The following is a 72089-nucleotide window of genomic DNA, read 5'->3' as shown; positions in this document are numbered from 1 at the left end:
CTTATCTATCATTTAGGAAGCAAACCGAAAATATGACACTACAGTAGTGTATCTAATATAGTCAGTGGTGCATATTCTTTTACTATTTTCAGGAAAAGGGTGAATGCTATGGCTCCTTCATATTCTCATCGATTTGGTTTTATTAAAATAGAGGATTTTTGTAGGTTCTTGAACCAAGATGAAGCAATCATAGGCAGAGTATCTCTCAATGCCTACAGGAATGGGGATGATCCAGCACTATTCTGGTGGAGCTGACCATTAGAAATTGGTGGTTATAACTGTTTGCTGTGATAATTAAAACAGAGTTTCATTAGCATTCTTCAATGTTTAGTTCTCTATGAATCATTACAGAAAAATGGTATAAGTAGTTCCCAACCTGAATAGAGGAGCATTAGAACGCTATATATAACTTCAGACATAAATGAATATACTTCTTCCACCATTGACATATCTGTCTGTTACTAACAAGCACCCACAATGAAAATATCCTTGTAAAAAGTTGAACTTCTTTTTATTGTAATAAAATCCAGTGCATGATAAATTAACTCCTTTCTTGTTTCCTAAGTTGCATGCATTGCACTTGCTTGAATAAGATGTAAACACAGCTATACGTTTTTTCAATTAATAAAAGATTTTGTTCAAGTCTTATTACCAAAAAGAGAGATCTTGTTCAAGCATATTTTTCAAATGATTGAATCAGAGGCATCATCAAAAAAGTCCTTGTCAAATCAGTCAACTATCACCCATAACGAGTCTTATGTCCTTTATATTATAAAGAGAAATTGTTTTGCTTGGCCAAAATAAAAAAAAACGAGTCGAGGCACAAAAACAACGTAAGTAGCATCTGTTTTTTGACTCCAAAAAATTAAACATCAAATCTTATTCCAAACATCATCTAGTATGGAGTCAACACAAAATGAACTTGGAAAATAGAAGTAATGATAAACTTGATGAAGGTCGCCAAGTAAGGTATAAAGCTAAGTTAACAGAAATGAAAACTCAGGCATCTAAAACTTAATCTCCAATACTTTTTTTCGTATGTCGTCTTGACTCATTTTTGGAAGTAAAACAAGTTTCCTCAGGGAATGTGTTAGAGAAGTTAGACTGTCATACAATGAAAATAAGTTAAATCAATTCAACAATTTGCTGCAGAAAGGGAAAAGATGAATCTTAAGCTATAAAGCACCATGAGAATTCATGTTGAATTTTAAGCTATATAGCAAGGAATCCCACAATGTTGTGAAGTTTTAGCCTTGTCTTATCCCACAAACAGTAGTTAGGCTATTTTCAATACCTTGGGTAAAGAGTGATGCTCCTGAATGGTGGGCAAGTCGAACAATTACAATCCAGTTTTGAAGATCCTAAAGTACCAAAAGTTTATAATGAAGTCCTTGTCAAAAATGCAATAATTAAATCAAGTCTGATTATGTTTTCAATGAAGTTGAGTTTTATATATTAAGACAGCTGAAAATAATGCTTTACAAACTTCTACAGAAAAATGAGGTTTATAACTAGGCTTGTGGATGATGGATTTGCAAAGCATGTGGGACAAAAAAGAACGCAGCAGTCATTATAATCCAAGGGCTGAATCTTATATGTAAAAGGACAAGGCTAGCAAGATCATGGTTGAACCTCATAAGCCAAGAACAATCAATTATCCAAAGGTTTATGTACTCATACATGGGAAAAGAGGATATGTAGCTTCATCTTTGCTTGCATTTATGAGAATCTTTCACCAAATAGAAGCACCAGCATGACATCTTATGAAATGGGGCAACTAAGGAAACATTGAATTAAATTAAGCCATCATGAGCTTAAGGCAAATCATCATGCAGCCTTCAGGCTTAAAAACTGCACAGATTGACGTCAAATCACCTTGAAAAGTTTGGCATTCCTTCACATATGAATCTTTCCCTAGATAGCCTCCTTGCATAAGATTGACATCAGAGACCTCCATATATGTCTCCATCACATTGGAATTGTCCCGCATTATGGTCTTTCCCTAGTAGCATTTTCGATTCTTATCTTAGGAAGCTTATGGCTCATCTAGTCATAGAAAAGTTTGGTATTTGACTAGAAATATAATAAGAGTCTTATGTTAGTTATCAAAAGGATTGATTATCTGAAATTTAGAAATTTTGTGCAAGGCCCATAGTACCGGTTTCAGTACCCATAATGGTACCCAATAGGTATCTGTTAGTACTGTCCTGGTTTTGGCACTGACTAAGGATGTACCAAGTATTCATTCGGTTTCCCACCAGTACAGGGTCCTGAAAACCATGATTTGGTTAATTGCATGTTCCTCTCCTTTATTTATGGATAGAAACTTACTAAGATTTATCTATCAGGTTCAGACTCTAAAAAGGGAATAATTTTCTCCTGTAACAACATCTTATACAGGCCTGATAAAGACTCAAACCAACTTTTCTTCCATCTTGAAGAAAGCACTCATCGAGGTTGTATGTGTTCTATAGTTTTCAATAAGAAATTCAGCATTTCTTAAACACAGCACATACACGACCCCAACCCCCTCCAAAAAAAAGAGAAAAAGGAAAAGAAAAGAAAAGATTTACTTAGCATGAAGCTGCTTTCTTCTTGATGTATGGTTGATTCACCAAGTTTCTTACTTTAGTCCCTTACTGCTTATTTTATCATTCTTTCAATTTCCTTGGTCTGAAATTCAAGTTAATAATGAAACATTACTTGCAAAATAGCAGATGGCATGATACTGTTACATCTCTTTGAGTAAGAAAATAATTTTAACTGGCAATGAGGCATGAATCAGTCACAATGTACCATAGTCGACTTAAATTGCTGTGATGAAAACTGACATGTTAAAGCATCATAATAAATCATCCCCATTCATTAGACAAACTATTTGCTCTTCCAAAACTTGTGTTGATACAACATGAAATAAAGAGCTGAATTATTTCTACAAGGAACTGATCAAAGGAGACAAATCTCTTCCAAGAGTGGATTATTTTTCTCATTTATGGTTATAAAATTTATGAATAGTATAAATAGATTATCTTGTTTGGACTGTGTGATTACCTGTTAAACAAAACTGGTTAAGAACTAAATTTCAACCAAAGAACAGAAGAATCTGAGTCATGCATCGCAGTAGTAAAAGAAAGAAATAAAGTTACTTATGCCATAATAGATTATATAATCCATACTGTTCAGTCCGTGCTTTCCTGTGTTGATGTCCTCTGTTCTGCTTCTTCCTCGAGCGCTTTCTCTGGCTACTAGGAACCTGTATTGAGCATCATAGGATTGCATAGATGGCCCATCCAGATCATTTACCTGGTTTTGTTCAGCATGATAAGATCCATCAGATGACTCGAACACAATCCTCTTTAATCCTGAAGGTAGAACATCTTGTGAAAGAACTGGCGGTGATGTGCCCCCTCCAATTGGTCCAAAACTTTGTTCGCATGGATATTCTTCTATAGGTTTCTTAGCTTCAAGAAGTGGTTCTGTCTCTGCAGCAGCAGGACGTTGCCCCAAGAGCAATTGCTTATGATTTGCAACACCAGCTAAGTCGTCATTTGCTGGGGCAGCCTGAATTTTTTTTCTTTTCACAGTACTGCCACTAGAGTCATTCCTTGCCTGCTGTCCCGAGGCTGCATTTCCCAGATGTGATAAACCTGAGTCATTGTTCTTTTGTATTGCAGCATACAATTTACCCTTGGATTTTACAATTTCAGACATGATAATCCTTGTATCAGAGTGAGCTGCAAAACATTATGAATGATTAAAGTGACTCTATGACTTCTTAATACATGCTCTAAATTAACCAGGTACAAATCAAGTAAGCACAATAAAGAGAACCTAAGATGGATTGAATAACAGCACGTGCAGCAATCTGTTCTGCTTCCTTCTTGTTTCTTCCTGCAGCACCTGTATAAGTTTTTCCATCAAAAACCAAAGATGATATAAAAGAAGGAAGCAGCACCCCTTCTAATTGAGATGTTGTGTATGCAGGCTTCTCTATATACATCTTCACTGCATATTCGTGAAGGATAGACTTGCAGAATGTAGTATCCTGAAAAGTGGCAGATAAAGTCAGATATTTTGATATACATAATCTTTCAAATGGCAAAGTTTATGCTATAAAAAAAAATCAGAAACTCAAACATGATGTCATGAATAACACATAAGCAAAGTCATTATCAGTACCATCATTATCAACTATTTCTTCGAGAACATGTCTAGCATTTTTATACACAGACTAGTAAGTGTACATAGAACCATAAATTTTAAATTATTAAAATATCTAATCCACCAGCTTAACAGATTTTAGTTTTCAACTGAAGCATAGTTAGGTGGGATATTGTGATGCTCAAAAAAAATTATGGGTAAAACATTCGTCATGATTAATGACAATACTGATTACAGCAGAGAAAGACAACTCAAAATAGTGGGGGACTTCACATTAGCAAAAGTAAAAATAATTGCATTCAGTTATAACTGAACAAAAGATTATGAAGCTCCAAAGTAAAAGTTTACAGTATTAGGGGCTAATTTCAAGCAGTTCCAGAGCTATATCAATTAGTTTTTAGTATGAAAACAAAGTGGGTAGAATGGCTTATCTCGCCCTTCCAAATGATAAGAAGTTATATTGCTTTACTGAGAAATTAACTTGCAATGCTCTCATTTTTAAGTAACACAAAGCTGGAGATAAGATATCATGGCTCATCTCACTTCCACAAGTGAACTTGTGAATGCATACATGTGCACACATTATTATGTAATGGTTGCACCCAACAAGTAACATGAAGTGAAAGTCATGAAGTCCAATTACTTAGTAATATATTTCAAATGCAAACAAATGATACAACATTCTTTGCCCTTTGTTACATGAACAATTGATCTGAAACTTTAGACAACACGTGAGACTGACAAACAAATCATATGACATCTACTGCATTATTTTCTCAAATGATCAACTGACCTGAAAATAAAGCATTGTGGTTATGATTTATATTCCATGATCTTGATGCTTTTTGTTGGGTAATCTTAAATTCACCTAAACCTTATTTTGTTTTATAAGCAACATACTGAATTCACAAACAAACGCATGACTTAGCAAAACAATCACAAAGAAGGAACAACAAATTTCTTAATCTTCTTAGGGCATGACTATATAATTAAAGAATACAAGGCAGCCTTAAATCTCTCGATAAGATATATTCGGATATGACATCCATTGCATCATTTTTTTTTCAATGATCAACTGATCTGCAAATGTCCTATAAAGCATTGTGGTTATGATTTATATTCCATGATTTTCATGCTTTCCGTTGGGTAATCTTAAATTTACCTACATGGAACATATGTGCCTGCCTAACCCTTGTTTTGCTTTATGAGCAACATCCTGAATTAACAAACAAATGCACGACTTAGCAAAACAATAACAAAGAAGGAACAAAAGATTTCTTAATCTTCTTAGTGGATGACAATATAATTAACGAATAAAAAGTAGGCTTAGATGTCTCAATATAATATTGTAGCAGTTCTTTTTGTGTTAGCTCTCTTGTTTTATGTACAAGTATCAAAGCAAATTAAGAAACAAATAACTCAAATTGCAAGACCAGTGGCATCAATTTTTGGAGTATGGACATACACACACTACACAACATTTGGAAGCGTAAAAATGTTGCAATGACAAATTTAAATGAAACAATAATTAGATAGATTCAACATACTGCATGAATTAGGGGAATTCCTTCATCCTTTATCTTCCTAGATATGCCTTCAAGAGCAAGTTTTGCCACGTCTTGCTCTGCTTCTTTTCGACGAGGAAATGTCCGAGATGACATGAATGTCACTCCATCTATCAGAACAGTAGATCTAAATTGTGATGCATATGGATGCCCTTCATTAACAGTTTGATATATTGGCAAAGGTATGGATGACCTTTGAGCATATTCTTGTAAGCGGTTTTTATGCATGAATTGCTCTGTCAATACATGAAGAGCAAAATTGAATTAATCAAAAAAAGAAACATCCATTCAGTTAACTGAAGATCACCTGACTTTCTATATAACAAAGAAAATCCATAACATTTAAATGAAACTAAAATTAGTACAACATGTATTTCTTTTTCATTTATAAAGAATCAAATTCAAATTCCATCACTCAAAAGAAAAAGAACCAAAAAAATAATCTGATCATACGAAGAAAAAAGATAACCAAGAAAAACTGCAAGTATATTAGCCAAATCCTGCCCTACTCAAATATATACTATTCCAGCAGTTTACCTCCAGCAACATCAATCCATGATCAACCCTTAGAAAAATCCATCTCAATTAGGCCATGTCCGCTAGGCATTATTTGAGAAAACCCATTACAATCTAAAACTAAAGTAGATTTAAAAAATATTTGCAAGTTATTTAGAAAATTAACCAGACAAACCCACAAATTAACAAAACTTCTTTCATGCAAGAATTGCAAAATGAGAAAGCTGAGAAAATAAACTAATAATATTCTGTAGCATTAATGTTGCTAATAAAAATAGGAGCGAAAGTTACTATCCTGCTATCTTGTAGAAATGGTCACAGTTATTAACTTAAATCAGTAACTAACTACTTGCTGATAATCATGTAATACAATGCTTTGAACAACAAATGGGTGAAAGTAATACATAACACCCAATATCAGTATAACAAAACCTAGGTGATCCCCCACATACTCTATCAGCAAAGCACTTAACAAGAGGAGGTTAGGCTAGTCAATGTAGACTGGTTAGATTTGCCTTTTAGAATCAAATTTTTCATCACATATACAACTTCTGCAAAACTAAATTAAACATCCCACAGGACTCTTGTAACTCTCTCATAGTACACTTACTTCTGAAAATTTCTTAGTTAACTAATTAGCTTAATTTATATAGTCATAGCACTAACAACAATAGGTGATCCACAGACAATTTAATTTTCAAAGTTTAAGCGACCAGTAATACAACTGCATACTTCCTATAATCCATAGCCTCGCTTCTCAAGAGAACACAGCCTTGCCGGAGAGGACATAAGCATCAACCCCCTTCCCCCTTTTTTCTAGTTTTAATCTATTTTTCCTTTTATCATTGATAGGAAACAAAAAAAAAAAAGAAATTAGATGTTGTGATTATTCTAAATTATCAGTGGATATATAGGCTGCTAATTTGTTCATGGTACAATATTTTTTTATTTTTTGTATGAGTCCTTTATGATCTCTATCCCTTAACACTAAAAAACTAACACCGTTGCTAATCCAAGTAGGAAGGGCGTTAAAGGAATAGGAGGCCAGGTTTTTATCATACGATAATTACAAGATCACGATTCTTAATGGGGATAGATGACTACGCCACACTGTAATGGGAAAAAAAAAATTATGGTGACTAATTGAAAGATTTAAAAATTTAGGATCAAAATATTTCTAATTCAAATTTGAAGGGTACGATGTAATTTTCTATTTAAAATAATATATATTATGTATGTGTTCTGTGTGCTCATCCTAAGATAATTATAAGGAGAGGTAATAAAAAAGAGATAATTTAGGACAAAAGATAGAAAATAAAAGTATTAACTAATGTGAAGCACCCATTAGACCACATATCATTCAATTAGTCAAGCATATACTGTCCGAGATGCTCCAAAGAAATCTCGCACTACCCTGATCAGAATGTACATGGTTGTCCCACTAGAAAAACTATTATCAAATGATAAATTGCTCAATGAAGGGGAAAACTACAATAAAAATACTAATAATGAAAAACACAATTACCGATCACTAGAATTCTTCATGGTTGAATAAATTAAAAGTAAAGAAAAAACTCATGACGCCCCAATATAGTGTTGTTGTTAAAGCCTATTTCAATATTAGAACAAGGGACATGATTAAAGAGATGTGCTATCTTGGCAAGAGATTCTAATATACTGCTCAAATTATAAGAGTAAACTCTATCACAAACTCACTTCAACAATAACTTTTAATTGGTAAAATTCAATAAAAATCAGGATAAAAAATCTCAAAGTACCCTGACCAAGTACATGATGGTCCAACTAGAATAACTAGAATCAAACGATGAACTTCTCAATGAGAGAAAAAAAAGAAAAAGAAAAAGAAAGCCTACAAATAAAACACTAATAACATTGAATAGTCATGCAATTACCAATCGCTAGAATTTGTTATGATTGAATGAATTAAGGGTAAAGAAAACTCATGTGACCTCAAAATAGTATTGTTGTTAAAGCTCATTTGAATATTAGAATGAGAGATACGATTACCAAAAGCTCATTTGTTTTTTTGGAATTTTGTTTTTCCAATGGGCGAGAGGTGATGGGGTTGGGGGTGGTAGAATGTCATAAAATCTTGAATGGTATTCATAAATTTAGGATGGTCGCCTGCATCTCCTACCAAGCTCCATCTACAACTATTTATATGACTCGAAAAATATTTTATAATTTTTTTACTAGTTTAGATTAATTAGTTTCTAAACTACGAAGAACTTAATAGTTTCATTGTCAGCATTATAGCTTTGAAGCCGTCCTCCAAAACCCCCCTTTTTTTAATAACATCTGCTGCAGCCTGGCAATTAGGAGGTATTTAAGAATGCTTATCCATATTGCATTAATAGAGGAAACAGCCTGGCTACCGGACAACTGCAGATCCAAGCAAATAGATTTTCTAAAGAGGGAATTTCCTGTAGAGTTTCAATAGGGAGGCCGAGGCCAACAAGCATTGATCCATCTTTATACCAGAAATGTGGTTTAACATTTCCCTTTTGTTTAAATGGAGTTATGTATTAAAGATTACATTGGAAATACTAAAATTTGATAGGGCCCATCCAATGTTTTAGGCCAAGAAGCAGATTAATACAATTGCAGACTTTTCTTGATATTCCTCAGCTTGAAGTTTGTCAGCTAATGCAATGGAAATGGAACTCAGCATGAGTCTCAGGCATTGCTGCTTTCAAACCTGAACTGGGCACGACTGGGTCCAGTCCACAATCATGGGCTTACCTGATCGAGGCTGAGAACCATATACGGACTGGTTCCACATCTTAACCATGAAAACTTAAAAAAATTACTTGTGCAATCAGCGATTCAGAAGAGGGATGTTGCTTCTTCATAGACTATCAGAACAGAAAATATACAGATAAATGAGAGTAATTAACAAATTAAAAATCTCTGATGAAAAAAAAAAGTAGGAATAATAAAATTAACCTACTGAATGAAAGAAACCTTTTTTCCCTTCAAAAATACAAATACCACCAGGCGCTCACGACAAGTCATATTAATCTTCCAGCAACAATGCGAACATATGGTATAGTTGAGAAAACTACAAACATGTAAATTTCAATATTATTATTCAAACATACCCTGCATATTCGCAAGTAGTGGGGGGTCCTTGTACCCCGTTGCTTCATCATGATGACTATGTGCTCGAGTTTCAAAAGATGCATCACAAGACTGACCTTGAATTGATTGCTCAATTTCTTTCTTCCCATGTTCTTCTTCAGCAACTTGCTCAGGCAAATCTTCTGCTTGTTCCGATTCTATGCCTGCAAGTTGATGAGCAGTTTTAAGCTACAGGGAGCATAATGCATTAAACTTAAAATGGCAGCATCTGCAAACTATAGAGGCATGCATGTGAATGATACTTTTCTTTGCAGGCCTGCCTCTCTTCCTTGTCTTTAACTCCTCCTGTGAATATTGTTTCATGCTCTGGGAACAAGGAGAAAAAATAGTCAATTGGAAAATTGAATCATGAAGTCCAAACATAATTATTATCAAACTAACTACAATAGCAAGGTCTCACAAATAATTAGGAGGCACTGAAAAATACTTTTGTATTCTTGACCTGAAATTTTGAAAAGAAGAGGCCAACAAATAATTAGGAGGCACTGAAAAATTTCGACACACATTCCTAAGCAGAAGGGTCGAACAAAGATGCAAATATCACTGCATGAAAGGATCAACCACAGGAATATGAAATCCTATTATACATGACCATGGATTAAAATGTTCATTGCCATGCTTGAACAACCATAAACTTAAAAGTAAAATCATCAACCACTCCATTGAATTGCTAACATGTAATTTTCTTTTAACTTTGGTGTATACCTCTATATTGTTTCCAGTTACATAAAAGCAAAAAGAATCTCTCTAAAGACTCTAACTTCCAATTTAATTCTAATGACTGATTACAATTATTGCACGTACAAAGATATAGGATAACCAGGAGTTCACATTAGCCATATCGACTCTTTTGAACCCATAGAAAAGCAAATTGTACTTGAAAATCTAGAAAGCTAAAAAACAGAATAAAAACAAGAAATCAATTTATGGTGATCAAGATGGAAGGATGCAGAGTTTTTAAGAAGACTAAGATACCCAGATATCTCAGCTCTTATGTAACAATCAGGATATCTAAATAGTGTCTAATACAGTAAAAAAGAAAGACCAACTATCATCTTGGCATTGTGTACAGTAGACAATATCCATGAAAAGAACATGTCCAAATAGTCTAAGTTGATCATAACATCTTGGCCGATATCAGTGGACATCTAGCTGATACAGAAAGAGAATGATTTTATCCAAACAAAAGACCACAGATGTATGATGTCATGCCCACATCAATGCAGTGTATTGTATTGCATTGTATTCAATTGTATTGTGTGGTGACAAGCCATATCAGCAAGTGCCCGACACTGGTATAGACTTATATATCATCCAAAACCTAGGTTGTTATGGAATACCATGTGTCACATTGACTTGCTGGCAAGACTCTGAGATAATAAATATTTCGTAGAACATATGCAGGATTGAATTGTAGGTGATAGGGGATAGAAATACTACAAGGCATTGAAAGGCCAACATATGAAACAATAAGAAAGTGCTAACTTGAAGCCATTCATACCTGGGAGGAATAGCTGATCCACTGCCCATCCTCCCATACCTGGCAGGATCTCATTTCGAAACAATTAAACTCCATCTCCTCTTCATGATGCTTCAACTTGACAATGTACTTTGACCCATTAGAAATCTGAGTAACAACTCCTAGCGACCACCCGCCATGGTAAAGCACCTCAACAACATCATGTAACCTGAAATCCTCATCGTCTAATGCAAGGGGAGGTGGAGGCCTAATGTGTTGAGCATCAACAATCTCCGTCGACAACTCTCTGTCAGTGACAGCTCTCGGGGTCTTGCAATCCACCAAAAATATGGACTTGCTGATCATACTAACAATAGTAGCTGCAAGCCAAGCAGCTCCATAGTTCTTGCTTTCCCGGCTGACCTCGACCTGTGCTCCCACACTGAACAGTGGCTCAGCCACTTCCTGCAAGGTGAAAATATGTGAGCGAACTTCCAGCCTTAACGTGAAATGGGTTTCACATCGAATCGAGCGTTTCCCATTGTGAAAAATATTTGATTTGCCTTCCCAATTGAGTGCACGTTGTGCAGTTGGAAGTGAATTCAAATGTACAGCAAAACCACAGGAAACAAAACCATTGGAAGTGATTTGCCTTCCCTTCTGTCCATGGACTTTACGGTCCTCAACCAGCAGCCATCGGCCTTGATCAACATCACGACCATCGATTTGCCACGATCGGGAGGTTCAATGGGAGATTAGTGGAGGAAAAAAATAAAAAAAAGGAATGGAGAAGCTGGAGGCGGATCGATTTTGGTGCTTCACCGGAAGCCGGTGCCGCCGGCTGATGAGCCTCGGTATCTCCTTAGGAAGAGCCACCGGAGGAGAAGAGGGAAGCCGTCCAGTGTGATAGTTCGGGAAATCACGACGTCGGCTGCCGCAATGGATCTTCCCCTCTGATGGATCTTCATCAGAGGGGAAGGACGACGACGGGAGATGCCGGGGGGGGGAGAGGGATTCAGGCCAAGGCCTTCTTTAGGCCGGGGCCTTAGGCGACCGCCTCAGTCGCCTAAGGGTTGAGCCGGCCCTGTGCTGTGCTCACTATTTTATCATCGGCAAGAGATTATCGTGATTATTGCAGAGGTGTAGGATTTCTCTTACCTTGAAGGCTCCGTAAGGCCCCCGCCGCTGCCGCAGCCTGGAACCCGCCCCTGCCTCCATCGATAGCTCCTCCTACAGTTCGATGTTTAGCTCTTTCTTCCGGAGAAGCGATCGAGATCGAGATCGAGATCGAGAGAGAGAGAGAGAGAGAGGGAGGGAGCGAGAGAGGGAAGAAGGATTCTCTTACCTTGAAGGCTCCGTGAGGCCTCTGCCGCTGCCGCCGACTGGAACTCGCCCCTGCCTCCATCGATCGCTCCTCCTACAGTTGGATGTTTCGCTCTTCTTTCTTCCGGAGAAGCGATCGAGATCGAGATCGAGATCGAGATCGAGAGAGAGAGAGAGAGAGAGAGAGAGCGAGATAGTGAGAGAGAGGGAGGGAGGGAAGGAGAAGGAATGAAAGGCGTGACCCTCGCTCTTATATACCTGCAGATACGGTAATCCGCCGGACCAACTTTATCAGTCTTCCTTCGTTCCCGTTGAAGATTTGAACCTCGTTGCAATTTGAACCTGGTTCAGACTCTGGTGTGAACTGCAGTCGAAGCCAACTGAAAGCAATTGACTTCCAACAGCTTGTACCCAACTGAAAGCATGGACCATTTGGAAATATGGTAAGCAACACAATGCATTTGCATGAAAATGATATGTTCATAACCAACAAAAAGCATCACAAAATGTTGGGGGAAAAACCAAAGTCATCCCGGAACAAAGGCGCCGACCAGAGGGAGCCCCTACCAGAAGGCGCCCGACCAGAAGGCGCCCGACCAGGGAGCCCCGACCAGAAGGTGCCCGATCAGGGAGCGCCGACCAGGGAGCGCCGACCAGGGAGCCCCGACCAGGAAGCGCCCGACCAGGAGGCGCCGACCAGAAAGCGTCGACCTAACGACACGAGCCAAAGGCGCCCAACTGGGCAACTGGCTCGGCTCGGCACCCGACCAGGTGCCGAACTTCGAAATGCCTTGTCCAAATATTCGACCCTGGCCTAAACTCCTTAAAAGGAGTCTGACTCTAGATACTCAATCTCACTGTATCCCGCTACTGTCGTCAAACCATTAATGCGCATGGCCTCTGCTGGCTTCCGGCGCACTCAACCATTAAATGAGCATGGTTCATAATGATCTCCGGTTCACTCAGCCATCAAAGTGTATGGCTTCTGTCATCTACGGACATCGAGCCTCTTACGGTAAACCCACTTGGCTGCTGATGATGATACGGTTCAACGACAACCTAAGAGCTCCGGCCTAATCTCCGACAGTGACACTGTTGACTCACACGATCGAGCATTAATTCTACTACATGCCAGATCGTACGGCAGGCCATCTGCCCCGCCACATCACAGGTAACCCAGCTCCCTCTATAAAAGGGGAATTCCCCCATTTGGGAGAGAGGGGAGCTAAAAACTCAGACTCTCTCTACTATTGTCTCCATCCTTACACTTGCCCCCTCTGACTTAAGCATCGGAGGGCCGGCGCCGGAAACCCCGGCCACCGGCCTCTTGCAGGTCTCCCGGAGGACGCCACGCGCCGACGGACCGCCACCCATTACCGCCGATTGACCCCGGAGCTCCCCCTTCTTGGCCCAGCGGTCGCCCCCGGGTCCAAATTCCAGCAACAATTGGCGCTAGAGGAAGGGCCCGAGTCGCGGCCATGAAGCTGAGAAGCAAGGGAGCTTCTAATGCCTCCCGACGTCCTCCACCTAGCCCCGAACATTCTGTCCAGAACTCTCCACCTCTGGCCGATTCGACTCCCCAAGTTCGGCCAGAGCAGTTTGATGCCCTGGTGCAGCAGGTCCAGGCCTTGGCCGCTGCCGTCCAAGGCCTGCAACCTAGGGGCATCCCAACAGCACCATTACCTCAGGCCCCGGTTCAGCCGGTGCCTCCCTTAAGTGGACCGGCCCCCCAAGGCCAAAGTCTCCACGCTCAAGCATCTTCCTGGAGAGAGCCCCCGGTGAGGGGTCTTGGCGACTGGCCGCAACCGTCAGAGGCCGAGTCAGTCTCAGGGCAACCAGCGCCCGAGCGGACCACCATGGCGATCCCCCAGAGCGACGAGCTCGACAAGAAAGTCGAGAAGCTGGAGCGCCAGATCGAGGCGCTCCACGGCAGGAGGGCGGGACGCGATGGCGACTTCGAGTTTACCACGAAGTCCCACTTCTCCCAACAAATCGAGGACGAGCCGGTCCCGCCGAGGTTCAAGATGCCCCAGGTGGAGCCCTACAATGGCACTACCGACCCCCTCGATCACCTGGAGAGTTACCGGGCCTTGATGGCGCTGCAGGGATCCTCGGAGGCCATGCTCTGCAAGGCATTTCCGGCGACGCTTCGAGGGGCAGCTCGGCTTTGGTTCGCCGGGCTGAAACCCACCACAGTCTCTTCTTTCGAGCAGCTCGGCAGGCAGTTCGCCACCAACTTCGCTGCCAGCCGACCCCAGCGACGGACTTCAGACTCCCTCCTCGACATAAAGCAAAGGGAGGGAGAGTCGCTCAGGAAATATTTGGACCGCTTCACTGCTGCAACCTGGGAGGTCCGCGAGCTGGACCAGTCAATAGCCATGTCGGCACTTAAGACTGGAGCCCGGTCTTACAAGTTTCTCTTCTCCATTGAGAAGAATTTCCCAGCCGACCTCACCGAGATGTTAGTCCGGGCGCGGAAGTACGCGAAAGCCGAGGAAGCCGTTGCTTCTAGACGGAGCGGAGCTGAGTAGACCTCCAAAAAGCAGAAAAGGGGTCGTGAGGAGCGTGGCCATCTCAGAAGCCCGTCTCCGCGCCGAGCCAACTTTATCAGTCTTCCTTCGTTCCCGTTGAAGATTTGAACCTCGTTGCAATTTGAACCTGGTTCAGACTCTGGTCTGCAACCAAAGCTGCAATTTGAACCTGGTTCAGACTCTGGTGTGAATTGCAGTCGAACCCAACTGAAAGCAATTGACTTCCAATAGCTTGTACCCAACTGAAAGCATGGACCATTTGGAAATATAGTAAGCAACACAATGCATTTGCATGAAAATGATATGTTCATAACCAACAAAAAGCATCACAAAATAAGGTTTAGGTGAATTTAAGGGAAAGCAAATAGGTGCACCTAATCCTCTTTGGAAGAGGACTAGACCACCTTGCATTAGACCCCAAGCCCCACTTGATTGGGTCAAGTAGGGCATGCGTGATGAGGAGAACCCCCTCCCTTGGCCGAAATCAAAAAGAAGAGAAGAGGGGCGTGCGCCCCTCTTCTTGGCTCCAAAAGGAAATACATAAAGCTCCTAAAATGTAGGAGCTTCATGTGTCTTTATAAGGAGCTAAAGGAACAAACCCTAGAGTAATTCTTTTCCTCCTCTTTTCAGCCGTGAGCCATCTTTTCTCTTGGGGTTTTCAGCCGCCATCAGCAAAGAAAAAAGAAGAGGAGGCGTGCACCTCCTCTTGATCTTCTTCCTAAGGTCCCAACGCATGCAAAAGGGAAAAGGCTGCTAGGGGTTCTCGTTCTTCTTCTTTTCTGCATCCTTCTTCTTCCTCCTTCCTCTGGAATTCAAGAGTTGATTGAAAGGGAGGAAATCAGCCATCCAAAGTTGTCTCTGCAAGGGAGCTAGCGCCCTAGGGAGACAAGGAAGCTTTGATCGGATCTCTACTTTGTGTGGATACCCGTAGAGGCCGGACGCGTGTGCGGCTTCAAGCGATCCTTCTTCCAAAACCACGATCATCAGTTTGTGGTGATCATCTACCCGCACAAGGTGAAGATCTAATCTTCCTAATGGTTTGAAAGGTTTTTAATCCTAATCTATCTACGAACGGTTTTTGAACAACATTCATGAGATGAACGTCGATCCCGCGCATGCTACTTCCGCTGCATCTGAAATTTTTTTTTAATTTTCTGCGGCATGGGCGGGTTCCCAACATGAACTAGGGTTCCTCTCTTTTCTTTTCCCTTTTTTTTTTCTTTTTCTCTTTTTTTTCCTTGAATTCGACCACCAGCTGATGGAGGTCCTTTTAATGTTGCTATCCCCTCTAACTTCATGCCAACCATCCCATATTTGGGGAGGATTTTGTGGGATTTTGAATTTTGAATTCAAAATTCAAGTTCATGCGCCATTACATGATGAAGCTTGATCTAATCTAAACCATTCATCATGTTGCCACTTTCCTCTTTCAATTTCGAAATTCCCATGCCCCCAATCATATTAGAGGGTCACGTGGTGATTTTGTGGTGATTAAATTCGAAATTCAACCATATTAGAAGTGAGATAAAGATAAGGATGACATATATCATGAAGAGAGAGAATTTGATCTTATCCAATTCTTTTCATGAATTTATCTCTCCATGTCACCCCATCTGATGATGAAAGAGGTCCCTGATGTTGCCAAGTGTCCCATGGCACCATTAAATAAATTAAATTAATTTTTAATCATATTAAAAATTAATTTACGGCGCCATGCATGGATATGTGACAAGTGGATTTCAAGATCCGAACAGTTTCAGATCAAACCCATTTAATTTAATTAAATCCTAACAATTAGAATGATCCAATTACCATGGGTTGAACCTAATCCAATTAGGTCAATTCCTAATTAAGCACAAGTTAATCTAATTTAATTTTGTCAACCTAAGTCCTCTTGATTCAGACCTAATCCAATCAGGTCAAAAATCCTGATTGAGCCCAGAATTGAATCTAATTCAATTTGGCTCATCCTTAGTCTAATTACTCAATCCAATTGAGTTCATTAGCAATCTAATTACTAATTAATCCTCCGATAATTACTTTAATTATTTTATAAGATAATTTGCCAATCGAATTGACCAAATTATTCCTGAATGATTCTTAATCATTCATCAGCCTTCTTGATCAATCAGGAATATTCTATGCGTGTGACCTCATAGGTCCGAACCTAAGATGGTAGTATAGGAACGACTTCCTACACTAATCAATGTGACCATCTAGCAATGGTACCGGACGTCCGGATAGGTTGAATATATGCGAAGCAAATATTCTGAAATCCTGAACTATGGTTACTGTATAATTCAATCTCTTTGACTCCTAATGCCAGGATGACTTAGAGCTCACTGTCAACCCTATAATTAGTACATCCATTATGTGATTAACTTTAGATATCTCGTGACTCCTCACTGGGATTACCCTGGCTAAGGTTTTGCTAAATTAATCACAAGACATTATCTCCTGTTTACAGGAGGGGTCAATTCCATCTCGACTCACAACTGACTACGCAAGTACTTGACTGCACCCAGTGACCTTCCGTCACTGAATTAGAAATCTAGGTAGTCCGGTACCAAAGTACAATGAGTTGCTTGCTAGTCACAGGTTGCGGTCTCAGGTCAGAGGGCCAAACTTATACCCATATCCACTCGGAACATCTCTTGACAGTAGAGCGTTCCGGAATTGGTCACGTTCAGTGAAATGTACTCCTACACTTCACCTGTGTGGCATACCAGTGTCTCCACACTTCTTGGTTAAGAGGACAACCAACGTATATGTCACACAATGACCTAATCTCGATAATGTTGTTGTCCTTGTAACAACATATCATTTGGTTGCGAACTAGTTTAAGGACTCAAAGATAAATTCTCCTTTATTATTAATAAATCCTAAGAACTTCATCATATAAGAGTTCATTTGAAGCTGTAAAATGATGAATAATGCCAAAAAATACTTTATTGATTTGTCAATTCATTTACAAAATTCAATCATCAACATGCTGACAATTGACATTTAGGATACAATTTCCAACACTTGAACCTATATTTTGGTTTACCCTCATTCACGACATTGCGTTGTGTACGGGGTATTCTGGATATGGTAGATTTTGTACGAAGGTTGTGAGTAGGTCAACAAGGAATCAGTCACTTCTAGTAAGAGAAGGTAACATCCTACTTACTCTAATCTTATGATGATTCAAGAAGCCTTTGATCAAAGTAAAATAAAAATTAGAAAGAGTTTCTAATATTTCATTGTTTGAATTATCATATAAAAGATTGAGAGAGAAATGAATAAGTGATTGAGTTTGATATTGATCCATACTCATGCACTTATTCAGGATGTAGTATGACTGAGGGATTGAATTGCACGGTAACTTGCCACTAAAGGGTATGTTTGGATTTGTCCAATACATTCCTCATTTTCCGAGTAGACATGATACGTTGCTAGACGTCAATCTTGTCTTGTGGGTTGATCGGATCAAAGAGTTTGATTAGATCAAAGCATCAGAAAGGTTCTAATTGCTAAGTTAGGTTTAAAACTGAATTGGACCTAAATTGGATTAGAGGTGTTCTAATCAAGATAGGTCAACCTACACCTGCACCTACTGTTGGCTAAGATAAGGAACCCAATGGGTCACACACAAGAAAATTGATCAAGGGTCTAATTGGATTAGATCATATTTGCAAGATGAACATGCTAGCACGTATTGCAAACCCTAGCTCCTGATTCAAATTAAATTCGAATCTGATTCTTAGATTAGGTTGATCTAATATGATTAGATCATGACCTAATATGAGTTAGCCAAGAGTTGGAACCCATTTGGCTTTAATTAGACCTGATTTGATTAGGTTTAATATTTCCTTTAAGTTGGTTAAACCCAATTGGATTGGGTTTGATAGGGCCTTCACTTTTGGACCATTGAATCGCTCCCTGAATGAAGGATCTAGTCCACTGGTTGGCGCCTTCATCTGGACCATTGGATGGCTTCCTGGATGAAAGATCTAATCCACTAGTTGGCGCCTTATTATGGACCATTGGATGGGTCCCTGGATGAATAATCTGGACCATTGGTCAGCGCCTAAATTTGGACCACTGGATGGCTCCCTAGATGAAAGATCTGGACCATTGCTCAGCGCCTGAATCTGGACCATTGGTGATGGCATCTTGCTTCTGGACCATTGGATGACACCCTGGATGATGATGCCTTGATCTGGACCATTAGATGGCGCCTAGATCTGGACCATTGGCTTTGGTTCCCTGCATTTGGGCCCTTGGATCATCAGGATTTAAGAGAAAGACGTGAGAAAGAAGCGTATAATTAGATACGACTTTTTCTAAAGCTTGAAATACCCTTCTCCTTAGCGCCCCATCATGATGGGATGCCCCTCTTGGCACACGCCTCATCATGATGAGGCGTGTGGATGGGATGCATCCCTTTGTGATGCATCCCTCCATCTCTTATAAATAAGGAGGCGCCCCGGGGTTCTAAATATCATCCGAGAAAAAGCCTCTCCTTCTCTCTCCCTTATCCCTTCTTTCTTACAAGCCTCTCTCTTTTGTCCTAACCCAAGACAAGAGGGTCTTCTTTAGGACAAAAAGGCTAGTGAATGTTTTAGAGGTAGAAAGGAAGAAGGAAGTGAAGGAAAATCAGCCAATTAAATCCTTTGGAAGGATTGAACAACTAGAATCAAGTTTTAGTGGAGCTAGAGTCTTGAACCCATTCCTTTGTGGATCAACATTGGAGGGTGAATATTTGGGCACCTTAGGACATCTTCAGACATATTGGATATAGCGTGACAGGTATTCTTTTATACCAAGATTATATTTTCTATATTATTTGGTTATACTATTAAGGTGATCTTGGCTTATTAGGATTTCATATAATGGGTTTTATAAGAAAATTTTTATAATCCCGTATCTTCCGCTGCGCCCTAGGGCACTGGGAAACCCAACAAGCAGAGCTGCAGGCTGCTTGGGAGGGCATTTTGTATGCGAGACGAGTGCTGGGGGCTGACAGACTTGTTCTCGAGGGTGACTGTTCTACAGTGATTGACTGGATACGAGGTGTGGACACGTATGGGAATGGTTACCCTCTGATACGGGACACTCGTAGTTTGGTGCGGGAGCTGATCTCCTGTCAGATTGCCCATGTTTACCGAGAGGCGAACAGTGCAGCAGACTGGATCGCCTCTTATGTTGCCCGGCACACTGAAGAGGTCTTCTGGCCTAGTTTAGATGGCGTTCCACACGCTTTATTTTGTTTACTTTTTTTGATATGTCTGGTTGTATTCATGTTAGAGGTATATGAATGAAATACCGTTTTGACAAAAAAAAACACGTTTCCAACTAAAATAGGGGTTACTCGGGAAACTGAATTAAAAAATACTTTTAAGCAATGCATTTTTAAACTACCAAATCAGTATCTCCTCGTGAGGCCAGCACCTTGGTACCACTACTAATAGAAATTAAAAATGAAAAACTTTATTTGGATTTTGTCCACATGAATATTCTTCATGCAGAACTCTCCATTTTCAAGTTTCTTTCTTTAATTAAGAGTCTTGTAAATCTCTTATTTTTTGATTAAAAGCAATCTACTATCTATTAATATTTCAGTGTGACAGAAGGAAAATTTTCTGGCCCCTCTTTCTGGACAATGGGCTGAGAGATTTTAGTATTCTATTAATATGTTTAAGATACATCCTTATTTCCTACATTAAATATATAAATAAATTTTATAATTTTATATAGATGTTTTTCATTTCTTGAATTGTACAATTTTTTATCAATCATTTCTAGCTCTCGTTTCTCATATTGTTTCCCGCACTAATTTTTCAACCTGGTAACCGTGAGAAGCAGTACCACTTAGCATAGCATTATTATCATTATTTCTATTACTCTATATAAATTATAATTTAGGAATTATAATTTTTTATGTTCATATTTTAGCTTGGCTAAGATTTTTAAGATATGGCATAGATTGGCCATTGCGGCGACTTATATTGCTAACCATATTTGGCTGGCCAAAAATGCCATAATCTTTGGAGAGAGCAGTCCTACACCTAGGTTTGTTGTGGAGCAGGCCAGTGTGCAGGGGGCGGAGATCACCCATGCAGGTCCATCAGATATTCCTTTAATAGCTCGGAACATCTAGAATTCTATATCTGCTCTTGTAGCGCCACGGACAGTATCTATCACTTGGAAGCCTCTACTTCCGAGTTTTCTCAAGGTCAGCTTCGACGATGTGCACTAGATAGCGGTAGGAGGGGTGGGATGGGGATCAGAATCCCAGACTTTAGGGTGGTTGCAGTTGGTGGGTGCCAAATCTTTGACATTTCTGTTCCTAGGGTAGAGTTGAGGGCAACTTGGGTTAGTCTGTGTTAAGCCGACGCATACTACAGGCCAATGCAATCTTACTTAAAGGTGACTCGGATAGATCTCCGTGGGCACTGGTGGCATTTGGGGGGTGCGATTCACTGCTCCACAATATTTGACTCCATCCACTACTCCTAATATTTGGGCTATAGTAGGTGGAGACATTACCTTCCAGGCCAAGGCCAATAGAGCTGCGGATTGGGTGGCCCCGTATGTGTGACAAATTACTTTAGGAGAGTTCTCTAAATTAGTGAGAGGACGCTATTTAGAGCGCTCCAAGACTTATTTTTCTTAAATTATTTTAGATGTATTCACATTAAAGTGCATGAGTATATATTTATATATACCAGTTGTATTGCTTATTTACATTATTATTTATGTTGCCAGTTGCCATCTAAGATATCGGCATCGGCATCAATCGGTGCAGACTTGATGCCGCCTAACCGCGACCACCGCGGGGTGGCTTTTCCGTTACGCGGACACGTGAAGCGTCAATGAATTTGCATTAATTGCATCCGGTCTGACACACCAAGTACCCCCACTCTAGGTCAAAAATGCTTGAGGCACTCAAAACTCACCCAGCTTGTGTTGTATTCTCATGGCGCCCTCTTTATTTGCGTCGTGAGTTACGCCACATGATAAAGCGATTTTAATGGGGAAAGACAGCTGAGTTAACTTTTCGGGTGTTTTTGGTCTGTTACCATAGCTCTGCTCAACGTGGGTTATGCTTTTGGCCCTTTGGGGGCCAAGCCACACTTTGGATCTGGCATGGCCTAGCTCTGTCACGGTATGCCATGCCGCACTTCGGATCGCCGCCACATGTACGAATAATCATCATCATTCATCACCCGAGCACCACATAGGCCACAGGGTCCGGACACCAGACGACTAGCCCTCCACCGCCCAGTCAGTCTAAGGCTGCGCAAATGGGTCGTCTAAACTTCCCATATTTGATGCCTAGTCCATGGACAGAAGGGAAAGACATGGGAAACTGCGTAAAAACCCGTGAAGGTACTGCTGTGATGCTGCTTTGTTGTTTTTCTTGGTGCATTAATCCATATCTTCCCCATTTGGTTAACTTTTGGTTGCATGGGAAATGCGTTATGAGTGCTATATGTTTCCTGTGGTTTTGCTGTAGCATTTGAATTCACTTCCAACTGCACTACGTGCGCTAAATTGGGAAGGCAAATCAAATATTTTTCACAATGGGAAACGCTTGATTCGATGTGAAACCCATTTCACGTTAAGGCTGGAAGTTCGCTCACATATTTTCACCTTGCAGGAAGTGGCTGAGCCACTGTTCAGTGTGGGAGCACAGGTCTAGGTCAGCCAGGAAAGCGAGAGCTATGGAGCTGTTTGGTTTGCAGCTACGATTGTTAGTATGATCAGCAAGTCTATATTTTTGGTGGATTGCAAGACCCTGAGAGCTGTCACTGATAGAGAGTTGTCGACGGAGATTGTTGATGCTCAACGCATTAGGTCTCCACCTCCCCTTGCATTAGACGATGAGGATTTCGGGTTACATGATGTCGTTGAGGTGCTCTACCATAGCGGGTGGTCGCTAGGAGTTGTTACTCAGATTTCTAATGGGTCAAAGTACATTGTCAAGTTGAAGCATCATGAAGAGGAGATGGAGTTTAATTTGTTTTGAAATGAGATCCTGCCAGGTATGGGAGGATGGGCAGTGAATCAGCTATTCCTCCCAGGTATGTATGGCTTCAAGTTAGTTCTTTCTTATTGTTTCATATGTTGGCCTTTCAATGCCTTATAGTATTTCTATCCCCTATCACCTACAATTCAATCCTGCATATGTTCTACAAAATATTTATTATCTCAGTGTCTTGCCAGCAAGTCAATGTGACACATGGTATTCCATAACAACCTAGGTTTTGGATGATATACAAGCCTATACCGGTGTCGGGCACTTGCTGGTATGGCTTGTCACCACACAATACAATTGAATACAATGCAATACAATACACTGCATCGATGTGGGCATGACATCATACATCTGTGGTCATTTGTTTGGATAAAATCATTCTCTTTCTGTATCAGCTGGATGTCCACTGATATCGGCCCAGATGTATTATGATCAACTTAGACTATTTGGACGTGTTCTTTTCATGGATATTGTCTACTGTACATAATGCCAAGATGATAGTTGATCTTTCTTCTCTACTGTATTAGCCACTATTTAGATATCCTGATTGTTACATAAGAGCTGAGATATCCGGGTGTTGTGGTTCAAATTTGGCCTGAGGATGACCACACCGGTAGAGTCGAGGGAGCCGCCGGTGGTTGGAAGGAGAAGACGGAGGTCACCTCCTGTGCGACGGCCGTGGACCTGCACAAAGCCTCACCGGTGTTTCCGGTGAGGGCCCTCCGACGATCAAGTTAGAATGGTGTAAATTTGATCCAGTCAAAAAGTTCTTTTGAAGTTATCTGACCGAGCTATTTATAGTCCCGGTGGAGAGGCCCAGGTGGCAGAGGCACTGTCGGTCCTCATCATGAAGGGGCGTGGCTCTGAGCCGGATGGCATGCAGCTCAGGCTGGTTGGTGGCATGTAGTACTGCCTGTTCTTGAGAACGGTAGAGTATTGATAGTCATAGCAGGGTATGGCCATAGTAGTCAAGGTGTCGTCTGACTATTGAAGGCCGGATATGGAGACGTGGCACGGTAGTGTTGTAATGTACAGTCACGTAGATGGGCGTAGGCGCACACATGGGTGCGGTCGTTGGCGAGGCCGAGCTCGTTGAAAGGTCGCATCATACGTTTGACGAGGTCGGCTTGGCGGGTGCTATGAGTAGCTCGGCTTCTCGGGTTCCGAGGTGTGCTCGGTGGAGCGCCCCGAGCTTGAGGGTCGGGGCGTACTACTGAGGTAGGCGCCCCGAGCTTCGTCGGGGCGGGTCGGCGAATATTAGAGGCACTCCGAACTTGGTCGGGGAGTCGGCGAATACTGGAGTTGGCGGAGCTTTTGGCGGAGTCCCGAAGTCGAGCTAACTCTGGGCCGAAGTGAAGATTCAGCCGATTGACTTTGACGCTTATTGGGTTGAAGATGGGCGGCCTTTTAGTTGTGGGCTGGACGATCCATTTTGCCCCTCATCATTTGCCCTCCACTTCCGAGGTCGAGCTGCCCCGTAGCTCGGACGATGGAAGTAGGCAGACTCCTGATCGTCCAGTGCTTCGATCATGTAGGCGAGAAGAGGTGCGTACCGAGCTGGACATGCCTCGGCGCATTTCATGGCTGGAAGCTCGACGTCGGCTTTGGGAGATTTGAGCTGCTAGATTTTCCTGAGTAAAATCCGTCGTAGAAATTTTTCAGTGTTCCACGTGGGCGTTCCTTTCTGGGGGGTTGCTGGAGTAGGACGAGGAGGATTTCGATCATACTACATACTGCCTCTGTCGCCACGCCTCCCCCAGATGAAATCCCTAATGAGTCGCTCAACTGACCTCAACGAGGCTAAGGGTAGAACAGTGTTGGACACAAGATATATCAGAATAGAGCTAAGTACTGACCGTGTCAATGTGACTCTGCCCATCATGGACAGTGTGTGCATCTGCCACCCCTCAATCTGGCATCTAATGCTGAGCTCAAGAGAAGAGATATCTCCTCTACGTAGTCGTCGTCCAAGTATCGGCACGCCCAGATATGTCAATGTACTCGCCTACTCCCAAGATCTCCAAGATTGCCGCCTTTATCTGAGGTTTGGTCTTCGGACTGAAGAGAATTGTCGATTTGGCCATATTGATCCATTGGCCAGAAGCAGTGCAGTAGACATGGAGAATCCTCCTAATCGCGTGGGCAGCCTGCCTAGTCGCCCTGGTCAACAACAAGCAATCATCGGCGAATAACAGGTGGGAAATCGGCAGAGCCTCCTGCACTATCTTATAAACCTCCAGGGTCTATAAGCCCACCGTATGTCGAAGAGCTCTGAACAATGCATCTGCACAAATAATAAAGAGCAGGGGGGACAAAGGGCGCCAGTCCTGGCGGAGTTCTATAGATGAATCAAAGAAACGAGAGGGTGTACCATTAATCAGAATGGAGAAGGAAGGACCCGTCACGCAACTCATGACCCAACTAATCCATAACTCATAGAAGCCGAAGCTCTGTAAAGAAATTCGAAAAAACTTCCAACACATCCTATCAAATGCCCTCTGAATATTCAGTTTGATCTCTATGGATACGCTAAGAAAGGCACTAGGGGACACAGCAAGCACATAAGCTTGGAGTCTAAAGGCACCTGCTATTCCATGGAGGGACCTGGTGTTAACAAAAAGAAAAAAAAATTGGTGCTGCTAGAGCCAAAATCAGCGAAACAAGAAAAAAAATAAACGACAGAAGGATGTGCACTCGATTTCCTCATCTGCCACAAGGATCGAAAAAAAACGATGGGCACTAACAGTGGGTATGGTCATGTTCACTCTCTCTCTCTCCACATAAATGCAACATTTTCCTGGCACATGCTCCGAAGCTCAGGGCCAGAAGTACAAGAGAGGGTATGGTCTTTTTTCACTCTCTCTCTCTCCATAAATACTATTCTTTCCTCTTCTTGTTGGTGCCCCTCGTTTTCAACTTTCTAGATGTTTCTGTTATTATGATAAATTTTTTAATAAAATTAGTTTATTTTATCTCCGCCTTCCAAATTTTAAATTTTTTATTGGATGCCGGTTACGTAAGGACGACGGCCTATTAAAATGGGCTGACGATATAGATGTGGACGGAGCAATTAATGGATCAGGCAACGGGGAGAAACGTTGTTTTGGACGTGTGACAGATGGAAAAGTAATGCCTCCATTTTAATATAATATATAATATTTTAATCTATAATATTTTTATTATTTAAAAGAAATACCATCACTGAAATATTATATTTACATACTTATTTAGAAAACAATATATTCTTATTAATATATTAATATTTTATATTATTAAATATTTTTAATTAGTTCTTAATAAAATATGATTTTGTTAATATATGATGATATTGTTAAATATTATTAATATTCTAAAAATATTATTAATAAAAATTTGTTAAAATTTTTATTAATAATATTTTATCAGGACCCACTATTAGATTGGAGAAGACTCCTGTTGACTGTTTGAATGCTGGGTTGATGTTTCAGTCTATATATCTTGATATACATATATACATACACACGTATGTGTACGTGTATATGTATACGTTATCAGGTCTTTCAGTGCGTCGAGGCTTTTTGCAATGATGGGTGGTGGCCGGGGTGGTGTCCAAGTTTGACGGAGAGGATTCTAGGAGATTTACTGTGTGCTTCTCCAACAAAAGAGAGGTGATGGACTTCCCACCGTCGGAGATCCGGCCGCTGCTGGAGTGGGTCCGTGGACGGTGGATCGTCGCTTGAGACCAAGTAAATGTCTCGCCGCGGAAAAAATGTTTCTATCCTTGGAACGTTTTGAACCCGTAGTTAGCGAAATGGGACTGGGAACGTATAGTCATGATTATATAATCAGTGATACGGAACAGGGAAACGTATAAATTTTCCACCGTTTGTATGTTGTGATCCATACTTTATCTAGTTGATTGTATTCGGGAAATGTCTAAAATTCCCATCTTTGCTGCGTTATGATGCTTAGTCCATGGACACAAGGAAAAGGCATGGGAAACTACGTGAAAATCCGTAAATGTACTGCTGTGATGCTGCTTAGTTGTTGTTGCTGGAAATTGGACCCGGGGGCAATCTTCGGTCGAGGGAGAGGGAGCAGCGGGTCGCCACGGCGGGGCGGCGACCAGTCGGCGGGCGGCGTCCTCCGTTTGGGGTGGCCGGAGAGAGGGAGCAGGAGGTCCTCGCAGGGGAGCGGCGATCCGTCGGCGGGCGGCGTCCTCCGTCCGGGGTGCCTGCAAACAAGCCGGTGGCCGGGTTTTCCGGCGCCGGCCCTCCGACGCTCAAGTCAGGGAGGGGGGCAAAGTGTGTAGAGAGGAGATAAACAGTGTTTGTAGGGCGCGGAATTTCCCAACCCCCTCCTGAGAAGCGAAGGCTCCCTCTTATAGGCGGGGGTCGGTTTACCTGTGATGTAATAGGGCGAGGCCACAGTACGGCTCGGCATGTGGCTCAGGTCGGCGCACGGTCAGGCGAATCATTGCACTGATGTCGGCGGTGAGGGCGTCGTACGACCCGAACTAGCACGCTACCAGGCGAATTATTGCATTGGTGTCGGAGGTATGGCCAAGATCAGAGACTTATCATTGTCGACTAGACTCTGCTGGGCGGACTTGCCGTGGAGGGCTGAGAGTCCGTAGATGACAGGAGCCATACGCATTAAATGTGGAGTAAGCCGGAGATCCGCATTAATTGTAGAGTAGGCCGGAGATCCGCATTAAATGTGGAGTAAGCCGGAGATCCGCATTAATTGTTGAGTGAACTGGAGGTTTACAGTGGCCATGCGCAATAAATGCTGAAGCAGTGGCAGGATATGGTCCTCAGTTGGACCTCGGAGGAGTACGGCCGTAGTAGGTGGCTGACAAGGGTAGACCTTGAGCATCAGGATTTTCCTAGGTCGGAGGTCTCGAGGTCGGATGTCTTGAGGTCGGGCGTTCCGAGGTCGGACGCTGACTTCAGCTGTTCAGGGACGGCGACTGTGCGGCTTCTTGGGGGCATTCGTGTCACTTGGGGGAAAAAATCTTATTCCCCCAACACTACCCCCCGACTTCCGAGTTCGAGCGGCTTGCGGGCTCGGACGTGGGAAGTAAAGTCTATCATTGAAGTTGGGGGGCGAATCTCGTCCGCACCCTTGCGCTTCTCGAAGTTTTTATGGCGAAACCTGCGCCCTTTGGCGCCTCGAGGTTGCTTTATTCAGCGAACTTATGATGAGGCTTGTATCCTTACGTTTTTCGAGTCGACTGTAACGGGGGTGGCGTCTCTTGGATCACCGAGGTCGCTTCGTGCGGCGGACCCGTGACGAGGGTCCTCGAGCTTGACGAGACGGCGCCTCGATCCTGTGGTCGAGGCTCTCCGTTCATCAATGAGTGTGCCGTTTTGCGTTTCGAAATGGACACGCGGCATGATCTGAGGTCGGACGTTTCCGATCTCGTGTTACCGGATCATGGATCTGGTGAGTTGGAGGCTACACCGGGGCTCCACGTGCCCCAGGGCCTTATTAAATGAGGGGAGCGGGGGTGCCGTCCGCTCGTTCTTCAAGGCGATTCGATTCTGCGGACCCATGATGAGGCCCCGAGATTCGATGGGACAGGGCTTCGATTTCGTACCCGATTTATTGATCCGGAGTGAATACGGTGCCTCGGCCTCCGAGGTCGACACGTGGCGCAATCCGGTCGGGGGATGGAAACCGACCCTACCGATCTGGGCCGTCAAGGGGGTCCATATAAACCCCGCGAGTCTGCCCTAAGGATTTTATTTGGTTGCCTCTCATTTTGCTGTTTTTCTCCCTTGCCTTCTTCCTCAACCGAACCTCGCCGTCGGTGCCTGGAGCGATTTCCGGCGATGTCCAGTAGGTCCCTACCCTGTGATTGCTAGGGTTCCTCCTCTCTTTTCCTCCCCAGTTTTCATCCTTTGCTTTTAATTTCGTTTCGCTCCTGTAAAATGGGTCTCGGTCCGGAGGAGGTAGGGTCGAGCCTGTCAGGGGAGGAGTTGGAGTTGATCCGCTCCCGGTTCTTCTTCCGGCCCGGGTTCCGCCTTGAAACCGCGGGGCCGGAAGACAGGGTGACACGGCCGCCCCCAGGTCGGATCGCGGTTTACCGCGAGACGCTTTGGGCCGGCCTACGGTTCTCTGTTCACGAGTTCGTGCATCTAAACCAAACACCTCAATTATGTAATTCCAAAATAATTTAACTGAATAAATGCAATCTTATTCCATTGACTAACTCAAGTCATAAGGTCTCACAAGTCTAAATACGCAGCGGAATAATCATTTACCAACATGCAGAAACCTAGTTCTTAAATAATAAAAGTCCACCAATCATAATAAATGTCCATAGTAACAAATCAACTTAATTAACCCTAATCTAAGATAACTTGTGCCGCAATCCTGCTAGGCGCTCTCCCAATTTGAATCCCCAATAGTCTAGTTCTCGGAATCTGTAAAACAACAAGAGATGGTATAATGAGCTAGACAGCCCAGTAAGTAATGAACACTCTAACTAGATAAATCAAGCAGTAATATGTGGAAAATAAATATAAATGCAGTTCCAAAGTACAAGTCAAATATGTCATAAATTCATAAGATTCTTTTCACGGTTTCGAGATTCTTTCACATATTCAATTCATCTTCTCAATCATGAACTATGACCACATGTTCCCTGTGGCAGGGTCATCAACACCGACTATTCTTCTTGCGGTGAGTCCTTCAGGACAATCAATTGCCAACGTATCTGCCCCCATTGGTGGGGTCCTCAACATAGCCAAGTCGAAGTTCAATTAGTCCTCTATTTCATAATTCAGTCATGAAAACATGCAGTGTCAAAACCAAATATTGTTCATATCTTATGTTATTTCAATTTATCAGATTCAACTCAACAGCCAGGAACTATGGCCACATGTTTCCTGTGGCAGGGTCATATCACCGACTATTCTTCTTGCGGTACCAATATATTAGCCCCCATTGACAGGGCTCGACTGCAAGTATGAATCTATCTCAAGTCATTATCTTTTCTTACATTATGTTCAGTGTTTCAAGCCGAAAAATACAATGTCAGATCAATTAAATACAATTCAACCAGAAGCAAATACGTCCAATCAGAGTCATACAATATTCTAAAATTATACATATAATCCATGCATCAAATTCATAATCGCAAATAATTCGATTCGTAAAACAGATATTTACTTTGCCGATAAATCTAGGAAAGAGGTTACATCACTTACCTTGCGAACGCGATCCACAATAAATCTAATTAATTCCGCAAATCCCTCGCATAACCTAATATTCAAAAACCATTTTCTTCTTTTAAAATTCATCACAATATATATATACAAAGACTTAAATTTTTAATATCCTTTCATGGGTGGCCCTGCAGGAGTGCCTAGCACCCCGAGTGCGGGTTCATACCCGTAAACCACCCCCCTCTCTTATTCATTTTTTTTTCTCCTTTCTTCTTTTCTCTCCCGACTCCCCTCTTCTCCTTCGGTGAAACAGGGGGTCCCGTGACCCCCCCTTCTTCTTTCCTTTTTTTTTTTTCTTTTCCCTTCTTCTCCCGAATCCCCTCTTCTTCTTCGGCGAGACAGGGGACCCGTGAGCCCCCGCCCCCTCTTCTTCTTCTTCCCTCTCGGTCGGACCCAAGGCAGCCGCGGTGGCTGGCCTTGGCAGCAGCAGGAGGTGGCGGAGCAAGCCCGGCCACCCCCGGCGACTGGCGGCGGCGAACACGCCGACGGCTAGGGCAGCCGTTTTGGAGCCAAATCCGGCGATCGGCCGGCCCCAACCCCCAACACATCATGGCCAAGCATCAAGCAAGGAGAAGGAGAAGTTTACCTTAGCCCCCGATGAAGATCCGGCGCCTCTATTCTCCGGCGGCAAGGAAGAAGGAGACCACCCGGTGCTGTGGCTCCTCTCTCTCTCTCTCTCTCTCTCTCTCTTCCTCTCTCTCGGTGGCCACACGAAGAAGAACCCCCCCCCTTGCGTGCGGCAGCTCTCTCTTTTGGTAGGTTCAAAGGAGGAGAGGAAGGAGAAGGAAGCCCTAAAACAGGGCTCCTCCTTCTTCTTCGGGATGGAGGTTCCATCCCGCTGCCTCACGTGCGTTGCACGTGAGGCCAAGATTCGGGACTGGGCCAGTCGGGTGGACCGGGCCCAGTTCCGGGTTCTTACATCCCACCCTCCTAAAAGAAAATTTCGTCCCCGAAATTTCCGTACCTGCAGTTTCAAAAAGTTGAGGGTATTTCTGCTTCATCTCATCTTCCAGTTCCCAGGTAGCTTCTCTTTCTGTATGATGGCTCCACTGCACCTTGACATAAGGTATAACACGGTGTCTCAAAACTTGATCTTTTCTGTCCACTATCCGCACTGGACGCTCTTTATATGATGGATCTTCTCTAACTTGTAACGGCTCAAGCTCCGTGACACTACTTGGGTCTGGTATATATTTCTTCAACATTGAGACATGGAAAACATCGTGTACACCAGCCAGAGAAGGCGGCAAGGCAAGTCTATAAGCCACCTTACCAATTCTTTCTAAGATCTCGAACGGACCAACAAATCTGGGATTCAATTTTCCTCGAATACCGAATCTTGCAACTCCCTTTGTAGGTGATATTTTAAGAAATACATGGTCACCAACTTGAAATTCTAATTCTCGTCTTCTATTATCCGCATAACTCTTCTGTCTACTTTGTGCAGTCCGAAGGCGATCTCTGATTAGCTGAATTTTCTCAACTGTCTATTGTATAAGTTCAGGGCTCAACAACCTTCGTTCACCAATATCATCCCAACAAATTGGCGAACGACATTTTCTTCCGTATAAGGCTTCATAAGGCGCCATCTGTATGCTACTCTGATAACTGTTGTTATATGCAAACTCTATCAGAGGTAGATGCTCATCCCAAGAACCCTTCATATCTATGACGCAAGCTCTCAACATATCCTCGAGAATCTGAATGGTCCTCTCAGACTGACCATCGGTCTGAGGGTGAAAGGCAGTACTAAAACATAATTTTGTCCCCAAAGCCTTATGCAAGCTTTTCCAAAATTGTGATACAAATCTAGTATCTCGATCCGACACAATGGATACTAGAATACCGTGCAGTCTCACAATTTCTTTAATGTATAATTTGGCTAGCCTTTCCAGACCGAACCCCACTTTGATAGGTAAAAAGTGTGCCGATTTGGTTAGCCTATCCACTATCACCCATACTGCATCATTAGAACTGGGAGTCTTTGGCAGTCCTGTTACAAAATCCATAGAAATTTGTTCCCACTTCCATATTGGAATGTCAAGAGGCTGAAGCGGTCCTGCAGGTCTTTGGTGTTCAGCTTTAACCTGCTGACATACTAGACATTGTGCCACGAATTGAGCAATTTCTCTTTTCATGTTGTTCCACCAATACAATTCCCTTAAATCTCTATACATCTTAGTTCCTCCTGGGTGCACTGTATATCCAGACTGATGGGCTTCTTTAAGAATTTCCTGTTTGATTTCTAAATCCATAGGTACACAAATTCTATTCCGATACCTCAAAGATCCGTCCTCATGAATCCTGAATTCAGATATATCTCCTGCTTCTATCGACTTCCGAATCTTCAATAACTGCTGGTCATTACCCTGAGCTGTCTTGATCCTCTCTATGAGTGTCGGCTGAACCTGCATATAAGCCAGTTGAGTCCTTGTGCCAGGTACTCGGATTTCTAGTTCAAGTTTCCTCACATCTTCCAAAATTTGTAGTTGGCTAGTAATCAAAGTAGCCATATTTCCTATTGACTTTCTGCTCAAGGCATCTGCAACAACGTTAGCTTTTCCAGGATGATAATTTATCGTTAGATCATAGTCCTTCAACAGTTCCAGCCATCTTCTTTGTCTCAAATTCAATTCCTTCTGGGTAAATATATATTTCAAACTTTTGTGATCTGTAAACACCTCGCATCGTACTCCGTAAAGATGATGTCTCCAAATCTTGAGAGCAAAAATCACAGCTGCTAACTCTAAATCATGAGTAGGATAATTTTGCTCATAAGATTTTAATTGTCTAGAGGCATAGGCTACTACCTTACCATGCTGCATCAAAACACAGCCGAGTCCCTTCCTTGAAGCATCACTATAAATTGTGAATCCATCATCACCTGTAGGTATAGTAAGAATAGGTGCTGTAACCAATCGCCTCTTTAATTCCTGAAAGCCTCGTTCACATTCTTCAGTCCATTCAAACTTAACTCCTTTTTGAGTTAAACGAGTCAAAGGTATAGCTATAGAGGAAAATCCTTCCATAAATCGTCTGTAATAGCCTGCCATTCCTAGAAAGCTGCGAATCTCAGAAACATTAGTAGGCCTGTTCCATTGTACTACAGCTTCCACTTTTGCTGGATCCACAGAAATCCCATCTCCGGATATAATATGCCCCAAAAACGATATCTCATTCAACCAAAACTCACACTTCTTTAATTTAGCATAGAGCTTCTCCCTTCTTAAGAGTTGAAGTACGCTTCGTAAATGTTCCTCATGTTCTTCTTTTCCTTTTGAATAAATTAAAATGTCATCAATGAACACCACCACAAATCGATCTAGAAAAGATTTAAATATTCTGTTCATTAAGTCCATGAAAGCTGCTGGGGCATTCGTCAATCCAAAAGGCATCACCAAGAATTCATAATGTCCATAACGAGTTCTGAATGCAGTCTTGGGTACATCTTCTGCTTTGATCTTTTGCTGATGATATCCTGTGCGGAGATCAATCTTAGAGAAAACATGTGCACCTTGCAACTGGTTAAATAAATCATCTATTCGAGGCAAAGGGTACTTGTTCTTTATAGTGACTTTATTCAATTCTCTATAGTCAATGCAGAGTCTCATGCTTCCATCTTTCTTTTTCACAAAGAGCACTGGAGCTCCCCAAGGTGACACACTAGGTCGTATCAAACCCTTGTCCAGTAAATCTTGCAACTGATCTTTCAATTCTTTTAATTCAGCTGGGGCCATTCGATAAGGAGCTTTAGAAATCGGACCTGAACCGGGTACAAGATCAATAGTGAATTCAATTTCTCTGTCCGGTGGCAATCCTGATAACTCCTCGGAAAAGACGTCCGAAAATTCATTCACTATAGGAATATCCTCTATCTTTAGTTCATCTTGTTGTATATCAATTACTGAGGCCAGATAACCTGTGCATCCTTTCCTTAACATTCGTCCAGCTTGCAAAGCCGAGATAATATGAGGAAAAGCAGTTCTCTGGTTCCCACAGAAACTGAATGCCGGTTCCTCCGAAATTTGGAAATTTACCCTCTTGCCATGACAGTCCACTGAGGCATGATAGGTAGCAAGCCAATTCATCCCCAGAATGACATCAAAATCCCGCATATCAAGTACAATTAGATCCACAGGTAACTCCCTATCTATTATTTCGATTTTGCACGCCTTGCATATAACATCAGTGCTCAACATACCACCTACTGGTGTCTCCACATAGAACTTAGTGGTCATAGATTCACACAATATATTATGTGTTTTGATAAAGCTTGAGGATATAAATGAATGTGTGGCACCCGGATCAAATAGGACATAAGCATAAATATCGAATACGGGAATAGTACCTGTCACCACTGCATTAGAAGCTTGTGCATCCTGCTGTGTAAGTGTGAACACCCTTTCTTGAGTCTTTGGCCTCTGGCTTCCTTCCATTGCCTGCATAGATTTAATCTCGTTTCTTTGTGGGCAATCTGCAATTTTATGACCTTTCTGTCCGCAATGAAAACAAGAACCTGTAACCCAGGGACAATTTGCAAATTCATGATTACCGCCACATCTTGAACACTTTCCATTCTCATTTTTGGGATTTCTATCTTTATTTGGCTTCTGAGCTGGATTCTTGAAATTCTTGTTTCCCCCTATAAATTCAGCAGGTCTGTTTCTTTTCTTTTGGTTTCTTTCTCTTTCAGCAAAAGCTTCGTTGACTTCCCTTTCAATGATTAAAGCTTTATTCACCACAGCTGCATAGGTAGTCAACTCATAAGGTACCACTTGCTTCCTAATTTCAGTCTTCAATCCCATCTCAAACTTGTGCACTCGGTCTTGCTCATCCTCTACCAATTTCGGAACAAATTTGGCTAGTTCTGTGAATTTGGCTTCATATTCGGCCACTGTCATGCCCCTTTGCTTCAAATGGATAAATTCTTGTTCCTTCTGTGTCCTAACACTCCGAGGAAAATATTTATCATAGAAGGCTTTTCGAAATTTATCCCAAGTGAGAGGTTCCCCATCATGCTCAAATTTATGCTCCAACATCTGCCACCAATTAAATGCTTCTCCCTGCAACATGTATGATGCAAACAGAAGTTTTTCATCGTCCCGGCATCGTAAGACAGCAAATGCTTTTTCTATCTCCGTAAGCCAATTGTCTGCTTCCAAAGGTTCTGTAGCCCCCTGAAAAGCTGGAGGAGCCAGCCTCTTAAACTCAGCTATGCTGTTACGATGTTCACACTGTTCCCCTCGTCCTTGTTGAGGCTGTGTCTGGAGCAACTGTGCTTGTTGTTGGAGCAACTGCTGTTGCACCTGCTGTTGCATTTGCATGAGGCCCACCATGGTCTGCATAACCTGGCTTAAGCCTAGTTCCTGTCCTGTTTGAGGGCTCATGACTCCCTCCTGCTGAGGGGTGCTCGTAGCTCGTTGGGGTGTGCTGTCAGCGTGCCGGTTCGGTGTCTCATTCGTAGCACCAATAGTAGTCTTTTTCGCCCGACGTTGAGGCATCCTGACCTATATGCATCAAATCACAGCAAATTCATAAAAAGAAAGTTCACCGAATAAAATATATATATATATATATTTATAAGAATAATCGTCACATTCTTTACATCTAACGTCCCAATGTCCCTAGTGTCTACCCACCTATACTCATATCGGGTATGATTCTTTGTCTTAGATTCTATCAAAGTCCGCTCTGATACCACTTAAGTTGTCACGCCCCCGCCCCGAGATCGCGAGCCGGGGGTCGCGCCAACCGCCGCACACCCGTAGGAAACTCTCCCCACGAGCATGCAAGGCATCTAAACCAAACACCTCAATTATGTAATTCCAAAATAATTTAACTGAATAAATGCAATCTTATTCCATTGACTAACTCAAGTCATAAGGTCTCACAAGTCTAAATACGCAGCGGAATAATCATTTACCAACATGCAGAAACCTAGTTCTTAAATAATAAAAGTCCACCAATCATAATAAATGTCCATAGTAACAAATCAACTTAATTAACCCTAATCTAAGATAACTTGTGCCGCAATCCTGCTAGGCGCTCTCCCAATTTGAATCCCCAATAGTCTAGTTCTCGGAATCTGTAAAACAACAAGAGATGGTATAATGAGCTAGACAGCCCAGTAAGTAATGAACACTCTAACTAGATAAATCAAGCAGTAATATGTGGAAAATAAATATAAATGCAGTTCCAAAGTACAAGTCAAATATGTCTTAAATTCATAAGATTCTTTTCACGGTTTCGAGATTCTTTCACATATTCAATTCATCTTCTCAATCATGAACTATGACCACATGTTCCCTGTGGCAGGGTCATCAACACCGACTATTCTTCTTGCGGTGAGTCCTTCAGGACAATCAATTGCCAACGTATCTGCCCCCATTGGCGGGGTCCTCAACATAGCCAGGTCGAAGTTCAATTAGTCCTCTATTTCATAATTCAGTCATGAAAACATGCAGTGTCAAAACCAAATATTGTTCATATCTTATGTTATTTCAATTTATCAGATTCAACTCAACAGCCAGGAACTATGGCCACATGTTCCCTGTGGCAGGGTCATATCACCGACTATTCTTCTTGCGGTACCAATATATTAGCCCCCATTAACAGGGTCCTCAACATAGCTCGACTGCAAGTATGAATCTATCTCAAGTCATTATCTTTTCTTACATTATGTTCAGTGTTTCAAGCCGAAAAATACAATGTCAGATCAATTAAATACAATTCAACCAGAAGCAAATACGTCCAATCAGAGTCATACAATATTCTAAAATTATACATATAATCCATGCATCAAATTCGTAATCGCAAATAATTCGATTCGTAAAACAGATATTTACTTTGCCGATAAATCTAGGAAAGAGGTTACATCACTTACCTTGCGAACGCGATCCACAATAAATCTAATTAATTCCGCAAATCCCTCGCAGAACCTAATATTCAAAAACCATTTTCTTCTTTTAAAATTCATCACAATATATATATACAAAGACTTAAATTTTTAATATCCTTCCATGGCTGGCCCTGCAGGAGTGCCTAGCACCCCGAGTGCGGGTTCATACCCGTAAACCACCCCCCTCTCTTATTCATTTTTTTTTCTCCTTTCTTCTTTTCTCTCCCGACTCCCCTCTTCTCCTTCGGTGAAACAGGGGGTCCCGTGACCCCCCCCCTTCTTCTTTCCTTTTTTTTTTTTTTTCTTTTCCCTTCTTCTCCCGAATCCCCTCTTCTTCTTCGGCGAGACAGGGGACCCGTGAGCCCCCGCCCCCTCTTCTTCTTCCCTCTCGGTCGGACCCAAGGCAGCCGCGGTGGCTGGCCTTGGCAGCAGCAGGAGGTGGCGGAGCAAGCCCGGCCACCCCCGGCGACTGGCGGCGGCGAACACGCCGACGGCTAGGGCAGCCGTTTTGGAGCCAAATCCGGCGATCGGCCGGCCCCAACCCCCAACACATCATGGCCAAGCATCAAGCAAGGAGAAGGAGAAGTTTACCTTAGCCCCCGACGAAGATCCGGCGCCTCTATTCTCCGGCGGCAAGGAAGAAGGAGACCACCCGGTGCTGTGGCTCCTCTCTCTCTCTCTCTCTCTCTCTCTCTCTCTCTTCCTCTCTCTCGGTGGCCACACGAAGAAGAACCCCCCCCCCCTGCGTGCGGCGGCTCTCTCTTTCGGTAGGTTCAAAGGAGGAGAGGAAGGAGAAGGAAGCCCTAAAACAGGGCTCCTCCTTCTTCTTCGGGATGGAGGTTCCATCCCGCTGAGGCCAAGATTCGGGACTGGGCCGGTCGGGTGGACCGGGCCCAGTTCCGGGTTCTTACAAATACTATTTGTAACAATCTAGAACCTCATCCAAAATGGCTAGCCGGAAGATATTATTTGAGTTTCTTGATCGGTGTAAGTACTAAAGATCTATTCAGTGAAGTAGGACTAAACACACATCTGTACGGATCCTTATAGCACCAGAGCCATGGCCTGCTCTCAATATTGCCCTGAAGTTGAGTATGTCACCTGCACTTCTTCTGGCGATAAGAAGCTGCCATCAAGGTGCAACTGCTGCAGTTCTCCCAAAGACTACACACTTCAGCTTTCGGATGGGACTCAGGTGTCATACTCTTGAGATGGCCTTCAAAAGCTTGTACAGGACATCAATTTAACTCTGATGTAAGGAAATAATTTAGATTCACATGGCTACGTACTACAATCGCCTTACAGGGTTTTGGGTGTATCATTGTCTATTATGTCCTTTGTGAACTTATATAAAGTTATCCTTTGCTCTTAAATTTCTTGCGGCTGAAGCTCAGGACCTAGCATGCGCTTATTACCTGGAGAATTTTCGTATTGAAAGTTTTTAATTACAGCCTCAGCACTTTTCTTTTTTTTTTTAATAAAATAGAGAACATTAGAGCAAAATATTGTTCTTTTGGATCATCACCACAATTTTGTGTGCGACCGTCTAACAAAGATATTGTATTAAACGATATAAAATAATAACTGTTATGCCGCTAAATTAAGAACAATCAGTTGTTGGAACCCAATTCTCACCATAAACATTGAAAGAGAGAACCACATGATATACAGCATTACTTAAATTTGTCTATTTTTGATCACTTGATGTTTGGAACAGAGATCTTCAAAATATTCTAAATAATTTAAAATGGTACATCATATCCAATAATTCCGATCATTAGCGTTAAAGCCGCATCTTTCAAATTTAACTTTAAAATCTGATGGGTTAAAAATTTCATAGGCATTCAAAAAGACAGCTGAATAGTTATAAAACCTTACAGATTTATGCTTGTAAAATCATGCAGATCAATAAAGACATCTTGCAGCTGAACAGCTGAATAACTATAAACTCTGCTCACCAACTCGAGCGATTTTTTTTTTAAAAGGCCACCTGAATAAGTCACTGTGAAATAGGACATATTTGTCCTTTTTTTCTTCTAAAAATGGTCCATTTCTAAGTTGACCGGACATTATACCCCCGACTCAAATTAATGCGCACACAATCTAAATTGAAGCGCACACGGAAAAAAAAAAAAGAAAGCAACAAAATACACACTTCCACAATTCAAATCATTATCACCAGGAACAAATACTTAAATGCTTATGACAAGTCAAACCCTTAAAAGGTCAAAAAAAAAAAAAAATCCTTAAAAGGCACAAAATATATCCCATAGATCCACTTATAAAATGAAGATATCCAGACCATTTGAGAGCACGAATAAATAAGATAAATCTTCTTTTTCCTGGGTAACTCAACAATAATAGCCTGATAAGTTCCAGTAGTTTGAAAATTCAGCAAGATAAGGAATTGCTTTCATCACTTCATCCGTCAGAAGCCGCTTCACAGCTCATCAGCATGTGTAGCAACGTGGGTTGGGTAGCTACAGAGCACATCAGCCCATGTGCTTTGCCCAACCGTGAGTTTTTTCACAACTGAGACCACCTCCTCAATGCTTACACGGATCTGTTCCTTGCTGTCCCTCTCACGTATGGTCACACTAGTAGCCGAATCAACAGTTATGGCAAAGGGGACACCAAGCTCATCCGTCCTGGCATAACGTTTCCCTATAGACGTGCCTGCAGAAAACACCAGCAAAATCGTAATTTATAAGCAGCTTAGTCTAATGCTGAATCATATGAACCACTAATCCACTGATGCGGACTTTCAAAGCTACAATTTCTGCATAGTGTTCTAGGTAAGTAGACAATCACAACAATCAGTATATTTAAATGTCATGCAATCATCTACCAAACTCTCAATCCACAAGGCAAGTTCTAGCGGCCTCACAGTAAGTTGATGATAAAACATTTGAGAACCTACCAGTAAGATTAATTGGGAAAAAAAAAACCTGTCTTAGAATCCATGGGAAGAGAAGTAACATTACCCACCACAGCCTATGAAATAATGGCATTCCAGAACTCTGACTAAAACCGGAGTTTAGTTATTATCAGATGCTAATATTTTATAGGCATACCTGTAGCATCCAATTTATATGAGATCCCAGCCGCCATTAGTGATTCAGCTATGAGTTTGGCCACTTCATCAAACTGCTGAGACTTGATTAATGGGAAAACAGTACACTTAATCGGAGCCACTAGAGGAGGGAAGCAGAACACATTCAGCCGTTCATCCTCTGATCTGCCTGGTCTTGTGTAGAAAGAATGCTCAAAGAGACAGTAGATTATTCGTCCAATACCAAAAGATGGCTCAATCACGGATGCGGTAAAATAACCCATTTGATGTTCCTTTCTTTCCATACTGATAGATACCATGTTTTTCTTTATCACTACCGATTTTCCAAGTGTACAGACTTGGAAGTCCACCTCTCCTTTATCATCAAAAGCTTCTTTCATTTCTAGTGCTTCTTTTTCACTCATGGCCTATCCAAAGAGCTTGTTAGAAGCTATAAATGAAAAGGATAAGTAATTAGCAGCATGGAATATGTGCAAAGGTTACCTCCAATGCTTCAACAACCATTCTTTGGTTCCCCTTAAATGCAAGATCTAGTTCTTCTTTTGATGGGGTAATAACTAGCTTCTGAAATTTATTTAAAAAATCAAACAATAAGCAAGTTGAAAATAGGAACGTCAGTATCTTCTGGACAATAGATAGAAAAAGTGCAACGTAACTTCTGCAGCAAAGTATGGAGATCAGTGATTTGCCATTCCAAATGTGGAATTAGACATTAAAAAAAAAAAAAAGTGGGAAAGAAAATCCTACCTCCACCTCTCTAGGTTCTAAGGACTTCGCACAGGCAAACAGAGGGACACAACTTTTCTCCTGTTGAACAACATAATAAAATCATCATACTTCACAATCAATCTACAAAGCTTTAATCAGCCGATAGATAAAAACTAGAATAAATAATCGATAAGAAGAGCGAAAGCTCTGGCGAAAGAATGGCATGCATAAGCATAAGAAGATTGTGTTTCTATGCAACTAAAAGTAAACAATAGCTAAGATGGTTCTCTCAGGTAAGGCTGGACAAGACATGAAAATAACAATCAACTTTTGAAAAGAGGCACAGCCATGAGCTTGTAATGTTCTAAAGAAGCAAATCTGAAGGCCATTTACAGAGGTTGAGCAAGCCGTTGAAACCCAGCTGCTGATGTTCATAGTTAAGAGAGGAAACAAAAAATACCAAAGAGAAAGTGGAGTAGATAGCATGTTTAAGATTTATCATATTTTTCTAGCAAAAAAAAAAGATTTATCACAATTTCTTCGACAGTTTAATTTCCTCTCCTCACTCTCAATGCCACACCCTAGATACCGCTTCTTGACCCTATCTCATTTCAATTATAAGATATATAACTAACAAGTGAAGCCTAATAGCAGGTCAGGTACAGGTCCCATAATAAATGAGTTGGTATGGGTTTATTGTTTTCAAACGTTGTGGGTTGTATGGGCTGAGAGTTTTAATGACGATCCAAATTCAATCCAATCACAAATCAACCAGACCCAATGCATTGCTAACTAGTCCTCGCACTTGTTTAAAAGAAGAATAGTTTTGTAAGAGGTGCATAAGATTATAATTTGTCACAATCAGAACTCATCACGGCATTCTTAAGCGCAAACAGGTCTTGATTACATACCGAATGAGCTCGTAAATCATAAGCAGATCTATCAGCAATCCCAACACATTCAATCCAGCCATAGGAGCATTCTATTTCCGCATCCCAACAGTCTGCAGCATAGTGAGCCATCTCATTTGGCAGATGCTGCCTGAAGCGCAATCTATCTTTGTCAATTCCCAGACGAGTCAAGAAAAGATACACCCGTCCTATGAAATAACCAAGTGTCTCATTGTTGATTATTCCCTACAAAAAGAAATTAAAACAATATTTAAAAGAAACTAAACCAAATGAAGAATAGAGATGTCAAAATAAAATAAAGGTAAAGGAAGAAACGATCAGCACAAAGGTGATAATAAGGTAGCCAAAGAAACCAACCTTTGAAACAGCTTCACTAAGGATCATTGACTTGGCTGATTTCCCAGCTAGTTGCTCCTCCCTGGGGAACATCAAAAGCTCCAGGTTGGCAACATGAACAAACTTCGGGTGGGATTTGTCCTCAGGATCCACAAAGTGCTCTATCTCAGCTAGTGTGAACTCACGGACTCTTAAAAGACCTTGACGAGGTGAAATCTACTCATCATAGAAAATAAGTTATGTCAGACCGACAGTTGAACATGAAACAAAGGCCTGTAAGTCTGTAACATGAACAAGAAGTATAGGAGACAGAACGCTCATGGTTTCTACTAGCATAACTTTTGAATTAAGAGAATAGCATCAAATATATTTAATTATTCGCCCAAATTACTGCATTTCTTTTCCTTCAACTGAAAAAAGCACAAAATCATCTCATACTCTGACAAAATATCAAAAATCAAAATGGGAGAAACAAGATCTGATGAATAATAAAGCGAAGCCTTGCCACAAAAAAAAAAGAATTCACTTTTCCAACGTTACAGAGGGAACATGTCTATTTTAGCAAATGAGGAAACAGTGCAATCATTCATTCAGTTCTTTAAACTGACAGTTATATCACCAGAATCGAGATAAAAAATGCATTAAATTTTCAACCAATCCTCAGCTAATTCAGTAAAATTTGATAATGATTGTTTACGCCAAGAGCTTTTGGTGGGAAGCTTAAATCAAGAACTAGGTTGGTTTGTCATCAAAACTCAGTTGCCTACTACATTAACAACGTGCTCCACAACAAAGTTAGCACAATGTTTGCCATTTGATCTAATTATTTTTCCTTCATAATTCAGTTGTGTACCTCATCCATACTGTCAAGTAGTTAATTTCCCAACCATTTACAAGCATTGCTGTTTCCCTGTACTGCTTCTTCCAGTTGTGCAGCAGCAATATCACAAGTACAAAAAATTTAGAAATGAAGCACCCCAGAGCAAAATTCTTGCAATTAAAAATTCATAGAACAAGAATGTCTCTACAGAAGATTGTTTATGAAGATATGGCAAATGGTGAACCTTCAAACCTGCAATTGAAGGTGCACCATATCCTAAGAATCTCGTCGAGAAGGTTTCAAGCATTGATGATCCAACGCTGGAGCAGCTTCCAAACAATCAAGAGATGAGTAGCAATCTCTCAAGGGTTGTGACCATATTACAGCATTTTGACGATCTATTTCTTGTTGATTTTGTGTATTAATGAAAGAATACCATCAATCAGATGATCAAAAGCTTTATGGCTGAAGATCCAAGGGCACCGAAACAACCAGTTGAGAATACAATCACAAGAAAATTTAATATTAATTTCCATCATCGAGTCTTGGAGATGCAGAGATGAATCAAAAGTGTCAAAGCAACATCAAGATCTCGAGCATGACATCCATGCAGTGGAAACAAATCATAAAGTCAAGGGCCTAGATCAGGCAGCAAATTTTTTCATTATGATGATCTAAACCCTCATCCAACTACTTGGAGCATCAATGGACATATTGGAGCATCAAAATTATTTAATGGTCCAAAATTAATCGTGTATCAAGTTTCTATTTGTTTAACATTTAATTACAAAAATGGATATGAGATTAAATTGGCCCTTAAATTACTTGACCTACAAGTTACTTGGGTTCTAAGTTCCATGTTTTGTAATATATGTGATTGGTGGGTCCTTGCATGTCTTTTTTATTAGGTTACTTCATCCCCAAGTCACACAGTGTATCGGCAAATAAAAGGGTGGTCATGAGTTGTATTGTATGAGTTTGTGAAAGTGATTTCTCTCCTCTCTCTCTCTCTCTCTCTCTCGCCCTACCTCTAGTGTCTTTTATTCCCCTCTCCCTATTCATCTCTCAACTCCTTTACTTCTCATGTATTTCCCTTCTTCAAAAACCTGTGAATATATGTATTATTGCCTGAATTAAATTTCAAGTCAACATCAAACCTTCTCCTTTAATCCTAAAACCCCTAGAAACTTTTTTTTCTAACAACAAACACTATCCCTAAACCCTAGGATGGACCTAGAAAGCTTCCCTCTTTCCTTCAATCCATTAAAGTGTTCATTCTGCCCAGTTTTCTGCAATAGAACAGCAAGGCAACAAATTAGCTATTCCCCAATTCCTCCCACCATGCTATTGCAGGTCATCCCCTAAGTTGTCCTACATCAGTACGCATACAAAGCAATATCTCACTTCACATATGCATTCGAACCAAGGTTCGCCGTACCGGTACCGAACCCCGTACCGGTGCCGCACTAGTATAGACGTACCGAGTGTCGGTACGGTACGGTATGCGGTACGCCAGGCGTACCGACATTGGTGTATCGATACCGGTACCCATCGGTACGGGTACGGTACGCTCCGTACCGACCGGTACCGATCGATACAGCGAACCTTGATTCGAACTATTCTTTTATTAGAAACCACAAACCCAGGTTCTTTCACAAGTTAAATGACCAAGAAAGCCAAGCGATCTATAAATTCAAGCTAAAGCAATACAAATATGTAGTGCTATATCTTTTTCTTATTTATGTGCTGGGTAGCATCCAAATTTTACAAATCAAAATGTCTTGAAAATGTTGTTTATTACTGATGAGTGGTAATACAAAATATTTCTTGTACTACTGAATGCGTGTTAAAATGCTATTTTACCAAATATAATGCAAAATGAAAAATCCAATGACATAAATGAAGTAGATAGACTAGAGAAAGATTGTCTGTTGTACTAAGTGGAGCTGCCTATTCAGCCACCTAGGCTCTAGGGCTAAGCTATTACCTAGGGTCACTTGGACAGTTTGACAATCCGGATTTCCTAACTTTGATGGAAAGGCAAAAAAGTAGTCATGAAAATAAATTAAAAGAAAATTAAAATACAGTAAAATAGGAAGAGCACAAGAAGAGACAACAGTGATCACCCTAGGCCGTATGGCTAAACTATCACCTATTGCCTAGGCCGTATGGCTAAACTATCACCTATTGCTTGGCCAGTTAAACAACCATGATTGCTTAACTTTTATGAAAAAAGCAATACATCTATGGAAATAAATTGCAAATTAAAAAAAATGAGAAGAGATTGTAAACCAAGGTGCCGAATTTAATAACTACAAGTTGCAGCCAATTTGTTTTCAAATTTGTAAGTTGTCCTTCTCATATAAGGCCCTGTTTGGGGGAGCTTTTGGAGGGCCAGAAAGCCCTCCAAAAGTACTTTTAGATGAAAAAATGTGTTTGGTAAATTTTTCAAAAAGCTGTTTCAGCTTTTGCGGAAAACTGTAAACAGCTTTTGGGAGGAAGCTCCAATTTGGAGCTTTTGGGAGGAAGCTGTTTCAGAGAGAGAGGTCCACGGTGCCTCCCCTTACAGAGAGAGGATCTCTCTCTGTTACAGAGAGAGAGGATCTCCCTCTATAACACAGAGAGATCCTCTCTCTGTACGCTTAATGATCTCGCGGTCCACGGTGGACCGCGAGATCCTCTCTCTGTTGCAGGGAGGGAGTTCTGGTGGACGGCGAGCTCTTTTCCCTCTTTGTTACAGAGGGAGAGAGAGAAAGAACAGAGAGAGAAATCTCTGTTACAAAGAGAGATTTCCCTCTGTGGTTCAGGTGGACCAAATTTTTCCTCTCTGGTTCGGGTGGACCAAGTTTTTCCTCTCTGTTACAGAGAGAAAGATTTGTATTTAGAATTTTAATGGAGTTTGGTAATATTATTGTTGCCTTCTAACTTATGATTGGATCATTCTCTGTCAGGTACTGTCACCTAGTGGCTCAGAAATTTGCAATCTCCATTGCACTTTGAAGTTTTAAGAAGTAAGAATACTCCTTTTATCCTTAATTAGCCAAAATATTTTTTGCTTATACTTTTGACTTAAAATCCAAATTACTACTTACATTGTCATTCTTCAACAAAATTCACTGCTAGTGATTCCAAGAATGGACATTTGATGAATATTGAAGCATGTTTTAATTAAAAGATCTTACACCTTATTGTCATTTTAGTGGTGCATACTATTGTTACTAATACTTCCAATATTGCCAAGAAGATATTGGGTACTCAACATCGTATTTGGCTAATATTGGGAACTTGACAATGTAATATGTTTTGAGTTTTTACACAGCAGCCCAACATAGAAAAGTTCTGGCTGGTTTTATATAACATGTACATGGCTTGGGTTGGTCATATTGTACCCATCAAACATGCAATGCATTCATAAAGATTTGTTTATTATAAATTGGCTGAATAGTGTGGGGTAGATTATGAATCTTATGTTTTTTCATATTATTAAAATTCTCATGATGTGGGCACCTCAAAATCCTCTTAGAATACCTCCTTGCAGTACAGGAGGTACTGCATTTAAATCCCCCACTGGTTCCCTAGAGATCCAATGAAGAATAATGTTGGTGGCTAGTTCTTGTTGGCCTGAGCGTAGTTAGTGCAAGCAACAAAGTGCAGTTAGGCACAGGTTTACATAATGCAGCACAATGTATGGCTTCACGCAATTTATAAACAAAATGAATTTTAGAGCAAACGTTATTTTCCTGCCTTTGGTTTCCTATTAATCTGATCTTATTTCCAATAGAAAGAGAGTCCTACAAAATCTGGAAGTTGAAATTTAAAAAGAAAGGAGATCATGGTACGTAGGCAAATTTTTCCTGAGATCATGGCAAAAATGCTGCTACCTAGTTAGGAATGGGAAGAGTAAGTTTATACATGGTAATGGCAATTTCTTTATTTAGTATCATAATAGCCATCCATCAAATCCTTGATTCTATCAAATAATTGACATTCATTAGACATAGAGTTCTATTAAGAAGACTAGCTTGACCAAATACAGAGAAAGTATACAATAAAGAGTACATGGGTCTTCTAAGACTAGCCTCAAAATGGTCAAGAACATAGACGAAACCAGTAAAGCCTGAGATCCATTTAAGAACTGTGCAAGCTGGTGAAAATGCTTATAGTCATGGAATGCAGTACCGGCCCGTACCGGCCGGTACGTACCGGTCCGGTCCTAGACCGGTACCGGAACCACAAGAAAACCGGTATCTCCGGTTTTCTTGTGCGAACCGGCCGGTACGGAGCCCGTACCGGTCGGTACCGGCCGGAACCGCTTGGTACCGGCCTCGTACCCGGTTCGCACCGATACGAATTTTTTTTTTTTTATGAACCACAGCGCGAGAAGCTGTGGTTTTTGGCTCGTGGTACCGGCCGGTACTGTACCGATACCGGCCGGTACGTACCGGACCGGACCGGTACCGTACCGGTCCGGCCCGCCACCGGTACGCCGACCGGTACCGGTACGCCGGACCTTACTTATAGTTCTATCAAATAATTGCCTCTTATTGCATGCCTTGTCTAATATCTCATTGTTTTTCTAATATGCTTTACAAGGTGTTTTATTCATATGAATGAAATCATGACTTATGATTGACAAAATGTTTCATGTCTTTGTTGTTGCATTGTAAGAAGAACAAATGTCTAAGAAGAGCCAACATACCCTTGCTGGTCCATCAACCCAAGATGAGAAGAAGAGGAAGGCCATTTGGAATGAAAAATTGATAGAGGAGTTTATCGATATATGTATTGGTGAAGTTGAAGCTGGTAATCGCCCAGGAACACATTTCAATAGGTTAGGGTGGGCCAATATAATTAAGAAATTCAATGAGAAGACAGGAAATCAATATGACTACAAAAAATTTAAAAATAAGTGGGATAATCTGAAAGCAAATTGGAGCATTTGGATGAAATTGGTGGGAAAGGAAACAGGGCTTGGATGGGATCCTGTTAGAAATACAATAGATGCACCAGATGCATGGTGGGAAAAAAAAATGCAGGCACATGTACCACTAGTTTAATATTTGTAAGATTTTTTATACTAACCTATAAACTACTATTGACAACTATATGTTGTTAACTTGCAGGAGATTCCTGATGCAGCTAAGTTTCGAGAACGTGGTCTACAACATGCCATAAAATTGGATAGGTTATTTAGATGTACTAGTGCCACTGGGGAGGGGGCCTGGGCACCAGCTTTACTGGTGCAGGAGGATGTTGAGGACGCAATTGAAGTATATGAGAGGTTGGATGGGGTTAATAATGATACATTTGAGGGCTTAGGTGACTCAGATGAGGACCATCATATGATTGCATATAAAATTGATGATGTTCCCACTGATAATTTTAATGTTAACCTTACTCTTGCATCTGATGCTATCCAAGAGAGAGGAAAGAAAAGAGTTAGCTCTACTTTGCATGAAAAGAAATGCAAGAAGGTTGGGGGTGCTGCACAACTATCTCAGCAATTGAGTCGTCTTATTGATGCAGTGGAGAAGAAAAGTACAGTGCCATCCAAGATGATTGATAAACCTGGACGTAGTATCGATGAGGTGATGGACGTAGTGCATATGATGCCTGAGATGGTAGCACAATCTGAACTGCTTTTGATTGCTGCTGAGGTGCTCCTTAAAAGAGAACATCGAGAGATGTTTATGGCACTCCGAGATACCAATCTTCGAATTGAATGGCTCAAGCGAATGTCAAACTTACATAAGTAGTTGTTGACGTACTATTATGGCAATATGTTTTGTAGTTTTAATTATGAACTTCTATTATAGAATGATGATGGACTATATGTAGTTGTGGTATCTCTTGGATAATGTATCATGGATGCTATTGATTTTATGGATATTATAGATGTTATGATTTTGTGATATTATATGTATTTGCATTATATGTTTATATATCATTTGTTTTATTTGCTACAGATGTTTTATTTTTTGCATAATATGTTTTCTACAGGTATGGGCAGCATTGACAATAGTTCTGAGGAGAATTATTCTAGTGAAGATGAGATAGTTGATGATGATAATTATAATATTCTACTAACTGCAACTATTGGTATGGTTACTGAATATTACACAAAATATATTGAAAAGGAGCCTTGTAGGACCTCTTATCAAACCGGATACAAGTTTGTATCAGAAATTTTACATGGCAATCCATATAGATGCCAACAACAATTTCGAATGGAAAAACATGTATTTATTAATCTATGCATGGAATTGAAAATCAAATATGGTTTAAAGGCTTCTAGATATATTCCTGTTGAGGAGCTGGTGTCTATGTTTTTGATGATTCTAGGACATGGGTTTGGGAATAGGATGGTTCGAGAAAGATTTCAACATTCTGGAAAACAGTTAGTAGATATTTCACTCATGTTTTAAATGCTGTTTTAAGGATGTCCAAGGATATTATTAGCCCGCTGGATAAAGAGTTCAAAAATATTCCAAGTAAAATCCGCAATGATCATCGTTGGTGGCCTTATTTTAAGGACTGCATTGGAGCAATTGATGGCACCCATATACCAGTGAAAATTTCTCCATCCAAACAAGTACCATATATTGGCCGAAAAGGGATTCCTACACAAAATGTTATGGCTTGTGATTTTGACATGCGTTTCACTTTTGTTTGTGCTGGATGGGAAGGTACTGCTCATGATACTCGTATTTTTTTAGATGCTATACACAGTAAAGAGCTCCAATTTCCACACCCACCTAGAGGTATGCATTTTAATTAAATATATTATAATATAGACGTATGCATATTAATTAAATATATTATAATCACAAGTATACTTTTTTAACTTTCATTAAATATATTAAAATACTAACTCATATATATATATATATATATGCAGGTAAATATTATTTGGTGGATGCAGGATATCCTCACATATTGGGATATATGGGGCCTTACAAAGGGGAGAGGTATCATTTACCAGATTTTCGACGTGGAAGTCAACCAAGGGGTATGCATGAAATCTTTAATCATGCACATTCCTCCCTGAGATGCACTATTGAGAGGACATTCAGATGCTGGAAAAGTAGATGGAGAATGTTGAGTACCATGCCCAACTTTTCTTATCATAAACAAGTCCAAATTGTGGTGGCTTCCATGGCTATTCATAATTTTATTAGAAATCATGCAATCAAAGATTTGGAGTTTCAGCCTTATGATGATAATGAGGATCTACTCCCTTCTGATTGCTTAGAGATTAATGAACCACAGGAAGAACTGAGTGCAGAGCAAAGCCAAATATTGGGTAATCGTGAGATGGATATTCTGCGTGATCATATTGCTTCTCAACTTATAGCTCGTTGACTTTTGAGTGCATTAATATGTTTTGTTAAATAATTTAATATTATGTTATATTACCAAATATTAATTTACTCTAATAATTATATTACTATTATGCTATATTAACATACTATTATTTTATATTACAATAATATTATACTATATCGTATATTTATGTATTAATTTATGTTATGTTTTATTATGTTCTGTTGTATAATACTATGCAATGTCCTTTATGGTAATTTTGTCATACAAAAGTACTTTCTCAGTTTGTTTACCAAACACAAAACAAAGTACCACAGCACTTTACGAATGTAGTTACCAAACAGCAAACAGCTTTTTATAACAGCTCTACTTCAGACAGCTCTACTTCCAACAACTCTACTTCCAACAGCTCTACTGCCAACAGCTCCCCCAAACAGGGCCTAAGTCATACAAAAGCTCGAAATATCATTTCTGTATGTATGATTGAGAGAGCACTTATGCTAACTGTGATGTAACTTTGAGAGAAGAAATTAAGATATAGCACATTAGTTGACCATCTAGCTAGATAACATCGAAGATCAAGGACATAAAGGTGATACATTAAGGCTCGTATTTTCTAAAAAAGGGTGTTCATAACTAGCCACCATATAACACTAGACTCTTCTTTTTGTGGCATTTTCAATTTTGGTGGAAAAGGTGCGCTGATAGCAAATGAACAGGTGTACAATCGGAGAAACATGGAGGAAAGAGCATAACCAAATTTGGACTCTCGGACAGCCTACAATCACGTATAAATCGATGATGATTTGTCACTGCTACTTTAAATTATGAGTCTACATACCCATTGGAAGAGATGGCTAAAGTCATCCTTCCAATCCACTAGTACTCATTGTGTCAAGGGTTACTCCTTTTGGTTCAAAGCAATCATAACAAGAACCACTATTCCCATCATCATTAAGTTGATTAGAGATTTCTTCAGCCACACAATAATTAGAAAAAAAAGAAATTGGGTGGATAAAATAGTTTCACATAGAAATTACACTAACATATCATGAATTCAACAATAATACCAGATTATTTTGAGGAAAAAATCACTTCAAGGCATTGTCATATACTGCAAAGTCATTCCTACACAGAAGTGACTTATCAAACACTAAAATCATAAGATTACATGTTGCCAATCTAGTGGTATGAAATCTACTAATGTCTGTCAATGTTGTAATTGACACCCTTCAGTCATTCAAATCGGCATCCCTCTTCAAGTCAAGAAGGAAGAAGGATCACCTTACATGAGGAACCAAGATGAAAATCACTAAATTGAACTCATCTCATGAAAAGGGAATTCATTTAAGATGATATTAGTTATAAAAGCATCGTGCCAATCAAATAGCACCCTTCATGCCTCATTTTCACCCAAGATTTTAAGTTTCTGCCAGAATGGATTGCTTTAGGCCAAGATCATATTGAAACTGGCCTCCAACTTCCATTTTCAATCAACTTCAAAGCTTCTGCCTGATGTTGGCCAAAACTAAAGATAGCAATAGAATTTTTTAAAAAGTTATATGTTAGTGTTTCCAATAATAGAAAGGTCATTTTTTATTTATTTAAGTATACAGGCTATATAACATCAATTTTCAATACTTTTTCTTTTCTTTCCTTGAGTTAAAAGAGATATAAATTTAACCCTTGATAGATTAAAACATCCAAGAAACTCTTATTATACTACTAAATCTAAGGCCCAATCCAACGAAATTGAGCATGTCTATCATTGAAGCAAGCAATCAGGTCTATATAATTCAAGGCATACTCTATAAACAAATTGGAGCATCAACATAAGCATATTGAATGATTACCAAATGCCATCAAAATTTGATAACCAATGCCATCTCTCTATTGATTTTATCCAATTCAACAAGAGGCGAGAGTCATCAATCAAAAAAAACTAAAAGGCCACATGGCTATGGAATTCAGGAGCATGTAATCGAGAGAGAGCCTCTAAGGTTCTACAAGATTTGGAAAGAGATTGGATAAAATAGGACTTTAACATGGTTTAAATTAGGGGACAATATTAATCTTTAAGGAAAGTTTCTTAGAGCAACTAGATAAACTAGAACACAATCCCCATAAAGTACACTAAGAACCTTATGTATAATTTTGCAAGTTGCTTAAATTTGAATTTTCAATGGTGCGCTTGCAGACTGATTTCGTAACAACTAAATATTTCATATGATACAAAACAAATTAGCCTATCCCTATAGGTTAACTGCACTGAAGCCATATTTTGCATCTAATTAGGTTAAGCCAACAACTTAATTATCCCAAATTTCCAATTCATGTTAAGTCTTTCTGCATGCTATGGTTCAAGTCAATAATTTGATTGGATGAGGCCCTAAAATTCATGGTGTCAACTCGTGTTAAGTTCACATATGCCAATACTAGGGCCTGAGCAAACAGCAATGAAAGAGTTATCTTTACTTAACTTGGGATACTCAACCCATAGAATAGACAAGTCAATTAGATGAGACCTAGTATGTGATCAAGCATTAAAGAAATGCATCCACTTTCTAATAGCAAAAAGAAAAGAAATACATCCACCAAGAATCATTGTTAGTGCATGTATACTAAAACACCAACTTTTAACATGTATAAAATCACTAACAAGATAATGCAGCTCAGATCTTCATTACACATGGCAGTTTTGCACGATATGATCTTCTATGCCTAAATGCACAATTTTATATCCACAGTAAAGGAAGAAAATGGAAGCAAACAAACCTCATTTCTAAATGCCTGCCCAATCTGAGCTGCTGCAAATGGAAGCTTCTCGCCATTGTAATTGTACAATTCCTCAAAATCCACGAAGATACCCTGTGCTGTTTCTGGCCTCAAATACCTACAATCCACAGATAATCGAACGGCAACTAAATACCAGACACCAATCGCTGCTAATTAAGTACATAGCATGTGCAAATTATCTCACCCAGGAAGCATGCCCGATGGGCCAATCGAAGTCTGAAACATGAGATTGAAGGGGTATGGATCAGAGATGTGGTTCCCGGTATCAGGTGATCTGATATCATACTCCTTCAGCTTCGCCCCTATCTCTTCAGCAGAAAGATCGTCCAACACCGTGATGACATGCTTGAACTCTGCAGCCTTATTAGGCGATAATGTGAGGTCCTTTTCGAGTTTTCCCTTGCAATAGTCCTTGAGTAAGTGATCGGCACGGTAGCACATCCCAGTCTTCTCATCCTTCACCATCAGGTCAGTGAATTTATCCACATGACCAGATGCCTTCAAGACTACCTCTGGCGTGAGACAGGGACACCATACCTCCGACATGCGCTCCGCCGAAACAAAGTGCTAAAGAAAACAGATCAAACATATTATTGTAGCATTCAGTGTACTAGCAGTTATGTTTTGCCTTCAAAATAAAACAGTGTACAAACATATAATTAAGCATTCGATCCATGAGAAAAAAATATTCTCTTTTCAAAATTAAACAGCATAAAACGAACAACTCAGCATTCAAACTACGAGGAAAAGGATGCAGCGAGCAGTATATACCAGCAAAAAGAATCAAATGTAAAGATAAATTCCCAAATAATGATCACCATTGTCGCTGAATGTAAGAGTTTAAATATCGTTACAAGCTTCGACTGATGCAATCTTAAATATAAAGAAAAAAAAAACTAATTATCAGGTACTAGTTATAGAAATTTGTTTAAAAGTTAAGTATCACCTATAAGCATTTTAGACACACAATGGGGGGAACTTGTTTTCTCATTTGTGGGTAAAAATTTCAAGAAACAAGTTTAACGTAACCGTATCGAATCCATAGGGGAACAAGACGTCTTGATGGCGTTACCTGGCGCCAAAAGGCAAGGACGTTGGACTTAACGGCGCACCCAGGAGGCCCGTAGTCGTAGAGGCCGGCGACGCCGCCGTAGATCTTGAAGGAGGGGATGTAGAAGAGCCTCCTCTCGAGCGTGTTCACGACGGCCTGCCGAAATGCCTCCTTGTTGCTGCCGTTGCCAATGAAGGCGGACTGGAGTCGCTTTGCGGCGACACCGTGCTCCACCTTGAGGACCTTGTGGGCCTCGACGGTTATGGCGAAGGGGACACCAAGCGTATCCGTCCTGGCATAATGTTTTCCTATAGACATGCCTGCAAAATACACCAGCAAAATCGTAATTTATAAGCAGCTTAGTCTGAAGCTGAATCATATGAACCATTAATCCATCGATGTGGACTTTAAAATCTATTGTTTCTGTATAGCGTTCTAGTTAAATAGACTTGTATATTTCATCGCATCAGCATAATCATAACAATCGGTATATTTAAGTGTCATGCAACCATCTACTAAACTACCGATCCACAAACCAAGTTCTAGATATCTAAGAGTAAGTTGATGATAAAACATTTGAGAACCTAACAATAGGATTAATTGAAAAAAAAGACTATTTTAGAATCCATGTGAAGAGAAGTAACATTACCCGCCACAACCTATGAAATAATGGCATTCCAGATTTCTGACTAAAACCGGAGTTCAAATATTTATCAGATGCTGATATTTTACAGGCATACCTGTAACATCTAATTTATGTGAGATCCCAGCCTTCTTTAGTGATTTAGCCATGAGTTTGGCCGCTCCATCAAACTGCTGATACTTGATTGCTGGATAAATGGTGCGCTTAATAGGAGGGATGCATAACACATTTAGCTGTTCATTCTCTGAATAGCTTCGTCTTCTGTAGAAAGAATGCTCAAAGAGACAGTAGATTATTCGTCCAATACCAAAAGATGGTTCGATAACAAACGGGGTAAAAAGCCTTTGATGTTCCTTCTTTCTTTCCATACTAATAGATACCATGTTTTGCTTTAGAAGCACAGATTTTCCAAGTGTACAGACTTGGAAGTCCACCTCTCCTTTATTATCCAAAGCTTCCTTCATTACCAGTGCTTCTTTTTCACTCATGGCCTATCCAAAGAGCTTGTTAGAAGCTATAAATGAAAAGGCTAAGTAATTAGCAGCATGGAATATGTGCAAAGGTTACCTCCAATGCTTCAACCACCATTCTTTGGTTACCCTTAAATGCACGACCTAGTTCTCTTTTTAATGGGGTAATAACCAGCTTCTGAAAATTATTTAAAAAATCAAACAATAAGCAAGTCGAAAATAGGAAAGTATCTTCTGGACAATAGATAAAAAAAAGTGCAACATAACTTCGGCGGCAAAGTATGGAGGCCAGTGATTTGCCCTTCCACATGTGAAATTAGACACATAAAAAAAAGTGGCAAAGAAAATCCTACCTCCACCTCTCTAGGTTCTGAGAACTTCTCATGAGCAACCAAAGGGACACCACTTTTCTCCTGTTGAATAGCATAATAAAATTATCATACTTCAGCATCAATCTACGAAGCTTTAATCAGCCGATAGATAAAAACTCGAATAAATAGCCGATAAGAAGAGTTTTAGCGAAAGCTCTGGCAAAAGAATGGCATGCATAATCATAAGAGGATTGTCTTTCTATGCAACTAAAAGTAAACAATAGCTAAGATGGGTATCTCAGATAAGGCTGTCCAAGACATGAAAATAACAATCAACTTTTGAAAAGAGGCACAAAGCCATGAGCTTGTGATGTTCTAAAGAAGCAAATCTAAAGGCCATTTACATATGAAGCAAACTAGTAGAAAAATTGCAAACTAGTGTAAAAAGGGCACCATTATATATTGGTCTTAGATAACAGAAGGTTTGGTTTCTTATTCAACATTGTTTTCCATTTACTCTTCATACGTGTGGCAGTTTCTGATGAAGACCAACCAACACCTGCCCCAACTTGCCCAAAATAAACAGGATTGGTTTTCAGCCCCAGATCCAACAGGTTAACAGAGGTTGAGCAAGCCCTTGAAACCCAGTTGTGGATGTTCATAGTTAAGAGAGGAAACAAAAAGTACTGAAGAGAAAGTGGAGTAGACAGCATGTTCAAGATTCATCACATTTTCTTCAACAGTTTAATTTCCTCTTCTCACTCTCAATGCCACACCCTAGATACCTCTTCTTGACCTATCTCATTTCAATTATAAGATATATAACTAACAAGTGAAGTCTAATAGCAGGTCAGGTACAAGGTCCCATAATAAATGAGTTGGTATGGGTTTATTCGTTTCAAACATTGTGAGTTGTATGGGCTGAGAGTTTTGATGACGATCCAAATCCAATCCAATCACAAATCAACCAGACCCAAATGCACTGCTAACTAATCCTCTCACTTGTTAAAAGAAGAATAGTTTTGCAAGAGTTGCATAAGATTATAATTTGTCACAATCAGAACTCATCACAACATTCTTAACTGCAAACAAGCCTGGATTACATACCGAATGAGCTCGTAAATCATAATCAGATCTATCAGCAATCCCAACACATTCAATCCAGCCATCAGAGCATTCTATTTCCGCATCCCAACAGTCTACAGCATAGTGAGCCATCTCATTTGGCAGATGCTGCCTGAAGCGCAATCTATCTTTGTCAATTCCCAGACGAGTCAAGAAAAGATACACCCGTCCTATGAAGTAACCAAGTGTCTCATTGTTGATTATTCCCTACAAAAAGAAATTAAAACAATGTTTAAAAGAAACTAAACCAAATGAAGAATAGAGATGTCAAAATAAAATAAAGGTAAAGGAAGAAACGATCAGCACAAAGGTGATAATAAGGTAGCCAAAGAAACCAACCTTTGAAACAGCTTCACCAAGGATCATTGACTTGGCTGATTTCCCTGCTAGTTGCTCCTCCCTGGGGAACATCAAAAGCTCCAGGTTGGCAACATGAACAAACTTCGGGTGGGATTTGTCCTCAGGATCCACAAAGTGCTCTATCTCAGCTAGTGTGAACTCACGGGCTCTTAAAAGACCTTGGCGAGGTGAAATCTACTCATCATAGAAAATAAGTTATGTCAGACCGACAGTTGAACATAAAACAAAGGCTTGTAACACAAAAAAGAAATATAGAAGACAGAACACCCATGGTTTCTACTAGCATAACTTTTGAATTAAGAGAACAACATCAAATATCTTTAATTATTCGCCCAAATTATTGCATTTATATTCCTTCAACTGAAAAAAGCACAAAATCATCTCATACTGAGACAAAATATCAAAAATCAATAAGGGAGAAACAAGATCTGGTGAATAATAAAGTGAATCCTTGCCACCAAAAAAAAAGAACTCACTTTTCCAATGTTACAGAGGGAATATGTCTATTTTAGAAAATGAAGAAACAATGCAACCATTCATTCAGTTCTTTAAACTGACAGCTTTATCACCAGAAAGGAGATAAAAAATGCATTAAATTTTCAACCAATCCTCAGCTAATTCAGTAAAATTTGATAATGTTATTTACGCCAAGATTAGCCTAATCCTATAGGTTAAATGCGCTGAAGCCATATTTTGTATCTAATTAAGTTAAGCCAGCAACTTAACTATCCCAAATTCCCAATTCATGTTAAGTATTTCTGCATGCTATGGTTCAAGTCAATAATTTGATTGGATGAGGCTCTCAAATTCATGGTATCAACTTGTGTTAAGTTCACATATGCCAATCCAAGGACCTCAACAAACAGCAATGAAGGAGTTATCTTTATCTAACTTGGGATGCTCAGCCCATAGAATAGACAAATCAATTAGATGAGAACTAGTATGCGATCAAGCATTAAAGAAATGTATCCACTTTCTCTTAGCAAAAAGAAAAGAAATACATCCACCAAGAATCATTGTGAATGCATGTATACTAAAACACCAACTTTTAACACATATAAAATTGCTAACAAGATAATGCAGCTCAGATCTTCATTACACATGGCAGTTTTGCACGATGTAATCTTCTATGCCTAAAGGCACAATTTTATACCCACAGTAAAGGAAGAAAATGGAAGCAAACAAACCTCATTTCTAAATGCCTGCCCAATCTGAGCTACTGCAAATGGAAGCTTGTAGCCATTGTAATAGTACAGGTCCCTAAAATCCACAAAAATACCTTGTGCTGTTTCTGGCCTCATATACCTACAATCCACAAATAATCGAACAGCAACTAAATACCAGACACCAATCGCTGCTAATTAAGTACATATCATGTGCAAATTAACTCACCCAGGAAGCATGCCAGATGGGCCAATCGAAGTCTGAAACATGAGATTGAAGGGGTATGGATCAGAGATGTGGTTCCCGGTATCAGGTGATCTGACATCATACTCCTTCAGCTTCGCCCCTAGCTCTTCAGCAGAAAGATTGTCCAACACTGAGATGACATGCTTGAACTCTGCAGCCTTATCAGGTGACAATGTTAGGTCCCTCTCGAGCTTCCCCTTGCAATAGTCCTTGAGTAAGTGATCAGCGCGGTAGCACGTCCCAGTCTTCTCATCCTTCACCATCAGGTCAGTGAATTTATCCACATGACCAGATGCCTTCAACACTATCTCTGGCGTGACACAGGGACAATCCATCTCCAACATGTTCTCCGCCAAAACAAAGTGCTAAAGAAAACAGATCGAACATATTATTGTAGCATTCTGTGTACTAGCAGATATGTTTTGCCTTCAAATTAAAACAGTGTTAAAACATATAATTACGCATTCGATCCATTAGAAATAATATGCTCTTTTCAAAATTAAACAGCATATAACGAACAACTCAGCATTCAAACTACGAGGAAAAAGATGCAGCGAGCAGTATATGCTAGCACGAAGAATCAAATGTAAAGATAAATTCCCAAACAATGTTCACCATTGTCGCTGAATGTAAGAGTTTAAATATCGTTGCAAGCCTCGACTGATGCAATATTAAATATAAAGAAAAAAAATCTAACTATCAGGTACTAGCTATAAAAATTTGTTTAAAAGGTACGTATCGCCTATAAGCATTTTAGACACATGATGGGAGGAACTTGATTTCTCATTTGTGGGTTAAAATCCCAAGAAATTAGTTTAACGAAACCGCAACGAGAATCCATAGGGGAACAAGACGTCCTGAAATTTATCTATTTTTTACAGAATCGCTCCACTAGAGAATCTTAGTAGAACTGGATCGGATCGACTTGCTGGAGCTTCATTCTCCAAAGTACAATTTTGTAAAAGCTCTGCTACTCAACGGCTAAGGTTTTGACGGCGTTACCTGGCGCCAAAAGGCAAGGACGTTGGATATGATGTCGCACCCAGGGGGCCCGTAGTCGTAGAGGCCGGCGACGCCGCGGTAGATCTTAAAGGAGGGGATGTAGAAGCGACCCTTCTCGAGCGTGTTCACGACGGCCTGCTTGAACGCCTCCTTGTTGCTGCCGTCGCCCTTGCTGCGGACGGCGGTCTGGAGTCGCTTCGCGGCGGCGTCGATCTCGTCCTTGGAGACGCCGGGGCGGAACTTGAGGGCCCGTACGCCCTTGGACTGGGCGTCGACGGCGGTCTGCTTCTCGGCAAGGGCCCGCCGGAGGTAATCCTCGAAAGAGGCCATGGGCGAGGGGCTCGGCGCGGCGGAGAGGAGGCGGCGGCGGAGGATGAGGGGGAGGAGGGTTTTGGATGGGATTAGGGATCTGGAAAAGGTGGGGAACGATAGGGTTTTTTATGGTTTTTGAGTGGACCATAAAGGGTAGAGGAGAGACTTGCGTGGAAAAAGCCTTCGGTTGCAAGCCAAGATGACTCAGTTTGCTTGTTGTTTGTTTTCATTATCAAAAAAAACATAGGTTGAGCTGCAAGGAAGTGAGATTGATCAATGAGAATTAATTTATTATAATAATACTAATGATGTATAATTACTTAATATTATATTTTATAATTTGTATTCATGATAATATAATGTTACTTTTAAAATAATTTTGTAATATAAAATAATATTTTTTTTTTTTGTGGGTTGGTTGCTTAAACTGCTCTCACATAAGCACAGCCAGCTACATTACATCACTCTCAAGAAGACTATATAAAGCAAAGGAACTTAAGATTGCTGGGTCCAAAGAAACTCTCTAGAATGCCTAGCAGTGAAAGAGGCAACCCAATGAGCAGCGAAAGAGGCGACACAATCAGCAGCTTGGTTTGCCTCCCGGAGGACGTGCCTGACCTGAATAGCCCAGCACTCTCATAGCATCCGCCGCATGTCGCACAGAAACGGGTGTTCCACCTCCTCCCGTCTCTCCGCATGAAGGTGATCAATCAAGACGGCAGATCCCCCTCCAGAATAATCCCGTCGAATTCTAATACATGTATCGCATGAGATAGTCCCTCTCATGCAGCTCTAAGCTCTACCCCAAATGCCGAGGCCTCAAAGGAACGACATCCCCCCACAGCAACCAGTCTGGCGCTACGATCTCTGATCACAAATGGCACACCTGCCCAATCTCCACTGGCGGGCATGCTCCTATCGAAATTACCTTAAGATAGCCGGGGAGTGGAGGCTCCCAAGAGAGAATAATAAACTTGGGCGCTATGGAAGCGGAGGGGGGATCACAGATGTCCCAAGCCATCACCGGTGAATTCTGCTCGAATGACTCACAGGCCTCCATAGCCTGATGGAGAGCCCGTTCAACAGCAGACCTCAAAGTGCCCCTTCTATTCTCAAAGACTCTGATAGTCATATCATTATTTTCACTATCAACACAATTATACCATATTATAAGGTATATAATGTCTTAAACATATATTCAATGTCAAAGTGTTTGTAAATTGTGCATTGGGAAGAATGCAGTATTTTTTGGGAAACGCGACACCCTTCGATGTTGAACCATCGGAGCACAACTTTACAAGTGACCACCATAAGCTTGAAGACGAGTTTAGGCTCAAAAAGGCTCCACCCACCACCAGTAACGCTCAACAAGTCAGCCAATAACATTGGTGGAGTGATCATTGGCTCTGGCGCGGCGTTGACGTTTCTGAAGAGGGAGGCATTAAGTATGTTGGTTCCAGATCTTAAAAAGGTGATAGATTTAGACCGCACGGCAAGCGACAAAGCTCTAAATTACAACGATGTGTTGTGCTTCCTTGGGAGCAGGGAGAACTTGGTGGAAGAAATATTTACGGCTCCAAAGCTATAACACTCCAAACTAACCTGCATGATAAAAGATGCAAGAAAATTTTATTTGCCCGCTTTTGCCATCTGTTCCAAACTTTAATATCACAACCTCTCCCAATCCCTCCAGCATGGAGATTGGCCACTAGAGGCTGCTGTGGTGGTCGCACCCATTGAGAAGGTTTCCTCCATCTCCTGGTGTGTGTGTGTAAGCTGCACCTTAGACTAGACAATCTGCAGTCCTTCATTCGCCTCAACAAGATGGTCGGCTCTTGTAGCCAACAAAATTAGCGTCGATGAGACATCATTGATATTTCTACGAATGTCATTGTCGGTGATGGGAGCCAAAATGGATCGTCCTACTCCAGCGTGGAACCATCCGATTTCTGCCGAGCGGGCCAGACCTCAGAGCCAAGCAGGCCAGGCCTCGGCCCCGCTAAGAGTCAGGCCGACTTCGGACTCCGCCAAAAGCTGACCTGACTTCGGCCAGAGGCTGGGTTGACCTCAACGCCCGCCGAGCCGACCTCGCCGAGCACATACCGCCGCCATAGCCCTGCTCCGAGTTCGAGGCGCCCTGCAGTGTCGACCAAGAGCCGAAGTGTCACGACCCCCGCCCCGTTCCCGGCGGGCCGCCGCGACGGTCCTAGGGTGCGGGTAGGCATAAGGCCACCAGCCACCACGTAGAACCCTACTACCTATCAATCATAAATAAATTCTGAAAATTTTGGCATGATGCATGCACAAAATGATCACCTTTCCTATGGTGACCTGTCAGGATTATCTCATTACATACAACAACGCTACCTGTCAGAGCAGCAATCACATAACCTGTCACATAACGAACCTGGACAATATATATCAATACATTATCACAGGCATATAACTCAACTATATAAAAATCTGGTTCCCATTCCATCCATGGTCAAACCCATATCCACAACAGGATCTATGACTGTGACTATACACTAAATACAATAGAAGGTTTATAATACACCAAAAGGGTATAAACCTCTATCTACATTATACTATACTATGGAGCGGCACAGCTAGCAGGCAACCACTAATCCTGCTCCTCTCTATACAATACCTGCCCTGCAATCAAAAACACCAAACTGGGAGTGAGTATATAAATACTCAGTGAGTGGAGTAGAGAGTACTATGCACATGAGACCAGATATAATCATGGCTCGAGGTGAAATCTCAAGAGCATATGAGCAGTCATCAAGAACAGGATACACATAACTCAACATAAGAAATAGGGAGTAAATCATCACAATCCCAATCAACTCATCTGGAGCATATATAGAATAATCAAATAAGTATGTATGATAACATGAATATGCTCAACAGGTCATAGTACTGAATCATATAAATCAGGTGTCAATAGGCTGAATCATCAACAAGACAGCTATCGGGAGGTGGGTTTTACGCCCCAGGCGAACCAGCAACAACTCCCTACTGCCTTATGCATACATCGAATATGACACCACACCAATATGTAAATCATCACTGGACAGCTGCCGGGAGGTGGGTTTTACGCCCCAGGCGAACCAGCAACAACTCCCCACTGTCACATGCATATGCAGGATAAGACACCATATCGATAATATAAATGCTAGATAGCTATCGGGAGGTGGGTTTTACGCCCCAGGCGAACCAGCAACAACTCCCCACTATCACACGCATATGCAGAATAAGACACCATACTGATAATATAAATGCTGGCCAGTATCCAGAACAGAAATCCATCTCACATCTACATACTAAACGGCACCTCGCGGGAATTCTACATCCGCGGAAAGCCATACTGCACCTCGCGGGGTCTTACTATGCCCGGCGGCAAGCAGAATATAAGTCGTAGGACCGGCCGATCCTACGCCTAGGGCCGTGTCCCCCCTAGGAAGGGACTGGGCTCCGCCCACCCAGAAGGCTACTATGTGCACAAAGGCCGATGTTCAACCCCCATCGACTATAGGTGTCCTGCAGATACTGCCAAGCCATGCATAAATGCCATAATGCACCCTCCCAATACTCTATTAAAAAGGAGTATAATCAAGACTACCACTCACTCGACTCCGACCCAATCATAAACTAACATCAGGGTTGGGAGTGAGGGGTCAAGGGTGTGCAATGCAACTCAATATACTACTGAAATGGGCTCTACAAATCTTTGAAATAGAGGAAATGAAATCAATTTACAAAAGAAGTCATTTCACAATTCAGATCAATTTGATTACTCATCAACCCCTCGTAATTCCTCTCAATGTTTCCTCAAATGCATGTATAGAATAATCAAGCATAGAGAATCAAGATTTTAGAGGAATCTACTACAACAATTAATCAATAAGCTCAGGTGGAATCAAGTCACACTTGGCGACATTCATGAAAATGAATTAAGGAAGCTCATGGTGCAAAGTACATGACTCCCACTCACCTGTCAATCCGGCACAGCCCTGATACGCCTCCAAAAATCTACAGCAGGCAGTGGGGAACTTCTTCCTCTTGTTCCCTAGCTTCTTGCTCAACTGTGACATGCATTTATAATACATTTAGTCTTGTATCAAGGGCTATAATCTACGTGCTAATTATAATATAGAGGACTTTAATTGATTCAACTCCCCCGTTCCCTAACTTTTTTATTTTCTTTCTTTTTTTCTTTTTCTATTAATTAATTCACCATTTATGTGTATTAGGGACTCCCTTGCATGAGTACAAGGTCCCCTTAGCTTAATCTGGGCTTAATACCCTATTATGGCATGAAATCCCCTATTTTCCCACTCGGATGAACAGTAATCCGGACCGACAGCCGGTTACTTCATCCTGGGTTTGATCCACTTTCCAAACTCCAAATTTGATGAAATTTTTACCTAACATTCTACACTCATAGAGGATTCCAAAGAGGTAACATGCATTGCTATCGGAGGTCGTTTGACCCCCTAAATAATTCGCCGAAGTTGGAACTTCGACACAGTTTTTCCGTAGTGCCGGAAAAATTTGTCAAAATCCGATTCTTCCTCTTTTAACCGCCTCTACAACCCTTATCCGACCCCTCTAGACTATATCCACCCTTTGTATAGCCTAATGTTATCAAAAGACTAGATAGGGATGGATATTTACCTTTTTCTTTTTGGAAATCGAGGTCCTTGCGTAGAGGGGAAGAAGATCTACACTTTTCCCTTCAGCTGGCAGCGCAACCGGGATCTCCTTCCTTTTCTTTTTCTTTTTCTTCTTCCTCTTCCTTTCTTCCTTTCCTTTCCTCTCCTCCTTTTTTTTTCCTCTCTGTTGCCGTCTGAGAACCCTCCCCCTCTCCTCTCTCGGTTTCATTCCAAAAGCCAGCTCAAACCCTCCAATTAAATCACATCAAGATACTATTCACCCTTTTTTTAATATTATTAAATTTCAATTTTGCCCCTAACACTTCAACATATCTACTGTTATGCCATTAACTTTTGATTCCTTTCCAATTTTATCCTTATCACTTCAACGTATCTACAACTATGCCATTATCTTTTGATTCCTTCCAATTTTACCCCTTATATCAATTTTGAAGGACTATTCTACCCTTTTTTATATATAAAAAAAATATTTTGGGGTTATTACATCCTCCCCCCCTTATATAAAATTCGTCCTCGAATTTAAAAGAGTAAATTACCTGATTACTCAAAGAGGTGAGGGTATTTGCTCTTCATACTTTGCTCGGTGTGGTATTGAGAATCAAATAAATTGGGAGTGTTTTACCTTCTATTTCTACCACAAAGGTAGGATATACATACTTCGCTTCTATACTATCCCCTACAGATGTACTAATAGCTAAGGGAATATGCATTAATATCTTATCCTTAGCTAACTTTTTAGCAAAATAAGGGGATACAAATGAATGGGTAGCTCCAGAATTAAATAACACTCTAGCTTTAATCTTATCAATGAGGAGCATACCTGTCACAGCTACATTTAATGCCTGTGCCTCTTGTGGATTTATCGTGAACACCCTTCCTTGCCCTCTACCTACTGGAGCTGATGGCTGAGATGGTCCAACACTCTGCTGTGACGCTGGTGTCTGACCTCTACCTCTGCCTACAGGCTCTCTACTACTAGGCCTGTCCATCTGCACAGAAGGGTAGGATGCCAAAGGCACAAACTGCTGGGTGGCACCCAGTGGGCATTCTCTGGCAAAATGACCTGGTTGTCCACATCTGTAGCATACTTCCTGACCCATTCTGCATCTGCCAGGGTGCTGCTTCCCACATATGCCACACACTGGCCATGATTGGAACCCAGATTCAGTTCTGGCTATAGTGACTGGAGGACGAGGTACTGATGGTAGAAAAGTATCTTGTGATTGACCTCTTTCCCTCCATTTCCTCTTACGTGGGGCAGGTGGAGCTGAGCGTACAGACTGCTCCGTCGGGCCCTCCGAGAGATCTACTCCCTCAGATCTACCTCTGCTGCTTTGCCCTTTCCCCATACTTATTTTCCTCTGTTCTCTTTCAGCTCTTTCCTCTTTGTTTCCGGTCTCCCACTGTTTTGCTTTATCTATTAGCCTAGACAAGGTGGGGACCTCTACTGCCAACACCGCAATATAAAGTGGGAAAATCAGACCTCGTCTGAATCTTTCTATCCTGGCAGCTTCAGTGGAGATGATGTAAGGAGCATACTTCCCCAATCTAGTGAACTCACGAGCGTACTCAGATACGCTCATTCCGGGCATCTGCTTCAGCCTCTCAAACTGAAGAGCCCGATTCTCCCTCTCAGCCGGAGACAAGAACTCATCCATCACTGCTTGCCTGAACTCTTCCCAGGTTGGAGGATTCCTACTGTACAATCTGTCCTCCACTTGTCTCTGGTACCAGTCCCAGGCATCTTCCTTCATTGTAAGCCCTACAAGTTCTATAGCTCTTGCATCAGAACAGGGCAGTCTCCGTATCATCTTTTCAGTCTCCTCCAGAAATTTCTGAGGATCTTCACCTTCTTCCCCCTTAAACTCTGGGGTTCTGAGCCTAAGAAATTTCTGTACAGTAATCCCCTCATCATCTAGAGTCCGCCTGGCCAAACTTCTTGGCACAGGTACAGAAGGTGGGATGGATACTACTGACGGGGCAGGAGGTTTCCCTCGAGCAATCTGCTCTCTCAGAGCCTGATTCTCCGCCAGTAACTGTTCCATCAATGCATCTCTACTTCCTACCTCTCCTTGATCATTAACCCTCCGTCTATCAACAGGAGGAGATTTTTCTCTTTGGGGCTCGACATGTGCAGCACCCGCATCCAATGCTATATCTGGCTCCATCCTCTTTCCAGGATGAGCAGGTCCTCTCCTTGGAGGTATTCTTTATATGTCTCTAAAGAAGTTAAAAAGAGAGGGCAGTCGTTACACACTGAGTCATAATATATTTTACTGAATTGTAAATGACTCATAAATTAATATACAGAAAAATCCTATGCTCCATAGTATAATCCTATACTTAATCCTGACTCACCCTATTGCTCTGACACGACTCTTCTTAACCTTTGCTCTGATACCACCTCTGTCACGACCCCCGCCCCGTTCCCGGCGGGCCGCCGCGACGGTCCTAGGGTGCGGGTAGGCATAAGGCCACCAGCCACCACGTAGAACCCTACTACCTATCAATCATAAATAAATTCTGAAAATTTTGGCATGATGCATGCACAAAATGATCACCTTTCCTATGGTGACCTGTCAGGATTATCTCATTACATACAACAACGCTACCTGTCAGAGCAGCAATCACATAACCTGTCACATAACGAACCTGAACAATATATATCAATACATTATCACAGGCATATAACTCAACTATATAAAAATCTGGTTCCCATTCCATCCATGGTCAAACCCATATCCACAACAGGATCTATGACTGTGACTATACACTAAATACAATAGAAGGTTTATAATACACCAAAAGGGTATAAACCTCTATCTACATTATACTATACTATGAAGCGGCACAGCTAGCAGGCAACCACTAATCCTGCTCCTCTCTATACAATATCTGTCCTGCAATCAAAAACACCAAACTGGGGAGTGAGTATATAAATACTCAGTGAGTGGAGTAGAGAGTACTATGCACATGAGACCAGATATAATCATGGCTCGAGGTGAAATCTCAAGAGCATATGAGCAGTCATCAAGAACAGGATACACATAACTCAACATAAGAAATAGGGAGTAAATCATCACAATCCCAATCAACTCATCTGGAGCATATATAGAATAATCAAATAAGTATGTATGATAACATGAATATGCTCAACAGGTCATAGTACTGAATCATATAAATCAGGTGTCAATAGGCTGAATCATCAACAAGACAGCTATCGGGAGGTGGGTTTTACGCCCCAGGCGAACCAGCAACAACTCCCTACTGCCTTATGCATACATCGAATATGACACCACACCAATATGTAAATCATCACTGGACAGCTGCCGGGAGGTGGGTTTTACGCCCCAGGCGAACCAGCAACAACTCCCCACTGTCACATGCATATGCAGGATAAGACACCATATCGATAATATAAATGCTAGATAGCTATCGGGAGGTGGGTTTTACGCCCCAGGCGAACCAGCAACAACTCCCCACTATCACACGCATATGCAGAATAAGACACCATACTGATAATATAAATGCTGGCCAGTATCCAGAGCAGAAATCCATCTCACATCTACATACTAAACGGCACCTCGCGGGAATTCTACATCCGCGGAAAGCCATACTGCACCTCGCGGGGTCTTACTATGCCCGGCGGCAAGCAGAATATAAGTCGTAGGACCGGCCGATCCTACGCCTAGGGCCGTGTCCCCCCTAGGAAGGGACTGGGCTCCGCCCACCCAGAAGGCTACTATGTGCATAAAGGCCGATGTTCAACCCCCATCGACTATAGGTGTCCTGCAGATACTGCCAAGCCATGCATAAATGCCATAATGCACCCTCCCAATACTCTACTAAAAAGGAGTATAATCAAGACTACCACTCACTCGACTCCGACCCAATCATAAACTAACATCAGGGTTGGGAGTGAGGGGTCAAGGGTGTGCAATGCAACTCAATATACCACTGAAATGGGCTCTACAAATCTTTGAAATAGAGGAAATGAAATCAATTTACAAAAGAAGTCATTTCACAATTCAGATCAATTTGATTACTCATCAACCCCTCGTAATTTTTCTCAATGTTTCCTCAAATGCATGTATAGAATAATCAAGCATAGAGAATCAAGATTTTAGAGGAATCTACTACAACAATTAATCAATAAGCTCAGGTGGAATCAAGTCACACTTGGCGACATTCATGAAAATGAATTAAGGAAGCTCATGGTGCAAAGTACATGACTCCCACTCACCTGTCAATCCAGCACAGCCCTGATACGCCTCCAAAAATCTACAGCAGGCAGTGGGGAACTTCTTCCTCTTGTTCCCTAGCTTCTTGCCCAACTGTGACATGCATTTATAATACATTTAGTCTTGTATCAAGGGCTATAATCTACGTGCTAATTATAATATAGGGACTTTAATTGATTCAACTCCCCCGTTCCCTAACTTTTTTATTTTCTTTCTTTTTTCTTTTTCTATTAATTAATTCACCATTTATGTGTATTAGGGACTCCCTTGCATGAGTACAAGGTCCCCTTAGCTTAATCTGGGCTTAATACCCTATTATGGCATGAAATCCCCTATTTTCCCACTCGGATGAACAGTAACCCGGACCGACAGCCGGTTACTTCATCCTGGGTTTGATCCACTTTCCAAACTCCAAATTTGATAAAATTTTTACCTAACATTCTACACTCATAGGGGATTCCAAAGAGGTAACATGCATTGCTATCGGAGGTCGTTTGACCCCCTAAATAATTCGCCGAAGTTGGGACTTCGACACAGTTTTTCCGTAGTGCCGGAAAAATTTGTCAAAATCCGATTCTTCCTCTTTTAACCGCCTCTACAACCCTTATCCGACCCCTCTAGACTATATCCACCCTTTGTATAGCCTAATGTCATCAAAAGACTAGATAGGGATGGATATTTACCTTTTTCTTTTTGGAAATCGAGGTCCTTGCGTAGAGGGGAAGAAGATCTACACTTTTCCCTTCAGCTGGCAGCGCAACCGGGATCTCCTTCCTTTTCTTTTTCTTTTTCTTCTTCCTCTTCCTTTCTTCCTTTCCTTTCCTCTCCTCCTTTTTTTTTCCTCTCTGTTGCCGTCTGAGAACCCTCCCCCTCTCCACTCTCGGTTTCATTCCAAAAGCTAGCTCAAACCCTCCAATTAAATCACATCAAGATACTATTCACCCTTTTTTTAATATTATTAAATTCCATTTTGCCCCTAACACTTCAACATATCTACTGTTATGCCATTAACTTTTGATTCCTTTCCAATTTTATCCTTATCACTTCAACGTATCTACAACTATGCCATTATCTTTTGATTCCTTCCAATTTTACCCCTTATATCAATTTTGAAGGACTATTCTACCCTTTTTATATATAAAAAAAATATTTTGGGGTTATTACACGAAGAGGCCTCGTCGACCATAGGCAGTTCCCTGTCCAAGTTCGGAATTCCAGGTAGGTTTGAGTTCCACAGCAACCAAAGAGGCGTAACCATCTCTTTTTCCCTAGCTACTCTTTTTTTTAAAAAGAATAGCCTTTCATTATCTTTATTTTCTAAAGGAAAAAAAATTCTCGAAAGAAGTGATCCTAAGAAGTAGGTGGAGAAAACCCCAACGAGCTCTGTATTCATAGAGATAGATTTTAAGGATCCAAACCGGAAAACAACACTTTCAGGAGGACTAGGATAGGCATTTCAATTTGCCACATCTATCGGGTATTCTTTTTCTTTTTTAATTGAAAGGGAGGTAGAAGCCACCCGCATTTTATTAATTGTCAATAAATACAAAAGCCTGGTGCTGCCAAGAGGAGGCAGCAATCAAAAGTGGCTCTGTTGTGTTGCAAACACAGGAGATGCTGACAAAAATTCAGAGTTCGAAGCAAGATGCTTCAGCACTCTGACATCAAGCTCCTCTTCACTTAGTAAGGCTACAGAGGAGAAAAGAGTATGACAAAATAAAGTAGATACTCCAGCTTCTCAAGAGTTAGATGGAATTTGGCAACTTTAATTCTGAAATCATCCAGCAACATTCGTTTTTGTTTGTATTGAGTAATTGTAGGTTGTCTTCCTCCGTCACACCAAAAGACTTCTCAAACACCATTCTATTTTTAACTTTTGAGTAATTGAATTTTCTTTGTATTAATTATTGAGCAACTCTATAATAGATATTCTTGATATGAACCTAAGGCCCTGTTTGGGGGAGTTCTAGAGGGCCAAAAAGCACTTTCTGGCCCTCCAAAAGTACTTTTAGATAAAAAATGGTATTTGATAAAATTTCTGAAAAGCTATTTCAGTTTTTGCGGAAAGCTGAAAACAGCTTTTGGGGGAAAGCTCCAATTTGGAGCTTTTCGAAAATTATGATTTCAGCTTGTCAGAAAGCTGTATTTTTGACAAAAATGCCCATACGAAAATATAATAATTACATAGTTTGTCCCTTTATAAACCTAAAAATCTGCTGGAGCCAAGAACCCTAGCCGTCGGACTCCCTTCCGCAAGAAATATTGTTAGAGAGATAAATGGCCATTCGGAGGATGAAAAATTAATTTACACTAATAATTAAAATATTTTATACCTTTATTATTGTATTATACTACAAATATTATATTATATTACATTACATCATAATACATTAATATGTTATTTTAAATAATTTAATATTATGTTAAAATTAATTTATACTAATGATTTTAATATTTTATACCTTTATTATTGTATTATACTATAATATAATATATATTACATTATATCATAATACATTAATATGTTATGTTAAATAATTTAATATTATGTTATATTATCAAAAATTAATTTACTCTAATAATTATATTACTATTGTGCTATATTATAATAATATTATTTTATATTACAATAATATTATACTATATCTTATATTTATGTATTAATATATGTTATGTTTTATTGTGTTCTGTTGTATAATACTATGCAGTCCTTTATAGTAATTTTGTTATACAAAAGTATTTTCTCAGTTTGTTTACCAATCATATGTTAAAGTGCCACAGCACTTACAAATGTAGTTATCAAACAGCAAACAACTTTTTTATAACAGTTCTACTTCGGACAGCTCTACTTCTGAGTGAGATAGCTCTTCATCTCGGGAAGAGATCACCTCCCCGGTGGCTTTTGACTTCATGCTATATGATCTGGCAGTGATGTTGCATATATTTAGGCATTGGATCATGCAAATAGAGTTGATTCTCCACCTACTTGAACCTGAAGTATAGCTAACAAATACCTAGCCTAGATGGTATCAAATGCAGCACGGATGCAGGAGATTCTGATTTCACTCCATGCAATCATTTGCCATCGTTTAAAGAGAATGGCTGTTACTTTTTTTCCTTTTTTTTTTTGGAAGGATCATTCTCGATCTCACATTTTGCCATACTGCTCGTGCAACGCACGCGCGACTTGGTTAGGTTGCCTTGCGGAGGCCAAACCGGGTAACCGAGTTACAGACACCGGCCGAAGCAGTGGCAGGAATTTCCTAGCTAGAAAGCACTCACGTAGAGAGCTTAGAGATTGAAGCCATGGGGGAGAGAGAGAGAGAGAGAGAGAGAGAGGAGAGAGAGAGAGAGAGAGAGAGAGAGGAGAGAGGATTTATGGATTATGATTAGACAATTTGAAGTAAAGGCTAATTAAAAACGAGAGGGAAGAAGAGTGCTTATAGGGGTGAAAGTGGTCAAATGTCCGGATCCCATTGAATCGGGTATAAATGTTTAGCATCCCATAATATGCTTATTCATATCCATATCTATATTCAATAAAAATAAATATAAATAAATAAACTATCTGATATACATTTAAATATTTATTTTTATTTATAATTTTATTTAATATATAGAAATCATATTTTTTAAAAAATAATGACCACGTTCAAGTTATAT

The 72089-nt window shown here is 40.8% G+C and overlaps 2 protein-coding genes across 4 annotated transcripts in view; both read right to left on the bottom strand.

The window, feature by feature from the left end:
• Nucleotides 1-12377, bottom strand: part of LOC103699073 — a 14042-nt gene extending 1665 nt beyond the window's left edge. For 2 of the 3 annotated variants that reach the window (XM_039122670.1, XM_039122669.1), the window contains exons 1-9: nt 12209-12377; nt 12022-12093; nt 10906-11328; nt 9647-9710; nt 9365-9547; nt 5709-5962; nt 3832-4045; nt 3177-3734; nt 1295-1361 (exon numbers count right to left, since the gene is read on the bottom strand). In XM_039122670.1, coding sequence (XP_038978598.1) covers nt 1295-1361; nt 3177-3734; nt 3832-4045; nt 5709-5962; nt 9365-9547; nt 9647-9710; nt 10906-11328; nt 12022-12093; nt 12209-12268 — 1895 coding nt within the window. In that variant the 5' untranslated portion in view covers nt 12269-12377. The remainder of the gene's footprint in view (nt 1-1294; nt 1362-3176; nt 3735-3831; nt 4046-5708; nt 5963-9364; nt 9548-9646; nt 9711-10905; nt 11329-12021; nt 12094-12208) is intronic. The other variant, XM_039122671.1, reaches the window with a different exon arrangement.
• A 26626-nt stretch (nt 12378-39003) lies between these two features.
• On the bottom strand, nt 39004-59657 carry LOC103699146 (glycine--tRNA ligase, mitochondrial 1-like). The gene is made up of 17 exons (XM_039122672.1): nt 59195-59657; nt 58175-58557; nt 57970-58087; nt 56762-56956; nt 56405-56629; nt 55340-55399; nt 55084-55164; nt 54614-55007; nt 53895-54193; nt 53007-53389; nt 52802-52919; nt 41905-42099; nt 41548-41772; nt 40676-40735; nt 40412-40492; nt 39930-40335; nt 39004-39531 (listed from the first exon to the last, which is right to left on the bottom strand). The coding sequence occupies exons 1-17, from the start codon at nt 59522-59524 to the stop codon at nt 39296-39298; spliced, it is 3789 nt and encodes a 1262-aa protein (XP_038978600.1). The 5' UTR covers nt 59525-59657; the 3' UTR covers nt 39004-39295.
• Between the last annotated feature and the right edge of the window lie 12432 nt (nt 59658-72089).

The sequence above is a fragment of the Phoenix dactylifera genome, unplaced genomic scaffold (assembly GCF_009389715.1).
Source record: "Phoenix dactylifera cultivar Barhee BC4 unplaced genomic scaffold, palm_55x_up_171113_PBpolish2nd_filt_p 001663F, whole genome shotgun sequence".
NCBI lineage: Eukaryota > Viridiplantae > Streptophyta > Magnoliopsida > Arecales > Arecaceae > Phoenix > Phoenix dactylifera.
Note: the sequence above shows the minus strand (reverse complement) of the source record. Positions and strands in the feature narration are given on the sequence as shown.

Excerpts from the sequence above, each read along its gene's own strand:
- LOC103699146 (XM_039122672.1), bottom strand. The coding sequence starts at position 59,524 with ATGGCCTCTTTCGAGGATTACCTCCGGCGGGCCCTTGCCGAGAAGCAG. Across the intron at positions 58,558-59,194 it reads TCCTTGCCTTTTGGCGCCAG|CACTTTGTTTTGGCGGAGAA; the intron begins GTAACGCCGTCA and ends TGTTTTCTTTAG. Across the intron at positions 41,773-41,904 it reads TTAGTGAAGCTGTTTCAAAG|GGAATAATCAACAATGAGAC; the intron begins GTTGGTTTCTTT and ends TTCTTTTTGTAG.